This window comes from Uloborus diversus, unplaced genomic scaffold (genome assembly GCF_026930045.1).
Source record: "Uloborus diversus isolate 005 unplaced genomic scaffold, Udiv.v.3.1 scaffold_1114, whole genome shotgun sequence".
In the NCBI taxonomy this organism is placed as follows: Eukaryota; Metazoa; Arthropoda; class Arachnida; order Araneae; family Uloboridae; genus Uloborus; species Uloborus diversus.
The window spans coordinates 1-63,618 of NW_026557782.1; the positions used below are offsets into that span (position 1 = coordinate 1).

The window sequence follows — 63,618 nt, forward strand, 5'->3', positions numbered from 1 at the left end:
ATCTGTGGGACCATCTCGATCGAGTTGTTCGCTCCATGGATCCTCAACCGCATAATCTAGTGCAGCTGGCCACGGCATTAGATTATGCGGTTAGAGTCGGCATGGCTCAACATCCCAGAGAACACCTTCAAGAATCTAAGTGACTCTCTTCCTGCAACGTCTCGCAGCAGTCCATTCTGCCAAAGGTGGTTATTCTGGCTTTTGACAGATGGTCACATTAATATGACTGGACTGTGTATATATGAGGATTTTTATTATTACAAGAAAGCTTTCTGGGTGCATCAATACTTTGTAGATTATGTCAAACTTTATGAGAATGCTGACAATGAGTGAAAAAGTTTCAAGAAGTTTTAGATCAGATTTCTTAAGTGTGCATCAAGCAAAAAATCGCACACACAATTAGGGTATCTCGTTCAACGTTGATAAATGTCAAGTTGTTCCTTTACCTCTGGGAAATCTTTTACGCCAGTGGTTCCCAACCTTTTTTCCCTCACAAACCCCTTTAAATTCAAAAGAAGTTGGCAAAACCCATGTATAGTAAGTTAAAAGAAGAAAAAACTCCCACACACACGGTAAAATTTGGGAGATTTTTTTCCGCTTGATGTGCTCTTCTGCTTATTACAAGAACGAAAAATGATAGCTAAATACAGCGGTACATACATAGCTACAAACTAAAATGAATACAAAAAATAAACCCAGTGATTGTTCTTTGTAGAGCTTCTGTAGTTCGAAAAATCTGAAATGGCGTATTTGTAACAAAGAAGCTAAGCCCAATGTTTGGTTCAAATATACGAGTTTTAATCTTACATTAGGTTCTGCATTTATGTTGCTTTTGTATTTTTCTCTGTATATATTGAAAATCCTTCTTCACATAGAAACACTGTCCAAAAAAGGGATTTTTTTTCTTCCAGTAAAAAGTTATAAAAGTCATTAAATTTGTCTTTTGTAAAAGGTCTATGGACTCCAGCTAGTTCATAAGGATATAATATGAACATTAATCATTTGAAAGCTGAACACTTTTCTTGTCCTTATGCAAAAAATGCGGAATAAAATAATCACAAATAGGTATATTTACAAAAGGAAAAAGAAACCAGTAAAATTTGCTCTAATTATTACACAAAAGTTAATTTTTACCAACAAAAATAATTTTAGGTTCACTTATTGTGATCGCACTTTGCATATTTTCAGCACACCACAAGAGTTGTGTGGTAGCTGAAGGTCACACTGAAATGGTATAGCATTGAATATTAACGAGTTTAGTTGACTTTTCTGATCAAAAGCTACTCAGAAACCAAGCCATATTAAATTCTTTCATCTGAATACATTGTATTCAAAAGCGGAATTTCTACATTTCATTCTCAACAAAAACAGTAAAAATTGCACCTTGAAATGACAGACAGCAAATAGGCTAGCATTTTGCTTGCAGAGAATATGGAATATGAGAAAGAATTGAATAAATGTTGAACAGAAAACCCTTTGACTGAAAGACTTCATCTCAAACAAGCAAGTTAAAATTCCGCCATTACAATATTATTTTCGTGAACCTCCTTTATCTCCTTCACGAATCCCCAGGGGCTCGCGAACTACTGGTTGGTTACGGATGCTTTATGCTAAACAATCTACTATATACTAGTATCCATCATTAACCAAAGAAGCAGTTGATCTGGGTTTCTTAATTTTTTAGGACTTTAAAACCAGTCAGCGTGGAAACACAGCAAGTGAAAGCTAACAGAATGTTTGGTTTTATCATTTGTTCATATTCACATTATTCTAAAGAAGTTCCACTTTTAAGTAGAAATTTGGTAAGAATTCATCAGCTGTTCAGGTTTAGACTCCTTATCCTTAGAAAGATATTAACTCTTTGGAAAGAGTTCTAAGGGGTTAGTTTTAGGTTAGGGTACGAGGTTAGTAAATTGAGTTTCAAATTTAGATTAGGATTCTATGCTTAAAATGTTTATTATGTATAATCTTGAGAAAAGAAGATTTAAAGGGATACCTGATCTAGTTATTTAAATTTATTAAAATAGGTTTTGTTGATAGGCTAAAATTCTGCATAATAAGGTAAATGCATTGATGATTTTCTTTAAGCTTTTCAAATCACTAGCTATTTTTAAGGAAATTAAGAAAAATTACCTCTTCAACAGTTTTGTAAAAACCGCTAAAATTGTTAAAAATAAGGGCAATCATCCTAATTGTCCTAATTGTATTTATCTGAGGAATCATTGTTACATTTTCCTCACTTGCAGAAATGTTGGGAATGTAATCATGGCTGTCAATTCTAGCCTATTGTTTCAGTGTCAAAATAAAGTATGGCTGATTGTCCGTAAGAGCACATAATTTTGCAAATCAGGTTGCAGGAGAAAATTATTTTAAAATATTGGACTTGATTTGATTGCACTAAAACCCATTCATATTTTATTATTTTAGACTCATTTTTTTAAAACAGAATTATCAATGTGTGTGTGTGGTGTTTTTTTTTTTTTTCCATTTTAAGAAAGAAAATTAATACAGCTATGATTATTCTTACAGGGGTCGAAGTAGTCCTATATATCCTATATTTCCTATATTTTTCAAAAATGTCCTATATTTCCTATATTCCCGTTTTATACCATATATATCTTTTAAAAAGAACTGTAAATAAACTTTCTGACATCGAATTTTTCGTTGAAAGTACGTGCCCAAACGAATTTTAAATTAAAAAACTCAAATGACTAAATTCTACAACAGGCATCTTCTCTCATTAGCTACAGCAATGTGACGTCATTCTATAGTGGGTGGAGTTTCGAGAACTAGTGCTGGTTTTAGTATAGTATGGTATAGTTGGTTTTAGAATTTTGCATTTGGGAGGGGGGGGGATGCAACAGCCGTTTGTTTTGTTTTCTATCATGGTTTTTGTTTTTGTGGGTGTATTTTTGTGTTCAGTGCATTTTCTAATCGGAATGTTCTAATTTTCTTTTTGCAATCTTTTCTTTTTGTGGAATTTTGGGATCGTGGAATGGTTAGTTCCTTATGATGTTAAAACGTATTTTGTTGTAATAAATGGAATTATAATGGCGAAATCGCATCGCTTAACGTTTCGTGTGGAGTTGTTGAACCAGGAGGACATTAATTCTTCAAATTTTGGTGCATGGTGCACTTAAGGAAAAGATGATTTTACCGCTTTTTGCCATTTTTCAGTGCCCATAAACAATAGTGGATTTTCGCAATTGAGGCAGCATGCCAAAACATTCAAGCATAAAGAAAAACTCTCAAAAACGTCAGAAGGATCCTTCCCAAGCTCTGTTTGTTCTTAATACAAAGGATACAAAGGGGGGGGGGGGTAAAGGGTTCAGTTTAGATATAAAATCTAAGAGCAGTGGAATTAGTACTTGGGTCATGAGTGAAAAAAAAAAAAAAATAAATAAAAATTATCTTTGTTCAAATTTTGGTTAGTTATTTATTCTGTAAAGTACACTTTTTTCAAAAATTATTCTTTCAACTACAGGGAAGTCATTATAGATGTAAGGTATTTTGTTTGAAGTTTTTTTTAAACAAAATCATCGATAAGAATAACTGAATAATATATGATATGTATTATTTCTTTTTTCATAGCAAAAATATTCATATAATGTGTCCTATATTTGTCCTATATTTTTTGTGGAAAATGTCCTATATGTGCAAAGTCGGTCACTTCTACCCCTGTTCTTACAACATGGCTACACATTTCTCTTCTGCATTTTAAAATCATGCTGTTTCTTAAATCTTATGTGCAAATACATATTCAGTCTGTGCTCTTGTTACTTTTCAGGATCCAGAAGTCAGACAAGTTGGTAAGTTTTGAAATTAAAAAATATATATTTCATGTTTTGTTTTTATTTTAATTGTACATTTTTTGACTTTACTTTTATTCACCATACCTTTTTTTTTTTTTTTAAGTTTGTCTCCTGTGATGTTTTTTATTGGTTCCAAGGTTGTTCCTCTGTTAGCCAGTGGCTACTATTCATAATTCCTAGTCTAGAGTTTTACGGCCTTGGCAATGCCCATGACCTTTGTATGTGTATAATGTGTTAATGTTATAGTCAAGATCAATATCGAAATGCAGACAAGCAATGAAAGGATAGCTAAAGAGTCCTTTGGGACCAGCTGCATGCTTGAGCAGGGCTTGCCATCTACATCTGTTTTGAGCCAATTTGGCAGGAACCAGTAGTGTTGTCATAAATTAATGCAAATTGAAGATTCTTTTGTTGTGACAAAATGTGTTAAAGTAAAAACTTATTTTCTACTGTTAGTGATTGAAAGAATTGTTTATCATATCAGGGGTTTTGGGGGGGGGGGGGAGGTAGGATCAATTGGTTAAGTTGTAATTTCTTACCTTCTTGAGCATTTTCGTGTGATCTAGTAGAAACCGAAAAAATTGTTGTTTTTTTTTAGATCTATAAATAGTTGACCTTGGAAGCAAATATTAAATTTAAAAAAATTAATTATTTCATGTCTATCGCTAATTATTGTCACATTGATATGTTTCACTCGTAACTAGGTTCACATTCTGCTTTACTTTAAATTTTTAGACACGTATAACATAGCACTATTCAAATTGTTCTGATTTAATTTTCCCAAAACAGTATTTTAGGCCTTCTTGTGAATAAAAGGCATTTATTTATTTATTTTTTATAAAATTGCATTCCAGAAGTGGTGAAAGTAACCAGAAAAAAATTGAAAGCAATGATGAAGCAGATACATGCATATTATAATTCAAAGAAAAAAAAAAAACTCGTCCAAAAGGAAAAGAATTCAATTAAGATATGCCTTGCAATTGCAGTTTTACTCTTTATGATTGAAAATATACAATAAAAATTTCAGTATAGTGTTATGATCATTGAAAATTCTGCACTGGTTATGCAAATTTCTGCATCCAAATTCTTGAAATTAAAAAAAATGCTATTAAATTGGTTTTTAAAAAGAATTTACTGTTATGTGTGAGGCTAAATTTTATTAAATATAAATACTTTAAAGCAGTGGTGCCCAACCTTTTCTATTCGAGGGTTACATCTGACATATTTTTGAGGGCCAGAACACACATAAAATTTCAAAATACTGTCAAACCTCTTTAAACCGCCAACCTTAGCGACAGGTTGAAAGTTGAGCATGGTGGTTTAACAAGTTTTCCCCAAACTTGCATAAATGCATGTTTTCATGAAAAAACATTTGAAGGCATGTATTTTCCTTTCCAAATGAAGTTTAAAAAATAACAGCCATTGGATTTCCAGCAGTATGTCACGGCTCATAGACAGTTCTTTGATTACCTTTTTTTTTCTTTTCTTTTTCCAGAGCTTGAAAAGTATTTATCTCAATAAATTGATGACTTGTGAATTGGTATTTATTCTTAAACTCATAAATTAGAATTTTTTTGTGCATGCTAAAGATTGCTTGCGACATCTTACCAGAAGGAAGCAAAAGAACACCACGTTATAGAATGTTGATACAAATTTGTTTGCTGAAGTCTGCACACAGTGTCCAAACGCAAGTTAAGCCTCAGAATCCTCCCCCGCTGACCAAAATAGAAAAGGGGGGAAAATGAATGCTTTTGTAACAGTAATGAAATGACAAAATGAAAATGCTGAAAAAAGTGGGGGAGCAGATAAGAGATCCGTTTAAATTGGTGGAGCTGTTGGGGACAATGCTTCTTGGTAACAAGAAGGTGGATTAATCAGAAAAAGGGATAAGAAAGCTGGACAATTTTGTTGTGGCTAATGTAGGTGCATTTGTATGGGGCAGTAGTGGCAGGTATGTGTGACATTCATGCTTTCCCTCTGTGGCTTCTCATAGACATTCACTCTCCTAAATGGCTTACCGCCAAGTTTGAATTGCTTGACATGGTATTTCAAGATGGCGGTTTAAACAACAGTATTATCCTACCAAGTATGCAGTTTTCCTTGGAAATCAATAGCAGTTGGCAGACGGCGAGGTGGCCGTTTAAGGATTGAATTTGTATTGTATTCCTATACTGAATGTTTTTTAACCACATTTTTTGGCGAACAGAGGGGGGGGGGGGGGATAACAGGGTTTGACTGTATTAAGATTTTTCTAAATAACTTGTGAAAAAACGGAAAAGGAAAGAAAATGACTAACCAATAACTTGTTGTCATTACTATGCTTTTTTTTATTAAATGCATTTGTTTCAAAGACCAATTTCTAAATATTTGGCTTCAAATTTGCAACATTTTCATTAATCGTGCTTTTCAATTTGCAACATTAAACAAAATCATTCGCCACACAGATCAGCTTTGTAGATCATAGGTTGGGCGCCCCTGCATTAAAGGAACCATGCTTAGTAAGCAATAAATAAATACCTTTGTGTCGAGAAATAACAGGAACTGTTTATTTGTGCTAAACAACGTTGGATATTTCCTGTTACATGCTTAGTAAGGTTGAAATTACACTTAATTTATGTAATAAAGATTAGAATTTTAACCTGTGCTTGATTGATAATGTATTCATTGTTTTAGAGCCTGTGACCACAAAAGGCGATTATTTCTGCAAGGTAAGCACTTTCTTATCTATTGTGTATTGTCAATGCTGTAGTTGGAAACATATAGAACTTGAAACTAATTTTCAATATTTGAAATTTTAATTGCAGTAAAAACCAAATATTTCAGTAAAAAATTCAACCAAAAAGATGTTCAACCAAATTCCCCGCATTCAACCGGGGTCAGCCAACTTTTCATTGAATGCTATGAAAAAACTTGAATGGAAGTAGAACCAAATCGTTAAAACATTTCTAACTTATTTAATATAAAAATATTAATATCATATATGATCTGAAAAAATTGAATATTGGTTTTAAAATTTTGATAATATTTTGTTTTAGTCTTAGTAAGTGATCTTTGATCTCTGAAATGTTTTACAAGTGTTGTTCCTATAAATCATAGAAGTTTAAAGGGGGTTTTGAGTCATTTAATCCTTTCATAGCTTCATTAAGCAAAAGTGCAATTCTAAATTTGACTTTCAGATCTTCACTTTTGCTGTCTGAGGATACTACTAAGTCTGGTATTTCTGTAACTGTTGAGATACTACAATTTGCATCATAATCTGTGAATTCTTCAAAATGCAAATCAATATCCAAAAAATCATCAATATTCAGTATATTAACCACTTGATCAGAATCCCCATCCAATATTAATGGAAATCCATATCTCATGAGACAAGGAAAGATGCAGTTTTTTTGTTACATTTTTATCACGGGGAATGTGAAGTACAGGGCCTCAAACACATTAATCTTTTTTCATATGCATTTTTCAGTGAGTTGAATAAATATGTGTAAGAATGGTTCAAATCATGTTTATGGTTTCAAAATAGGTATGATTTGTTATTAAAAAACAAGCTGTTGTGGGCACCACATGACTTCTTTTTACTCCAATTTAATGATTTTTAATCAGCACTTAAAGAAACACCAACAGCATAACCTTACCTGATTCGGGGGGGGGGGGATCATGGTATACTCTTAACATCTTCTGAAGACAGTCTGAAATTTTCGTAAACTATGAGGAAGCCCCCTTCCCGTTAAAAAAATTCAAATTTGCATACAAAAATCATCAAAATAACCCTTTTTAAAGTTTTTTTTAAAAAATAATTTTTCAGTTTTAGAATGTATTGTCAGCCCTAAATTTTCGGAAACGGCAACTCAAGATTTTTGAAAATTTCAGAGCACAAAATACACCTTGGTCAATGGTCGTGTTTAAGAATGTAGTCTCACGTATGGCAATTTTCTTAAACTTAGGTTAATATTTAATTAAAATAATAATTAAAATAAATCACTTGGTTTGACCCCTGGGATTCATCTTGTAAAAGCCTTGAAATAATAGTGTGTCATTTCCAGTTCTAATAGTGAACTTTGAATTTGTGCTAAAAAAGTTTAAATCCTGTTCAAACTTACATATCGACTTTGAACGGTATGTCAGATACAAGTAGATAAAACCTATAGGGCTTCTTGATATTTTTAGTGGAACTTTAAAGTTATAGATCTGGGCCTGAAGTGTCAGCATAAAAGTTGTTATTAAACTTTAACTAAATGACGTAACTAAAAAGTTATTGCATGTTAATTATAATGAAAAAAACATTAAGATAATAGCTTCTTACGACGGTTAGTGCTCTTTTTTATATTTTATGCACTGATATCTCAGTAAAGAAGGTTCATTTCATTCATGTATCAGATTATGACACAGCCATCTTATATGCAGGAATATACTATTAAAACTTCGCTTAAAAATTCGGCAAAAATCTACTTTAAATTTAAATATTTTATGAATATAGTTCGGACATTGATAAATACTCACAGGCTGATTCAGTTATAGAAAAATCGGAGGTGCACAAGTACGTTGCAGTCTCAGAGTCTGATACAAGAACTAGGGATACATTTCAATCGGATTTGGGTTCATCTTTTTTTTTTTACATTGAAAGAACAAACAACAATATTTTGTCATCCAAAAGCTTCATTGTTTTTGTTATAGGTAGCCCTTTTGTAAGAAAACGCACCTTTTGCAACAGTTTTCATCTAATACTGCTTACGGGAACCCTTAGCATAATGAACTTTCACGCTACCACGAAACTAAAATTTTAAGCTTCTTGCATGACACAAAATCCAAAACACTGATTTAAACTAATTAACTATTTACAGCACATTTACAAATAACTCAGCCCAAACAAAAACACAGTCTAAAAATCACGACAGAAAGGAATAATTTACATAGATTTTACAAAAAAAATATTTGCACACTCAAATGCTTAATCAATTGAAGCGATGCCTGCAGCTCTGGAAATAGTTTCATAATAACTATCGGTCGATTAAATTTGTTGCATAAGAAGCGTTAGGGCGGCAGACACTTCTTCGTTACTTTTCATTTTTTGGGACCTGGAAAACGGTTTGCCTTATAAAAACTGTCTCAAGCAGAGCTATATATCAATAGAAAAATGACATGTAATGCAACAAAAAAAGGAATTCAAAAATTATTTACTTTTTCTTATGGTTTTTGTTCAGGTTTCTTTTTTTTCAAGCAGTCATTTTCACTGCTCAAATGCAATGAAACTTATAACAATTACAAAGTACTGTCGCAGATTAAGAAGGGCAGTTGTGACCATCACCCCCCCCCCCCCTCCTTGTATCCACCCCTTCATGTTATGCCCAAAAAAATTTGAATTGAAAAAAAAAATTACTTTGATTAAGTTTTTAATTTTTTAAAGCAAACTTTCAAATATTGTTGTGAGTCTGGGGAGAAGGGGGGTCATGACTCCCCTAACCCCCTCCCCTTATATCCGCCACTCTTCCACTGTGTGTATATATGAATTCATACATTTATGTTGCAATTGAAATCTGTTGGATAGCTGTGCCAACAAAATAATAAACTACTTTAAATTTTTCTAATAGGTTTGTAACAGCCACATGAACTCCGAAAATATGTGGATCTCGCATGTTAATGGAAAGCGTCATCTGAAGGTATCTGTTTTTTTTTTGTTTTTAATATTTTTTGTAATTCTCTGCTATTATCTAAATTTTATATCTCATGCATTCATGCACAAGGTTGAGTTAAATTAGCTTGAAATTGTCAGAAAGGGGGGGGGGAGGGAGCCGAGTCCATGAGAAGCAATGACCAAGGTACTCGAAAGTGACTTTCAAAGTAGTTTTGAAAAAGCACCAAAATGTTGTTAACAAAATGAAAAACTTGATAGCACATCATGAGGCGCACATTTCATAGTATCGAAATAATCTAACACTGAATTACAAAAGACTCTTACCTCTTAATGAAAACACTGATGATTGGGTGTGAAAAATTTTTCTTCCTACTACTTGTTTTTCATATCACTACACAAAACTGAAATGGCGACCGATGGAGCAACCAAAACACGAGCATTGTTGCCACGACATGCTCGTCAATTTCCCACATTCACACGAATTTACCTTCCCAGATGACAAGAGAGAGCAAGGGGTGCCCAAGGGGTACAACCTTCCCCTACTCTATTATTTTATTACGTTCTAGCATCTTCTACTTCTTAATGGTATTTCACATCTTTTCGTTAGTACCATTAGAAAGAACAGAATTTTTCCTATAAAAACAAGTTTTTTTTTTTTTCTGATAGTGTTCTTTCAGATAAGGATGAAAAAAAGTGCTTCAAATATTATGCAAGTAACGAATTACCATGTTGGGTTAAGGTTACAAAAAGTTTTATTGCCTTGGAAGTCTGAAATTTTGGGAACTTTAAGTACTTTTGTTTGTCAATACTTTCTAGTATTTTTGTGTGTTTGAGTTAATTGACTTTTGTGTGTAAGGCAATGTTAAACTCTTGACAAAATGTAGTGGGCAAAGTAATTTTTTCCTGGATTTTAGAATGTAATAAATTCTGAAAAAAAATTTCATTGGTTCGTACTTCATCGTCCAAATTTCAAAATTTGGACTATTTTCAAAATACTTGTTTTTATTGGGTTACAGTTACAAAGCGTAGATATTGATGCTGTAAAAAAAATTGTCATCCAAAGTAGAGATGCATCGATTAATTGCCACTTTGCAGATTAATTACAATTCTCCAAATTTTGCCGATTAATCGGCAGATTTTTTTAAAAGGTATTTTTTCTAGTATACCTTTAATAAGAAACTATGATGAACATTTATTAGCAATAGATAAATTAATTTTCTGCAAACATTACTATATTATGTAGTAGGAAAGTGTTCAGAGTAGAAACAAAACAAATAGTTGAGAAAGTTCAGAAAACTGAATGAAAAATTGAGAATAACCCTCACTGCTGATTATAATCATATGTCACTATGTTGAATAAAAATGTTGAATTTACGGACTTTTAAGTTGAAACGGGAAAAACATGAGTAAAAAAATACCCCCCTACCATATATTTGTAATAAATAAAAATAACTTTCGATCCATTATCAAGTCAATATTTATCCCTTCCTGGGCACCTATCTCCCTCTCTTTTCACATACCTTGCAGCTACTTTTTTTAAAAAAATGCTATTAATATTATTTTTATTTATGTTTTTAACCAACATAAATATAACAGAAATAAACAAATGTCTATGTGATACCATTGCAACCTCCGCTTAATTCTCTCCAACAAAAAAGAAAAAATACTGATGCTTTTGTTTCATTTTCAAAGAAAAAAAACAGGACCATTTCTTTAGTTTATGTTCATTATACTCTCTGCTTTTGATGACACTAAAATTTTTTTCCCAGTTATTTTGTTCCTTGTAACTATACATATGATTAATCATACATTTTATGACTTAGGGTTTGGTGGGGTAAGTGGTCATAAAATCGCAGGTTTTCAACTTAGGTGGATAATAAATACAACATTCTTTAAACACTTCAATTTTTTTTATTGTTATTTTACATTGTATTATTAAAGAACACGGTACATTGAATTTTAGGAAGAAAAAACATTGATTTTGATAGTTTTATAGCACTTTCTTTTCCTTATGTTTTTATGACCACTTTACCCCATGGGGGGGGGGGGGAAGTGGTCATAGCATGGGGTAAAGTGGTCATATTTAAAAATAGATGCAAAATCATTGTAAATAACCCTAAAACTTGTATATTTCTGTTGGTTTTTATAGTTACAAGTATATTAACTAGTACATGCGTGTACGAATATATTCGTGTCGTGTTATACACAAGTAAACACGTTCCTATATGAGTAGATGCATGTATACATCAGATATATGCATCCACGTGCCTACTCAAGTATATACGTGTATATACGAGTATATAAGTATATATATGAGTACATAAGCATGTATACGTGATTACCTACAGGAGTGTGTGCGTGTCTACATAAGTACATACATGTCACGTGTATACACGTGTCATGTGTATACGAGTATATACGCGTAAAAAGGAACATCATATGCTCGTATGCACTTGTATCTCAAGAAAATACGTGCATACTTGAGTATGTATGTGTAAAGTAGACGTATATACGCATATATAAGTGTACATACATACATATACGGGTATATACGAGTTAATTCGTAGATACATCCAGTGCGTCTTTGGGGTATGTATCTACTCACGTATGAAAGTTTTTCAAAACTTTCGTTATTGCAACAGAGAGTGCTTTGTGATTGCGAAACACATTTATTACAGCTGCAGGCCGCAAATTTCATCAATCGCTTTAAAACTTTCTTGAGACCTAAAATGTTGTGTAAAATTGTCTTTGTGTAATAAATTTGACTTTTTTTGCATCCATCAATTTCTGGCTTTGCGTGCATGTAGCGGGTCAGCATTGTGTTTGTGACCGTATGTTCCTTATGATTCTTGCTTCTTATCCTCCCTTCTAACACCTTTTAATAATTTGCTCAAGAGTTTAAACCCAACCTGTATACTTATATTTCTTATGCTTGTATGTAAATGTCTACATGAGTACGACCGCGTATATTACGTGTCTACCTGAGTATATAAGTTTTCATGTATATATGAGTATAAGCGAGCATATACGTGTATAGTAGAATGTATAGCTGTATGGATAAAAAATACTTAGACCTACCCATATACGTATTTATTGGCGCATTTATGTGAATACGCTTATGTATGTGCCTAAATGAGTATTTATGCGTATATATAAGTATATACTCGTATTTTCAACCCTGATTACTATAAAAACAATACATATTAAGTAAAACTAATATTTAATCAGTATCTGCCTTATACTTAAAGATTAAGTGACATTAGAAGAACAATATTCTTTAAACCTAATATTATGACCACTTCACCCCATCTTACTTAAATTGTTCTAAAAAATTACCTAAAATAGATTCAGCTAACTACTAATGAATAAGAGTTCTTGAGACATGTAGGAAGCTTCCTGTACAGTCAATCTGTTCCTAATTCTAACAAACAAAATTTCCCAAGGAAGTTAAAATAGGTGTTTAGATTTTAAAATTTTTCATATTCACGCAAAAATATTTTTTTTTTACCAAATAAAATTTTGCCAGTTTTAAAATTTTGTATTCAAAATGTAGTTTCTAACTGCCCTACTCTAAAATAAAATTTTCACATTCATTCGAACATTTATTTCCAAGCTATAGCCATTTATTTGATGTATGACCACTTATCCCATTGACCACTTTCTCCCACCAGACCTTACTCTTTAAATTATAAATTTTTGATCCAACAAAAAATTTGTTATCATTAAAAATCATTGGATATAAAAAGAACATGTACATACGTACCACCCATGTCCTAAGTGTCCATCAAAAGCTCTCACTAGGAAAAAAGCCAGTTTTCAATGCGCTGTAACTCCTTCTTGTCCCCTTCATTCTTCTTTTTGTTAGTATCATTAGAAAAAACAGATTTTTTTCCTATAAAAATAGGTTATCTTTTGGATGGGATGTTTCTTTTGGTAAGGATGAAAAAATGAGTTTTTAAATACTGTCAGTCAATCACAAGAAAAGCTCATTCTGCAATATATAACGGATTTTGATTGGCATGGAAACTAGTTTATAGTAATTTTACAACTACTATTTAACAGGAAGTTTTTTTTTTAAATTCTTCCTTTAAAAAAGTTAGTAAGAAAGTTAAATATGAGAGAAACAAAAAACATCTTGTTCTGTCGGTTGTTTTTCAGCCTGTTTCAAAAACAAGATATTTTTCTGTTTCTATCATATTTAATTTGCAAACTAACTTTTTAAAAGAAGAAAACTATTTTGGACTAATAATAGTTGCAAAATTACTATAAACCTTAGCCATCGCCATTCGTTATATATTGTAGAATGAGCTTTTCTTGTGTAAGAAAAATAATATTTCAAGTATTTTCATCCTTATCTAAAGCAACGCCATTGAGGAAAAAAAAACTTATTTTTATAAGAAAATGTTTTTTTTTTTCTAAGTAATCTAAGGAAAAGAAGATTGAAGGTGACAAACTTGAGCTACAGCTCATTTAAAACTGGCGTTTTGTTTCATGTGAAGGATTTTGATGGCCACTTTTGGATGACAACTTTTTTTACAAAATCAATGTTTAGGTTTTGTAACTGTAATCCATTAAAACAAGCATTTTGACAATAGAACCAGGGGAGTTCTCATTCACCCTTGGTTCCCAAATGGGTATACTCCATATATCCAGTATACTCTCAAAATTTTTTTAGACATATTATGTATATGATTGCATACTTTTTGTCGTCACTTTTTTGTTCAAATATAGTAGTTAGCCTTTTTTTGCGCTTGTATAAAATTTTTCCTACTAAAGAATTACTAAGTGTCTTTTAAGTAAGGTAAGTTCTACTGAGGGGCTGTAGTTGTACTAGTTGACGGGAGTGGAGGTATAAAATTGCCGAAGAAAGTAGGAAATTGCTATCTCATTTTAACCATTAAACACTAACTGGAAAGTATAAATCGTTATATTATTACTTTGGCAAGAACCACTAGTCACTTGACAGGGAATAACTCAAAACAAGCGTATAGAAAAAGATATCCCTTTAGATGATTTGAAAAAAAAAAATTAAGGAGAAATGTCCCCATAAGTCTCCCAACTTCTCCAAATGTTTATGCTTTTGAACTTTTTATCTCTTTAGCACCACAGAAGAATGTTAATGGCTAATATAATACTTTTTTTCTCTCCCAATAAAAATAATAGCCATTAAACAGTCTGAAATGGAAATAAAACGGGGAGCGCCATTTCGAAAGAGTGGGGACATAACGGGGACAAACGATGGTCATATTTGGTTTCATGGGATCATTTTACATAAATCAGTAAAATTTATGCCAAAAGCCCCCCCCCCCCCCCCCCCCCCCCCACGCAGCAAAGTGTAACTGGCAGTTTACTGTATATATTTAAAATTTTTATTTTGATTCCTTGTTTTAATTGCACAAAATGTGCAACTAGCAAATTAAGTAATGAGCAATACTTGATTAAATTTTTAGCCTTTTGTTCTATTGCTATGCTGTTTTAAATTGATTTCAATTGAAGATATTAGGCATTAATACAAGTATATGGTTTTTTATTTCAGAATGTAAACAAAGCACCTGGAGGTAAGTAAAAATATTCTCGAGATTTTTTTAAAGTAAATAAATACTTGAAGATGCTTTTTGTATTTTTAGCCCATTAACAATTTAATTAAATATGCACACAATATTTCAACTGAGGAAGCAATTCTGTTACTGTATACATTTATGTTTTATCAAAAATAAATGTATACAGTCGTCCCTCGCTACTTTGCTACTTCAAGTTTCAACTTTCACAACTTCACTACATTGCGTTTTCTTTTTTTTTTTTGAGCAATCACGATTGCTTATTGTTCTCACTTGACTGTTTTTGGTGTTCCTATGATTTTATTTTCCCACCAGCACCCTCCGCAGCATCACTGTCGACCAGCTCCTCACGATGCTGCACCTCTAGCTAGAACAGTGTCCAGGTTGCGTCAATATCCTACACCTACATGCATACATACATGCACCTATACACACATATATATACAGGGGCGGACTGGCTGACTCTGACCCAGTCGGCAAAATAATACTTTGGCCCACTTCTGTAAATTAGTCGAGCAACAACATTAAACTACCACTAGTTCCTATTTTTCTTTAAGTTCCTAAACCAAGATTTAAAGTTCTAAAATAGAAAATTATGAAACGTAAAATATAGCTTACACTGACACATTTTTTTATGTGCCTTGAAGGGATACTTATGTCATAAGACTGAAAAGGCACACCTTTAGGCTTCTATACTGACAACATAGGAAGGACACGAGGAAAGAGATGAGGAACCAGGTAAATGACACCGGAAATTTTTTGAAATTGGTTGATCTATATAGGCCTAAGAAAAGAATCGGGACACAGGGTTCTAGTTCCCTTCCAAGCGATATTTTCAAAGTTGATGTCAAAAAACACAATTTTACAATTTTCGGTAGTGTTCAGTGGAGGGAAAACAAGGGGTTCCTTACAATTTTGTTTTCTTCACTTTTTTTTTTTTTTTTTCAAAATTGAAGTCCATTTTAGTCTATCTTTGTTTACAATAGAATGTCGGGGGATCTTCCCAGAAATTCTCTGAAATGGGAAGTTTTAGAAATGCAATTTTAGGCTACCCTTAGTAAAATTAATGTAATGTTATGGAACAGCATAGGGAGCTCTCTGCAAAAACGTTTAGAGTTTGAACTATTAAAAAATGCAAAACTAACTTTGGTCACTTTTGAGGGAATAGGAGGGTCAGTGATCTCTAGGGCTCGACCGATGGCATTTTTTGGCCAATGGGCCGATGCCGATTGTTCAAAGATGGCCAATGGCCGATGGCCGATTGTTTTCCTCCAAATGGTCGATGCCGTTGACCGATGGCGAAAAAAAAAATCAAACAGAAATAAATTGATAAGATTGTCAGGGATTTAAAGGATCATTCATTCATTTCACTTTACTTCCTTTCTACTAATAAGAAATTGTACTCACACAAAAAAAAAAGCAGATTTCGATCTATATTTCTATTTTACGATTACTAAATTTATACTTCACAAGTTTTTTTTCCCCACATCTGTACATGCATATTTCCCTAAGAACATATAGATGACCGAAATATCCATTTTGAACGCCTCCTCAGCTAATTATCGCAAATTCTCTTGTGATGTCTTCGTGCGCATAAAATTGCATAACTCAAAAACGTTATGAAATAGAAAGTTGAAAACTCATATGTACGTAGTATGATCTAAAAGTTCGAGGACAAGTTTTATAAAACCTTACCCTGAATCATTCACATTACCGAAGCACATCTACCTACAAAATAGTCAGCTTGAACGACTATGCACTTCTGCCAACATTCGTGTAGCTTTTAGAAGCACTCCTGGAAGATATTTTTCGTAACCTCCTGCAAGGCCCCTTGCGCTGCTGGTTTAACTTCATCGTGGGAAAGAAGGCGACTTTCATGTTGAAGATGCACGGTTTGATTGGTCAATACTCTGATATGTCAAACAAATAAAGTAACGTTTCGTAGTGGTTAGCTCCACGTGACTTTTACCTGTTTCCAGCAAAAAAACATTTGCATGGACGCCGCTTTCTTCTGCCAGGAGAAGATAAGGCTGCATCATAGAAGGTAGCAAAAAATGGCTTCAAGGCGTGTTCCCAAAAGTTATATGAACACTGGCAGAAGTACATAGTCCCTACCAGTGTTCAACAGGGTTCGTACGGGTCATGGAAATCCTGGAAAGTCACGGAAAAAAAATTAACAGAATTTCAGACCTGGAAAAGTCATGGAAAAAATTGAAATTTTCATTGAAAGTCATGAGATTTTTTTTCAAGTCATGGAAAAATGTCCTGGACAAAGAGAAAGGAACAGTAGCTAAAGGAGCATTAAAAATCTTGAGTGATTTAACAGTATAGCATGTAAAAGATATTAAAAGCGGAAAAGTGAACGTTTCAAAAATCAAATCTGAATTTTTAAATCTCATTGCATCCACTTCTGTCGCAGCCGCTTGCCATTTTTTGCGATGTGATTTTACTGCTTGGACATCACTTATTTTGAATTTTTTGTTATTTTCAACACTTCTTATGTTTTATATTCTGTAGTAGCAAAATTTCACGTTCTTAGTTTCGCCACGCCCACTCAAAAAAAAAAAAAAAAAGCAATTCAATTGCATGCAAATTCGATTCCATCACTCATAAGGACTTCATTATTAAATTTATCAGAGTTTATCTTAATTTGTTGAATGTTTTAGAAAATAAAGATCTATAAGTCAGGCGATAGAATACAGAAAAAGAGGAATTCCAATGCTCTAAAACAGTAGTGCCCAACATACGGCACGCAAAACTAATCCATGCGACCCACTACTACGTTCAATGTGGGTATTACAAGTGTTCTGGAATTCCTGAACCTATTAATTTATAAGCATTTGAAAATATGCAAATTTGTAAACAAAACAAATATACTTTTGAAGCAGAAGATTGATTCATTATTGAATTTTTTTTTCAAAAAAGATCTGGTTTAGAAACATAAAGAACTAAACTATGTGGCTTTACTTTAAAGAACCAAAATACTGTCAAGTTACGTGGATGATTAAAGGCACTGTTGACACTAAAAGAAAACTTTTGAAGCAAATTTATTGAAACTTAGTGATTGACTCATTCAACCTTTGTCCCATTCAATATCATTCTGCGTGTTAAAAAAAAAAAAAAAACATTTAAGCATCATCGTATTTGTTTCACTGCATTTTTACTTTACGAAAATTTATATGTTGAAGACAAATAAGAATAATTTTTTAAGTGTGCACTTATATTTTTTCCATTACGAGTAAGTGCTTCAATGAGGCTGTGGCATTCATATAGACATTTTGCTAATGCTCATTTCCAAATATTACCAAGTTTGAGATTAAAAACTGCTATTCTCTTCGTGTAACGAGGTCATAGAAATTTTCATTGAAGTCATGAAAAAGTCTTGGAAAAGTCATGGAACTTTTTTTTATCCAAATAGAGTATGAACCCTGGTTCAAGGTGACCTTTTGAAGGTGGATGTGCTTCGGTAATGTAAACTATTCTGGGTAAAGTTTAAAACAGCTAGTACCCAAACTTTTGAATCGTACTACGTACAATCTGTATAGAGTGTAGTTATGCTTCTCCTTTTCTGACTGCTGTACAATGAAAGAGAAAGAACAGCCAAAAAATAAAAGAAAAAAAAAAGAAAGAAAGAAAGAAAAACAAAGAGACTGTTTAATAACCAATTGATTTGTTTTTTTTTAAATTGAACATTCAGTAATATTGTAATAATGTGGATTTAGGTACATTAAACATAGTTAAAAAACATTAAATTATGTTAGATAAATAAATACCTTTGTGCTGAACAGTAAAGTAAGACAAAACAATGTTAGAAGAAGCACAAATTTGCAAATTTGTGCTTCTTCTAACGTTGTTTTGTCTTACTTTATTAAATTATGTTGTTTAATCATTAAAAAAAAAAGCATAAAACTATGAAACCGTCAACAAACTATGCAATTAAAGTGGAAAGATTGCACGTAGACATTTTTCAGTCATCAAATTAAACAAAAATGGTAACAAATAAATTACAATATTCAATCAAAATTGGAACATTTTTATACTTATTTAAAATTTATGAATAGAAAAGTTTGAATTTTTCATAAAAGCTATAACAGTGACATAAATTTTGCGGAAAAAAGAAATAGCCATGAAAAAAGCGAGGTTCTTAAAACGCAGCTACAATAAACAAACTCAATATTTACATCAAGTTAATAACTGAACACATATAGGTACTACTTGATCTAATGTTTACACATATATTATTGAACAATTTGATTGTTTAATTTTTTATGAAGCTTTACAAACAAGTTCAAATTAAATTTTTCAATTTAACAATAATTTTTTGAAATTTAAAAAATTGCATAATAGAAAATCCTTGAAACTTTTCTATAAAAAACGAAAATATCTTATTCTTTGATTTTATATAAATACATAAAAATAGTTACTTACAACAGAAAAAAAATCGATCGCTATTAATGATGCAAAACAGATGGCGCATTACGAAATATAGGTGAAACAAGTATGAGAACTACGCAAAAAGACATTTCTTGACTAAAATAAATAATCGATAAATATTTAAGAAATGCTTGAAACAATGAGGGAGGGTTAGGGGGATCACTCTCTGATTTTGGAGTAACTCACACTTCGGCCTCATTTTTACTTCCTTTTACAAAAAAGGAAGTATTGTATTCGCGAAAAAAATTTTACTCGAAAATCAGCTTTAGTTTCCATTTTGCTCACCCCTGAATGAATGTTGAGTTTTTTTTTTAACCCGACCACACGCGGATAAGTGCCTAAGAACGTATAGACCCCCCGAAATATCCATTTTGACAATATCCGAGTTAATTACAACGAATTTTCTCATGACGTCTGTATATAGGTATGTATGTCGCATAACTCAAGAACGGTATGTCCTAGAAAGTTGAAATGTGGTACGTAGACTTCTAGTCGGGTCTAGTTGTTCACTTCCCCGTTTGGTTGCAATCGGGTGTTTTTAAAGGTGCTTTTGCCCCTTTTTTTTGGGGGGGGGGAATCATTGTTAATCTCGATGCAAACTCATGTGGTGTTATAATTTGGCGGACACTTGACGATAATTTGCCAGTCTTTCAGTCGCCTAGTTTTGTTACCAACTTGGTGACAAATTCAGTGATTTAAAAAAAAAAAAAATATATTTTTTAAAAATCTGGTTTTAATTTGACCACTGTTGGTGATATTTAGAGAGTTAACTATTGAATCACATTAAAATTGCCAATAATGGGGAAATAACATTAAGTTGTTGTAAAAAGAAGTCATGTGATGCACACTCGGCTCGTTTTAGTACAGAAACGCTACCACCAACGCCTCGGAAGAGTTTCTGTATCTACTTCAGTACTTCCGAAGAAAAAATTCAAAAGTCTTTTTGATTTCCAAATTATGTCACCATTCAAAACGTCTTTAATCAGTTTCTTACATTAATGCTCTAAATTCTTTCTAAACAATAGATAAAGTTTCAAAAAAAATCTCTAATTTTATGAATGTTATTAGTTTTGAACAACTCAAAAGTACAACTATAGTTTAATTTCAGAAATTGAGGGAGTGGGAGGAGAGGCATGCAAGTATTCTTGGAAATTAAAAAAATAGAGTTAAAAAATATCATAAACATTGAGCAGAAAAACCCTTTCAAAACTTGCACCCGAGTTTGTTTTGAGGTGCAGTGGTGGATTTAAAATATAGCAAATGTTGCAATTGCGCAAGAGGCCTCATAACCATAGGGGCATCGTAGGAGTTACAAAAATGCTTCTGATAAATGTTTTATGACTTCTGTGATAGAGAAATAGGGCCCCAAAATGTATTTCGACGGGCCCCAAACTTGTAACTCCGCCGAAGCGATACAGAAAAGACTGCATTACTGTGATTCATATTACAAATATCGAAAGATAAAAAATTACCATCGGTTCAATGAGAATCTAATAAAATGACACAAAAACCGATTTCGCCATCTGATATTTGTTTCCATGGTCTCCAATTCGGCCATATATCACCAAATGATCGTCAGTCTGAGACGCCATATTAGTTTTGCATTGAAATAAGTAATTAAGAGCCAAAAAAAAAGAGTAAACAGGCTTTTAAGAACACGCGATCGAAAGCAAAAAGGGAAGTGCACAACTGTAACGTACGCACACCCCACATGCGAAAATTTATCCTTCTACAGCTTACCATTTTTGAATTATAACTTATGAGAGATGCATACATACATCCAGCAGCAAGAAACAACGCAATAATTAACTTGTTTGGTACCTGAGAAAGCAGTGTTAAAAACTCTTTCAGGGGTAACTGATAGGGGTGTCACACTGAAATTTAAGTAAACAATTTTATATGAAAACAATAACTCCCTTTACTTTGTATTAAGAAGTAAAACAGCAAAGGTCCTTTTTTTTCAAAAACATCGGCCAATTCCATCGGCTTTTCGATGTTTTTTAAGGCCGATGGGCAGATGTTTCCTGCAAGTTAGCATCGGCCGCCGATGCCGATGGCTAAATTGTTGAACCATCAGCCTCGATGCATCGGTCCAGTCCTAGTGATCTCATTTGGAAGCATCTAAAAACTGAAGTATACTTGACCCAATTTTAAACTACATTTCGTTACTATAATGAATCTGGTGACTCTCCTTCGAAATTTTCCGACATTGAAATTTAAAAAATATAATCTTATATGTTTGGAAACATTGAAAGGAAAAGAGAAAGGTTTCTCCCAAGATTTTTTTTTAAGGGCAGCGTGCCTTCCGCATTTAAGCTAACCTTCGACCCCTGTCCTTGAAACGTCACTCTTTCGTTTCAATCATTTATCCTCAAGAATCTGATTAGAATATCTGAATGCTTTTTGCATTACCTTTAAAACTAAATATCAAAAAGCTTTTTAATATTTTAAAAATAATTACTATCGAAAACACTTGAACTTTGTATGTTCCTAGTGTACCAAAAAGTAAAAGAAGCACATTTTTTATTCAACAAAACTTCTCTACCCTTTTATCTGAAAGTGCACTACCCCTTTTTTGGTCCGGAGGAAACACTAGTTCTCTCTGGGCATTTTTTTCTGAAACTGAAATCAATTTTTGGCTATTGAGCAAATAAAAACGTTACGAAGCTCTCCCATAAAAGTTTCTATAAGTGAAATTCTAAGCTATCTTTAGTGAATTTAAGGGAATGCCTAAGGTTCGAAGACTTTGACAATTTTTCAATATTTAAGGGGGTCCGGGAAACAAAATGTGTCAAATTTTGCATTTTTTTTAAATCATTTAAAAAACTTCTCTTTCTTTTACTGCCTAAAAGGACGTTTGAATCTTGTTTCTATCTTAATTAGAACGAAAGACATAATTATTTTTTTGCATTCTTTTAACTAATATACTTTTAAACTTCAAACACATCTCTCTCCATGATGCAATTTTCCCCGATTTTTTGCATTCAAACTCTTATAAGTCAAGAACTGATAAAGACAAAGCAATGAAATTTGAAGCATATCTTTTTCAAAAAGTTTACTTTGATTTTAATACGGTGAATTTGAAAAAACCATTACTTCAAAAAATATGATCTTTTTTTAAAGTATGTATGAATTTTTCGAAATTTTTCTTGAAATATTTTCTATTTTATTGAATTCATATTTTTTAAATCTTCGAATAAAAATTAAAACTTAGATATTTGTGCATAGTTTTTTTTTTTAATTTCAAAATTGACCAAGAATATTTTGAGTTTTAGCAATTTAAAGCAACCCCATTTTTTTAGAAAACAATAACTAAATTTAAATATATTTTTATAATATTTATGTTATGATTTTGCGAATCAAACTGATGGTGAATCAGTGCAAAAAATTTCAAAACTCTAAATTGTGTAATACCATTTTTTTTTTCAAAATGTGTCCCGGAAAACCTAAAATCTGTAATATACAATTTCCTTCTTAGGCCTTGATGCAAAAACTAAGAACCAGGTAAGTCCAGACTCACTCATTTTTGGTAAGACCTATAAATAACATTAGTGTCCGATCGAAAGGCTTATATCTTTCCCATATTATTTACTAGAAGGCAGAGGTCTAATCTTACATTTGTGACCCATTGTTGCACCAATCGGAACAACCAATTCTCCACAAGCAAAAATGAATATTTAAAAAAGCAAAAATTTAGACTTAACTGGTTCCTGTATCAAAATCCCCTACCTTGTGCATGCCGCTGCTCATTTATCAACATCCCAAAGCATGGCCCACACATTTATAGCAGGGCCGAAGCCACTTTGTCTAGTGGTGCAGACCAATTGTTGTTAAAAGACATACTAATATAAGATTTTAAAAGCTCTTTTTTCGTCCCCGACCCTTTTTCAGGCCGCATTGGACCCTAATTTTTCTGGCCCCCTCCCGTTTCCTCAATGTGGGAGCCATGGACCCCAGAGCTCTAAAAAGTAGAGAGAAAGTTGACAAAGAGAGGAAAGCATTCGCACCTGTAGACTTCGGCTATTTACTTTGGCCACTGGGCTAAGGATGGGAGAAAAATAAACCTGCTTCCAAACATTTTTTTCCCATAGAGTGAACAAATTTCATTTTTACTTCTATTATTACACTTTAAAAAATGTTAGATGTGAATTGAACGTATAAGTTCAATAAAAAATTGCTTTAAGTGGCCCACTCTGCGGTGGGCCCAGTCGGGATTCCCCGACTAGCCGACCTGGCCAATCCGCCCGTGCATATATACATACACCTATACACACATACATACACCTACACACACACCTACACACTCACGTACACACAACTACCCACACACTCATGTCTGCACACAGACACAAACACATATGCCTACACACACATACCCCCCCACACACAACTACCCACACACTCATGTCTGCACACAGACACAAACACATATGCCTACACACACATACCCCCCCCACACACAACTACCCACACACTCATGCCTGCATACAGACATAAACACACATTCCTACATACATACCCCTGCACACAAACACACATAACCCCCCCACATACAAACACATACCCCCCCACATACAAACACACATACCCCCCACACACAAACACACATACCCCCCACACACAAACACACATACCCCCACACACAAACACACACCTACATATACTCACACACTCGTGATTGCGAAAAACATAATTTGAATTCTAGATGACAAAATTCAAACTATTTTTTTAATGCGCTCATATAAAATTTTTCCTACAAAAGAATTACAAAGTATGCCTTTTAAGTAAGGTAAACTCTTCTGAGGGGCTGTTGTTGTATTACTTGAGGGAGTGAAGGTATAAAATCGCCAAAGAAAGTGTAGGGAATTGCCATCTCATTTTAACTGTTAAACACTAACTGGAATGTTTAAATCACTGTATTATTACTAGGGGACAAATACATCTGTAAATGGTGTTCGACAATATACTAGCTTTTTAAGTTGTATACTTAATACCTTTAATGAGGATAAATGTAGAGGAAGGAAGGGGGCACATTACTGTCACTAACTGGCAATTAATTCATCATCAAACAATTTGAGCGATTTCATAGATTAGTAGTAGTGTGTAAGAACTGCATGTGTGTGTGTACTTTGTTTCTGAATAATTAACAATGCGATATCTATCACTTCTAATCTATCACATTTTCTCTTATTTTGTGCATTGGCCAAGTAGTATTGGCAAAGTAAGCAGGGACGACAAGAGGTCATTTAAAACTTCTCCCCCTCTCTCCTTTTCGGCATTTGTTTTTTCTGTAGTTACGAACTAATTGTTCATTACACTGCCTATTTCTTCTGCTACCACGGAGCGATCGTTTTCAACATTGCGCCGTCTCAAGTCCTATTTAAGAAGCACAATGATGCAAGAATGCTTAAATGGATTAGCACAGCTTTGTATCAACAAAGATACAGTTGTACAACCAGATGAAGTTTTTGAAGAACTAACCAAGAAACAACGACGGTTAAACTTTGTATTGTAGACAATAAGACAATTTTATAAGTGTAAATATGCAATGTGGATATTTAGAACTCATCAAGTGTAAGTGATTTTATTGATTATTTTGTTGTATTTTTAAGTGATTTCATGCCATTTTAATGTATTCCTTTTTTTTTTCATTCCTTGAATGATCTTAAAAATATTAATAGCTTAGAGCTTTTGGTGATAAAAATTCGTGTGCATTTTGATTTATTTCATTAATATAGTAAACGAAGTAATAACAAGTATTGATTTCAATTTATTAATTTCAAGTACTTTAAAGTTTATTCTTAACGTGATTTCAATTCTGGCATAAGAACAATTGTTTTTGCAACAGTTTTTGAATAAATTGCAAAACTTATACAATTTTGAGGAATTTTACTAAATAATATTAATAATAATAATAAATGTATATTGATGTAAAGAGAGAGAGAGAGAGAACGCTGATAGAGTGTTGTGAAAAAAAATCGTGCCCCCCCCCCCCTAAAATATTTTCTGGTTGCACCCCTGAGTCCTATATTAAGTAATAGGACTCGACCAATGCATTGGCACCGATGGTTAAAAAATATCGGCATCAGCGGCCGATGCTAACATAGAGAAAACATTGGAACATCAGCCTTTAAAAAAAATCTAAATGCCGATCTATTGCCGACGTTTTTTGGAAAAGAAAGGAATAAAATCTAACTTTCATTTATCTAATTTTTACTGCATAGTTGAAAGTAAGTACAGCATAGGTCCCAAAATCAGGCAGCAATGGAAACACCAATTTTGGATTTCTCAGCATGCCTAATTTTGTGTCACAGCCAAAATTTTCCTAACATGCATGGCAGACACTTATTAAACAATCACTTTGTTGTGAATTTAAAGAATTTTATGCTCCTGAATTGAAATAATTCCTGCATATGTTAGCGAGTGAATCGAGCATTTTTGTATAAGAAACGAAGTTCAAATTTCGGGGGTCACCCTGTGCCGGAGTATAAAATTTCCAACATATTTTCTTCACAAAAAGAAACTAATGTCTGGTTATTTTCCAGATTTTCAAGTTAACTTTGTTAACGCTAACGAAATGAATACTCTCATTTCTTTAACGTTAAGGCTAATAGTCCTTAATTAAAGACTTTAGCTGCAGCAAAAGCTCCTTCGTAAGTGTGAGAAATGCTGAGTTCAAGGTTTGTATGGTAATTAAAATCTTTAAAAGTCTATATTTTTCTTTTTCACTTTTAAAGCCCTAAAGAGACTAGTTTTGTCACTGAATTCTTTATTTATAATTTTATACTTTGTCGCCTTAAAAAAGGTTTTTTTTCGGTGGGGGAACAGTAATGAAAAAAAAATACGTTTCCTTAAATTATATAATGAGCTTTTCTACTGATTATATTATGATAAACAATTTAAAAAAAAAACAATTTCTCTGCAGCGATTAAGAAGAGCAACTAAAGTAAACAAAATCACGAAATTCAAATATTATTGAATTATTTCTAATACTATTAAGCATTAAAACAAAATTCAAAAAATTACATAAATATGCTTTTATTCTTTCAAGTCAATTATATATTTCAGATAGCTAATGTGCATTTTAATCAGATTCTTCTTAACATGTGCTCTTCACAAACAAAATAAGATTGTGAACTGAGCTTCAAGGGTTTGTGTGCAGCAGCAAGCAGAGGGTGGAGCCACCTAGTTGACGCAAATTACTTATCTAAACACGTCTGTTACAATCCTTTAACACCACGCAAAGTTTTATTTATTCATTTATTTTTGTTTAAACAACACCAGCTCAAAATCTTTTTTGACCTGTTTTCAATTGTATGCCAGTTGTTTTTTTTTTGCTAATAAAGGAAAAAACCCTTTGCAGGTCTGATTTTTTTTTCTTAAATTTTTAATGGTGAACGAGTAGAAAGTAAAAAAAAACTCATTGGTTTACGAACTTGTTTCAAAAGATTTTGCCGTTCCACCAGTCACAAAAGGTTGTGAAACGTTGTTTGAGAGAACGATGTTTGATAATCTTTTTTGAAAGTCAATTTTGCTAATTTTCTGACGCTTTGAACAAATCCAACGCACAGGTAAAAAACTGAAGGCTCCTCTGATGAATGCTCATCTCTGCTAAAAATAGCTCTGCACTTGGTGCAATGCAAAAGCTGTTGTGTTATAGGGTGTACATTAGGGTATATCGAAAAAATTGTTTTTGGAATTTTGAATCGGCCAGGGTGAGAAAAGTTGTCCACAAGGACCAAACAATTACGTTTGAAATTTCAAGTTGATCAGATAATATCTTCATGTGCCGCAAGGCAGTCAAAGTTTGCAAATTGAGCCTACAATGGATTTTTTTTTTCTTTAGGAAAACATTGATTTGTAATAACTTTTCTTCAAATCGGTTAGGGTGAAAAAAGGTACCCAATAGGGTGAAATACTATGATGCAAAATAATATCACAATCCGATGAAATCTTCATGCACCACTTGGCAGTCGAAATTTGCAAATCAAGCCCTAAAATATTCTTTTTACTACGATTGGAAAAAAAAATCTTAACTTTTAAGATCGACCATGGATAGAAAAGTTGCTTCATACAATTAAAATAATTCATATCTGCCACTGAAAGCAATTAATCATGTGATTCGCTATTTACCAATAGCATTTTCATTAAAGTAAGACATATTAAGCCACATAAAAAGTTGACATTAAAAAACAACAAACATTTTTTGCCCAATTAAAATAACATAAAAAAAGGGGGAATAAACTATCCAACATTAGAACAAAAACAAAAAGCTTGGATGGAACAAAATCCTCAAAAACAAAGATTAAATAGTCTTAATACTAGTCGACCCGTGCGGAACTCCGCACTGTGCTTCAAATCGTTTCATAAGGCATTTCGCTCTTTAAGAATTTCAAAGGAAGAACATTATGAAGAAGAACCGAAAAAAAAGTAAGCGCAGAAGAGAAGGCATGTAATTTAAAGACATCAGTAACAAAACCTCGTTAAATACAACGTTGTGATAATTTGATCATAGCTCCCCTTTTAATCGTACATATTTTCAATGCAAACATAAATGTCATTAAAAGTGTGGCTGAGTGGTGACTCGTGAAAAAGCAATAATTGTGCATGTGAAAAAACAGGTTGTGGCAAATACAGTCTTGCACATGTCAGCATCTGACGGGAAAAAAGAAACATTAAAGAGATATTTATTGGCACGTATTCGAATTGGCGCCATTCTGACTAACAGCCCGACACCCCAACAAACCTAGCAATTGCGCCTTCCTTTTCGAAAGCTATTCATTAAAGGAATGCGTAGTAAAAAACAGCAAAAAAGCTTTTTTCCAAAAAAAAATAATAATAATAAGATCATGCATCTGTGTTTTGTCATTAACCAGCATGATACGATTTAAAATTATTCGCAAAGCATGGAATTTGATTAAAGAATGACGAAAATCTCACGTAGCGATTGAAACAAACATTCTAGAGAAGTAATAAATTTGATTGAAAATAAGTGTTTTTATCTTTGAATATTGAACTATTTCACATAGAAGGTTGCTTTAACCATTACGGCTTAAATGCCCTCACATGTTTTTCTTTTAATCGAACACTTAAAATTCAAAACCAAAACCAGTTGAACTGAGTCCGTTCTTAAGTGTAATTTTTCGAACGTAGACAAAATGTATTTTTTTTTTCAGCAGAAAGCAGAGGAGTAGAAAATAATTTCTTGCTAATGAAGTTGATAATACTTTTAATGCTTTATATCGTATTCGCGCGAATAAAAAATTAAAGGTTTACTGAGTGAAACTCGTAGTTTTAATCGGGCGTAGTATTTTTTCATTTGTACAAAAGGTCGAACACTACTATTAGAAACATCTACATTTTAGCATACAATAAAAATGTTTTTCTGCACAAAAAGGATTTCTTTAGGTAAATCTAATACTTTTTTATGCTTACATTATGTTGAGTGGTCTGGATGTAGTCAAAGAACACAGTTCGATTAACAATCAACTTATCCGAATGATAACTGTAGCCTGCATAAAGGAGTCGAAACACCAAGTAGCATTCCCACTGCATTTATTTTATTAGGTGTGTATGTTATGAGCACATGTAATGCGTAACGTTAATATAAATTTGATATTATGTCGGACAGCCCAAGCTTGCCCGAAGTTCAGATAGTTTATAGCCGAACGTTCTACCGAAAAAAAGTTATCAATTAAACCGAACAACTAAGTCCAGTGCTGTTAAGCTTTATTAAAATATGAACACACACAAAGGCTTTTTTTTTTTTGCCGAAAGCGACGTAAAAAATGGAAAACTGCATTAGAACTTTGCTTTAAAAATTGCATAAGAACTACAGGCAGCATCAAGGTTTTGAAACAGCAAGAGGCGATTTCTAAAACTTGAATTTTCGACCGTAAGTCTTTTTTTCGTCATTGGACAGCCTGATAAGTTTTAAAATGAGAGGGGATTAATATATAAGATAAGATATTGAAGAAAAATGTTTTTATTTTTGAAAATTTTTACAATTTTTTATCGCAGGCTGCTTAAACTGTTATAACTTAGATGACAGCACGTGTTCATCATTTAACAGCACGGTTAAAATACAAAATAGATTGAACTATGCTCTTTTTTAAGCGTAGCTTTTCGAATGTAGTAAAAATGTGATAAGCTATTTGTTTTTTAGCAAAAAGAAGAAAAAATATGTATTTTACCCTTCAAATTGAGGTAGTATTTTATTTATTTGTACAAAGAGTCAAAAACTCATTAGAAGAATATATATTTCAATTTACGATTTATTATTTTTTTCTGAACAAAAAACAATTCTATTGTAGTCTGAAATCTTAAACCTGTTACTTATATTTTCGCTTACATTATGCTTTAATTTTCTTTCCAGAGCCAAAGCTTCAAAAAAAAAAAAAAAAAAAAAACCACGTGCAATTTCGAAGTAATTTAGCACAAAATCACTGAATGTTTTCATATCAGCAAGGAGCATTTCCTTCTCATTTATTCTATTCCCTCATAGTTGTTATTCATTTAATTCAGTGTTCATATAATGCGCGATATTTCTCTAAATTTTTTGTTGCAGATTGTCCGGACGGGGCCCGAACACGTAATCTCCTGGTTACGAAGAGAACGCTCTGCTGATCAAGCTATTCAGCTCTGTCGGTCATAGCGCAAATTAAAGTTATAAGTTTGACCGAAAACCTTATTCTGGTTCTTTAAAACAGGTTTTTTGGCTAAAAGAAACAATTTTTAGACCTTGGGTCTGTTTTTCGTCAGTAGCCAGCACCATAAGCTATAAAATTAGCCGTAAATCAAAGAAATCGATCAAGAATTGAGGGAAATTTGGCGTAGAAACCAAAAACAGGCTACAGAAATAATATATAAGGATTCATGTTCCTATTTTTGTCTGTAGTTCTAAAGTTAAGAGTATAAATTACCATCCACCACTTTTCCTTTTAGAATAATAGATCAAAAAGTAAATAACTCAAAATATTATTAACTATATTAAGAACATGAACAAATTAATTCACATCAAGCACAAAGAAACGGCTAAATGTATCTAGAAATCTTGGCCTAAAGTGTATGAACAAAAGCATTTGAGAACAAAGTTATTTTTGCAACAAAAATGATATGCGTACTTTGAAATGTGAAGAATGAATTAACATGAAAGATTTTACTTGAAACATTGGCAAATGGCACTCTTGCAGATATTTTTTAACATTTTATTAAGATACTCAAGAGCCCCAAGTGCAGTTCACATGATCCATATGCCACAGGTTTCCATGTTCAGCTCTAGGGTATAGTTCAAAGTTTAATCTCCGGGATTTCTAACGGTTGAAAATCATTTATGCTTTTAAAATTGTCTGTGTAACGTCCCCTTTACACCATTTCATGCCAGACAATGTTTTTAGAAGTGCGAGAATGTCAGAATATCAATCATTTGGTTCATTATCTCGAAAATTATTTGGAAAGTAATCTTTTAAGTCTAAGACTGAGAATCTCAAATTTTAGTAAAAAAACACATTGCCATTTTGACGTAAACTGAGGTGTTGTATAACTTTCTAGCTACAAGGAGCTTCGGAATTTTATTAATCGATTTAAATACTTAAAAGAGAATTTGAAGAAGATTATCGATCCTGTCATACGAAGGAACAATTTCTTTGCACAACAGGAAAATATTTCACTCTCAGTGATTTGAGATGAAAGACACCCTGTATGGTCGCTGACCCTAAGAAGAATAATGGAAGCAAGAAAACTAACAAAATCCTCACAGTCTGCAAGAAATTTTATTCCAGTCTTCAACTTTGATGCACTAACTACACAAACCTTCACAACTTGCAAGAAATTAAAAAATATGAGCCACCCATTACAAAAAACAATGCAGATTCTGAAATTTTAATTGCAATATCGGAGCAGGAATGCAGGCTTTATATTTCCATTCCTAACTTTCCATGTCATACTCGAGCAACAGAGCGATATGTTAAAATAGTAACAGAATCAGCAAGTAAAGTTTGCAGAGAGGAATAACGAGGGCTTCATTTTTGCTACGATTCAGTCAGGAGAAAGTATGAATACTTTCAATATGAACTCAGAGTTTTCTATTTAATTTTCCCAAAGATGTTCTGCTTCAGTCTGTTGATCTTTCTGTTTGTCTTTCTTTTTTTTTTTTTTTTTTTATTTTACTGCACAGTGGTTTTTTTATAAAATGTTCTCTATTTAAATAATGCAAAAAAATATATATATTTTTAGGGCTCTTACCTGTATTTGAATCTAATTATAACATGTTATAACACTTATGTTATATTTTTGAGTGTGACTTGTCTTTCATCAAAAGTTTGCATATGTCTACAAAGAAAACTAGTATATTGTGGCCATCACGAAACTTTCTTCTATATTTTTCTTTTTTTTTTCTGATCCCTCCCCATGCTTGACGAGGAAGCAATATTCCCAACAAAAACAAAATGACACATGCAAAAACTTGACGACTATCCCAATGTCTGAATTATTGCAAAAGCAAAGCAAAGAGCGAAAATTGAAAGTTTTTTTAAAAGCCTTGCTTGAATTAATTACAAATATTTTATTTGTTAACAAACATAAGATGGCAACAGTTAAAAATTTTAAATCATTGAGATAATATTTCCTATCATTTCCATACAATTAAAATCACGAGAAATACGCAGACGACAATCTATTACGATTTATCTTTCTTATTGTTGCATTAATAAAAATATTTTTATTCGCAAAAAAAAAAAAAAAATCAACACCTCTTGGAGTGATCGGCGTCAAAATTGAACCAAAGTCTGTTTACACATGGATTCACATATATTCCAAATTTCAACCAGAACGTAGCATTACTTCTTGAGATAGGACACTCAAAATGGAAAAAAAGAACGGGTGATTGCGCTACCCCCTTTTTAGCTGTTGACACAAAAATAAAATCAGTTCTTATACCCACTAAGGGCTACTTGCCGATAAATTTTTCTTTCATTCCGTTCATTATTTCTTGAGATACAGCAGTCACAATTGACGACAAAAAACGTTCTATAGCTCAACCCCCGTTTGCGTTATTGACACCAAAATTGAATCAGCACCTGTTCCTGTTAATACCAACATATGGACCAAATTTTGTTTGATTCCGCCAGTTACTTCCTGAGTAATAGCAAGCACGCGTAACTCGAAAAACGTCCCATTGCTCCACCCCCCTTGGAGGAATTCGCGCCAAAAACTAATGGGCACAAGTTTACATAGGGGCACATATGTGTACCAAATTTCGTTCGATTTCATGCGGTAGTTTTTGTTGTAGAGCGGCCACAAAAAACTGGTCACACACAGACGTGACACACATACACACACACATACACACACACATACAGACAGACAGACATTTTCCAAAAATGGTCGAAATGGACTCAGCACACCTCAAAACGTTCGAATCCGTCAAAATTCGAAATTCGAAAATTTGCACGAATCCAATACTTTCTTCTATATATTAGATATAGAAGAAAGTAAAAATAGGTAAAATGCTAGGTAGTTTTAATCATATTTGCACTAGTTTAAAGAATGTATTTATTGGTAACTTTTCTGCACATGATCGATTTAAAAAGTTTCAAAAATTAATGTCTTTGTGACGAAAAAAAATATCTTTTTTTTTTGTTCAATACATGAATTTTGACTGTTAAGTGGTGCATGAAGATTTCATCAGATTATGATGTTATTTTACATCATAGTATTTCACTCCATTAGGCTCCTTTTTTCACCCTGACCGTTTTGAAAAATTAATGTTTTTGTAATGAAGAAAAAATGCATTTCTAGGCTCAATTTGCAATCTTTGACTGCCTTGCGGCACATGACGTTATTATCTGACCAACTTGAAATTTCACATGTAATTGTTTAGTCCTTGTGGACAACTTTTCTCTTTGTGGCCGATTTGAAATTTTGAAAACAATTTTTTTCGATCCATCCTAGTGTACACAGCACTGGTCTTTATGCTGTAATGTGTTACAGAAATATTCATAGGTGAATATTTTCTTCAAACCTTTGATATATTTCTGTTATAGAATTTGTCTCTAAAACACGATTACAAACCATCTTTTGTAGCATTAGGATGTGAAATACGGTTTAAGGTTTAAAATTTGAAAATAAAATTCGAAAAACGCAATTTTACGAGACATTTGATGATGTTAGGGAGCAGGAGTTAAGAGTCCATTCAACTGAGATTTTAAAATATTGAAGTCCTAAAAAGAAGTTTAGGAAGCCCTTCAGTAGCGTTGGTGGCGGAAGAGGTTCAAGGGGTACCCCTTCCCAAAAAATCCTTCAAAATCATCTTAAATATACGATTGTAGGTCCCAGCAATGGTAGCGAAAGCAGAGGAGTCTGCAGCAATTCTCGGAAGTTGAAGTTCTATGAACAACAGTTTTAGAGGAACTTCTAGGACTCTCCTCCACAGGAAGTTTTTCAAAATAGAAGTCTTAAAAACTCAATTGTAAGCAATTGTGGAAACATTAAAAGAAGAGATTGGGTGCAATGACTCTCGGTGGTAATTTTTCAAAATGGAAGCTTCACAATTTTAGATGGTCAAATAAATAATGCTATAATAAAAACGTTATAAAACGTAATCACAACTGAATAATACGACAAATCAAATTATTTACTTAGACTTGGATAAGTAACTATCTTCAACTATAAGAAGAAAAACAAACGTGTAAAATAAGGAAAACAAAGCCCAATAGAAAAATTCTACAGAATCAAATTATGTATGTAAATATCGAAATATCGAAAAAAAATACATTAAAAAATCAGTTTGCTAACCACAACAGTCTCACAACAGTGTAGCTATCGACACTGTCGGCCAGCGCCTTCTCGAGTTAACTTGTCCCGCCATATATTAGGGATATTCATAGAGCTAAACAATTAATTAAACATTTGATTAAATATTGAATGAAAAAGGAAGTGAAAAAGTCTTCTTTTTTCAGGTACAAGTTTTCAATAGTCATCATAATGAATGAAAAAATTAATGAATTTCATTTTTTTAATGTTTATTATTTTTGTGTAATTAAATTCAATTGTATGAGGCACAGCTTTGTATAAATTTTATCTAAAACATTTTCATACCTATTTGTAGAAGCTCCAAGTAAAGTAAAATTTGTTAAATCCAATGCTCCTGCCCGACTTCTTGATGTAATTGCAGATTGGGAATCGTATGAAGAAAATAGAACTGAAATCATTTGTGGTAATTATCATTTTCAACTCTTCTGCCAGTCTAGATTTCATTTTTTCTGAAAGTAGGATAACTATTTTAGAATTTTAATTTTTCATCATTGAAAAGTAAACATCATTCCAATTTATAAGGTTCTTAAATATTACCTCTACTAATCTTCTTTACCAATAATAAAGCTGAAAGTCTCTCTGTCCGGAGGATGTCTGGATGTCTGTGACGCGCATAGCGCCTAAACCGTTCGGCCCGATTTTCATGAAATTTGGCACAAAGTTAGTATGTAGCATGGGGGTGTGCACCTCGAAGCAATTTTTCGAAAATTCGATGTGGTTCTTTTTTTATTCCAATTTTAAGAAAAAAAACTATCATAAATTACGAAATTATCATAACGTGGAACCGTAACATGGGCACAAGCCAATTGGCGAAATACGAAATTATCATAACGTGGAACTGTAACGTCGGTACAAGCCAAGAGAGGCGAGAAAATTCACCATACATTATTTGTAAATATACAGGCGAACCGAAAGACCTTTAATTTTTCTATTACGGGCGAAGCCATGCGGGTGCCACTAGTTACTAATAATAAAGCTGAAAATCCGTCTGTCAGGATCTGTGTGACGTGCATAGCACCTAGACCTTTCGGCCAATTTCTATGAAATTTGGTACAGAATTAGTTTATAGCATGGGGGTGTGCACCTCGAAGCGATTTTTCGAAAATTCCATTTTGTTCTTTCTCTATTCCAACTTTAATAAAAATTTTACCGAGCAAATTATCACAACGTGAACGAGTAAATTACCAAATTATCATGATGTGGAACCATAACATGGGCAAGCAAATTGGCCAGATTCATCATCCGTTATTTGTAAATGTACATGCGAACCAAATGACTTTTTAATCTTCTACTACGGGCAAAGCCGTGTGGGTACCACTAGTAAAATAATCAAACTGAAAGTATGGATCTCTGCCTGGATGTCTGTGATGTGCATATCACCTAGACCGGGCTATTTTCATGAAATTTGGTACAGAATTAGTTTGTGGCATAGTAGTGTGCATCTCGAAGCAATTTTTCAAAAATTTGATTTTGTTCTTTTTTCTATTCCAATTGTTAGCCCTTTTTTCACATAAATTTGATAATATAGGGGAGAAATATTTCATTCACATTTTTAAGATTTAGGTCATTCGAAACCTTGGAATTTTCTCCTTAGGATGAAGTTTGTTTGAAGTAGGGATTGCAATACCGGACTCAATACCAGTATTCGGTTTTTTTAAAATGTGATACCGGAATACCGGTATTTGAAATTTCTCAAAAAATGCTTGAAAACATATGGTTTTGTTGCTACATTTCATTATTTTGTTCAAAAATTGTATCATTTATGAAAATGTAATGTGAACAAATTGATGGAAAAAAATGTCTATTTGAGAAATGTTCTCAACAATTTCATTTTGAAAACTAAGTGTAAATGTTTTTACTCACTTGTATTTCTTTAATAATGAAAAGGCAGTTAATTTTGTCCCTTAAAGGACGCTTGTTTCAATTTGAGTATCGGGAGAATCTACGTGAAAACATCAGAACGACTTCCGCGGCAAATCGAATGTTCTGGAAACATCCTGACTGAGCTCTTACGTACGCATATCCCGGTGTCCGAACTTTTTTTTTTCATAGCATTCCTTTTCGTAAGTGTTTTTAACGACAACTATACCTCGACAGTTGACACCAGCAAGACAAAAACTATAGTACAGCTTGAGGACTTTGTATTTTCCAGGGATGATGTTTTACTTCATTTGAAAAAAATTAAAGAGACTAAGGCTCCGGGGCCAGATAATATTTATCCGAAAATTTTAGTTGAATGTGCAGAGGAATTAGCAGATGTAATCGCAAACATTTTCAATGCTTCTTATAATTCGGGGACAGTGCCAGAGGACTGGAAGCTGGCTAACATTACACCGCTCTTCAAGAAAGGGTCTAAAGGGAGTGTGGGAAATTATAGACCTGTGAGTCTAACTTCAGTGGTTTGCAAAATTTTTGAAACATTGATGAAAATTAAGATAGTAAATTTTCTAGAGACTAATAATCTATTGACTAGTTTTCAGTAATCTTGTGCAACTAATTTATTACATTTCTATGACAAAGTTACCATGGCTTTGGACAATAAGAAGCCTGTAGATGTTGTTTACATTGATTTTCAAAAAGCTTTCGATAAGGTACCGCATGTTGCTCTACTTAGCAAATTAGCTGATATAGGAATAGGAGGGAAAACTTTCATTTGGGTAAAAAATTGGCTGACCGGAAGGAAACAAAGAGTAGTTGTAAGGGGAAATTATTCTAATTGGAGTGAGGTCTTAAGCGGGGGTTCCTCAAGGATCAGTGTTAGGGCCTGTTTTGTTCATTGTCTTTATGAACGATATTCACAAAAATATTTCTGGGAACATGAATTGTTTTGCTGATGATGTCAAAGTTATGGGGACTGTAGAAAATGAAGAACAAGCAAATCAGCTGCAAGAGGATCTAGATCATATTACGGAGTGGGCTGATAAATGGGGTATGGCTGTTAATGTTATGGTTTTTATCATTATTTTTCAGATTAAATCTGATGTCTGTCCACCCACATGAGCTTTTGTCAACTACGTGATTTTTTTTTGTGATAAGTGACATTTTGTGAAGAAGTGATCCCCAAGTTACGATACGATCAAAAAAAAAAAGGAAAAATGTGAAGAAATGTGTGACTAAGAATTTTTGGAGTGAATTTAGTTGAACTTTTTTTTTTCTCAAGGACTTCTATAGGACTTTAACAATTATTTTTGTGACATTATTGTTGTAATGTGCAAATCTTGTTTTGCTTAAATTCAAGAAGAATATTAAGTGTTTGTTTTTACAAAATGTTGAAACTAACAAATTTTTGAGACGATAAAAATTAACTAACGTGAGATTTAGATTTAAAAATTTACTAATTTTTTGAGTAATAATTGTCTTTAAAGAAATTTTTGAAAAGTGAGAATTTTTTTTGAAATTTAAATCAGATAATGCTAGAAGCTCACAATTAAATAAATATGTGAGATCAAATCAATTGTCGAGAAGGGAGGGCATTGATAGCCAAAAATGTCTATTTGAGAAATATTCTCAACAATTTCATTTTGAAAACTAAGTGTAAATGTTTTTACTCACTTGTATTTCTTTAATAATGAAAAGGCCGTTAAATTTGTCCCTTAAAGGACGCTTGTTTCAATTTGAGTATCGGGAGAATCTACGTGTAAACATCAGAACGACTTCGAACGATGTGTTTCGTCAGAAAGAAGGATGTGACGTCAGAGCAGGAGCGGAGATGATGTAATCTCCCGATAGCTCCGCGGCAAATCGAATGTTCTGAAAACATCCAGACTGAGCTCTTACGTACGCATATCCGGTGTGACGTGCATTGACTGTGCTGTAAGAATTCCAGAGTTAATTACGATGAGTTTTATCGTGACATCTGTATGTATGTATGTATGTCGCATAACTCAAGAACGGTGTGTCCTAGAAAGTGGAAATTTAGTACGTTGACTCCTACTGGGGTCTAGTTGTGCACCTCCCCTTTTGGTGGCATTCAAGTGTCTCTAAAGGGGTTTTTCCCCCTTTTTTTTTGGGGGGGGATCATTAATTTCGATGCAAACTCAAGTGGTGTTATAATTTGGCAGACACTTGGCGATATATCAGCAGTCTTTTGGTCGCCAACTTGGCGACAAATTTGGTAGATTTTTTTTTTTAATCGAATTTCAATTTGGCCACTGTTGGTGATATTTAGAGAGTAAACTATGGAATCACATTAAGATTGCCAGTAATTGGGAAATGACATTAAATTGGAGTAAAAGGAAGTCATGTGATGCTGCACACATCAGCTCTTTTTTTCACTTTCTATCATCATCCAAAATTTTCTCATAACAAACATTTTTTCTCCCTCATTCCTTTTATATGCAAGCCATCCTTTCCTACCTACGAGTGCTGATAAATATTTTGCCAATATTTTTTTGTATAAATGCCATGTGGTGTGCTGTGAGCAGATCCAAAAGCTGAAAGGAAAAGGTCCTAACTAAAGAATAAAAAAAATAAGTCTGGGGCTTGAAGGTGTATAGAATCAAAGGTGTGAACAAGAATCTGCAAGTTCCTGTTTGGGAAATCATTATCCAGATGGAAAGAGATTGCCGTGTGGAATGCTGAGGCTGGCCATACATGGTGTGTGTTTCAGGAAAGCGTTTCTGATTTAATCAACCTGTGTTTTTGCCGTTTATCGTAAAAATATCCCCATGAAAGGAACTGCCTTCGATATACCCTCAAATATTGCCCCCTTTGTAAATTTGTGTAGTGTTAAGGATCCCTTTTTGTAATCAACGTGTAAATAAATATATTTGAATTCGCTCATCTTCGTGACCCTGTTTTTAAAAGATGATAACACAATGCAAGTTTTAAATTGTGATTATTTGATTAGAATTAGAACACAATATTGGAACGATAAAGAGTGTAAATTAGGGCTGGGCGATACATCGATATATTGCAAAACACCAGTGTCAAGCAATCATCGCCACGCCGATGTTTATATTTACTGTTCTTCCGATACACCGCGATTCCCAGTGAAACGCGATGTATCACGATACATCGTGATGCACCGCGATGTTTCCAACAGCATCAGAACGTCTGAGCGAACCACGATGCTTGCGAAAGACCGCGTTTGTTGAAACACCGTGATGCGTCGGAAGGAAGAACGGCCTCATAATGATTCAGCGAGATTGCGCTCGCTTATACACCGCAATGCGTCGGAAGAACTGCCTTCGCAGATACATCGCGGATTACTCGGCAAGACTACTCGCTGATACACCGCGATGCATCGGAAGAACTGCCTTTGAGGATACATCGCGGCTTATAATGACTCGGCGACTGAAGTCGAAGCATCACTTCTCGCAGCCAATGGCGAAGCATCGTGATATTATGTCGATGGCAGGGCCGTAGACAGAGTGGGGACGGTCAGGACAAATACCCACCAAAATTCTAGGACACAAGCTTTTTAGTCCTTCCCTTTTTTTAGTTTTTTCTTCTCCACTCAAAATAAAAAAGAAAAGAAACAACCAAGACTCTGAATCCTCTAATCAAAACGTTTCCCCTTCACCTTGACCTTGCTACTTCTTTCTTTCAGTCAGACCCCTTCTCTGAAATAAAAATGAATCTTCTGTGTTTTTATGTGGCTCATGCTTTTGCAGGCCTTGCGACATACCCCACCCCCTCCCCCTTTGTGGACACCCTTGATTTAATGAAAAAAAATACGTCGAAATATCGCGATGTTTCGGAATATCGCAATGTTTACTGGTGATGTATCGCAATGTTAAAATCTGCAACATCGCCCAGCACTAGAGTAAATGATTATTAAAACAATTATTATGTGAAAACAAGTTTTGTTTTTGTTTCCGCTGGCAATGAAATTGCTTGCCAAGAGAACAGCTTTAAGTCTATCACCGTGAAACATAATTAACATCAAAAGATGAATTCATCTCCAAGGGTTTTTAAGGAGTAAAACAGTTAAAATCAATATTGAAAAAAAAGCTAATTAAACGAAGATAATTAATTATGTACAGAGTATAATATATTAATCATGTGCGCAAGTTTTGGTCCATTTTAAAAATATTTTTATAAATAGAAAAGCAATTATGATTGTCACCCGTAACTGAAAAAACACAGCAATATCTTTCAAATGTTTCTCTTTACATTCCAACGTGCAACAAGGATTGTACCATCTTAAAAGCATTTTAAGTCACGGAAACAGTTAAATTTCTAAGCCTACACAATCAAGGCAATGCAAAATCATATGCAGTTGTCGGAACCGGTTACGGCTAGGCAGAATTTCATCCACAGATCACGTGATTTCATCTTGGGCACAGCTTGCGGGTTGCTCCACGCTGTCTACCCAAATATCTCCCCTCTACGGCATACAGTATGAACTAGAGACGTACCAAGTAGCACTTTGGCCGAGTACCGAGTACTCGGCCTTTCACTACTCGACCGAGTTACCAAGTACCAATTATGATTTAAGAAGAACCACCTACATACATGTGATGAATTTTGAACTTATTGGAATAGTAGTATAGACCTCCTTGTCCAAATAATAGTTTTTAAAACTTAAATTCCTGCTGAAATTTAACTACGCATTGTATAAACAATTTTATTTATGTCACAAATTTTACAAAAAAAAAAAAAAAAATTTAATTAAAAATAAATAAATAAAAGGTATGATTAATCAAGTTGGAATTAAAACAAATTACAGTAAAATCCCTCTAATGCGGACACTAACAGGACAATTTTTTTTTGTCCGCAATAGAGAGGTGTTCGCAGGACAGGGGTTTAATAATGTTTTTTGCATTGGAACTGGGAAATTGAAAATTGTCCGCATAAGAGGGGTGTCCAATCAATCACAGTTCTAGTCCGCCAAACATAAATAATTTTTATAAGCAGATAAAACAAATGTGCAAGAACAGTGCAGATACGTATTTTTGCCCCCCCCCCCCCCTCCGTTACAAGTAACGTCTTTTTCAGTGCATAACTTGTGAGCTAAAGAATGTAAAAATATTCGACAAAAAAATCCGACTCTTCTCGGATGCCTTTAAATCCACGAGCTCCCATTTTGTGCATTGAAAAAGGAATTTCTTGTAATGCCAAAACATGTGTCCGCAGTGTTCCTGCACTGTGCTTTAAATGTTGTTTTATTTCCTTTTTTTTTAAGCAAAGATATTTTTATATTTTTTATGACTAATTTTTGTTTGTAGCAAAAATCCATTTTTAATATTAAAATTCCATATTTTCTATACTTATCTTTTTTTGCATAATTTTTAATAAATAAGTTTTGTTAACTTCGGGGACATTAAAATAAAGATTTATTCCATTGAAGCATTACAAACTTCATTGTTCTCAAAATTTAAATTTGACTTATAAATTTTAATTGTAAATGATTACAGAATATAATGCTTGCTCTTTTTTTTTATGAATTTTAGTATCTGTCTTGGACAATATTCAAATTTTTGCAACTACTCGGTATTGGCCGAGTATCTGATCAGAATTTGGCCGAGTACCGAGTACTCGGCAAATTGGCTGAGTAGGCCGAGTACTGAGTAGTTACCGAGTACTCGGTATGTCTCTAGTATGAACCCTATCAATTACATTAAATGCTAAATTTTAATGTTATGTAGCTGCTGCTTTTTTATACAATGGATCAAAAACTAATTACCATGATAAGGAGAAAATCCTGATACAGTGGACGCTGGTTAATTGAATCAGCCCCTTTAATGAATCAAGTCAACAAAAACAGAACAGAATCCAGCTTTATTGAATTTGCCGCTTTATTGAATCATCAGCTTTAATGAATCAAAACTGCTTAGAACAAACTTGATTCATATAAGCGGCAACCATTGTACATAGTTTTTGATAAATTTGACAGATTTAATCTAATGACAATTGACTGATGTTGAAATATTTTTTCCTCCTGTCTAATCATTTGCTTGCATGAAATTTAATCTTTTGGCACACATTGTTATCTGCTTCAAAACTGCTATAAATTATGACTTGTTCGTATAAATTTTGCATTTCTTTAACACGAAACTTATACCAATTTCATTTGAATGCCTCAAATCTGATACAAACTTTTCATTTATATAATATGAAACTGATATGAATATTCATTATTAATGTAATAGGGAAAAACAATGCAGTAAATATTACTTCAAACTACTAAATATTACTTTAAACTATTACCTTATTTTATAGAAATTGGAATTAATTACCAAAAAGTTATAAGAAAATCAAACCATAAATTAAAATAACGTTACTTAGAACGCTAAAAATGTAGTCTTGAGCAAAGAAGAGACCGAGGGGACATGATTCAGCTGTTTAAATTTATTAAAACGAAAGATGTTACGGGGCTAAAGTTTAGCACTGAAAACAAGACAAGGGGTCATTGTTTTAAGCTATTTAAATCTCAGGCTAACATGGATATTTGGAAAAATTATTATTTTAGCAGGGTAGTGGAACCTTGGAACAGCTTACCGGAAGAGGTGGTAATGAGCAAAGGAGTAGACAGTTTTAAGAGGGCCATTGATATTAACTGGGGATTGTAAATTGACTAGGACCAGTCTAGCTGGGCCCAGAGCCTGTTGCTGGTCGTCACTTTTGTATTTGTTCCTGCCGTGTTTTATCAATTGTCTGCTTGAAATTAGAATCACATGAAAGTAATATAATTATTTATAACAAAATAAAAACAGCAAAGGTTAAAAAGGCATGGTCAAAATTTTTCTACAGAAAATGCATTCTTAACTCTAATAAAATATTATTAAACTTTACATTTATGTCTTGATATGTTTTTCTTTTTAGGATTAGACTATATTTGTGAAAGGCATCTGGAGAATGGACATGAGTTATACAACTGTTACTTGTGTCATTCCAATTGCACCCCACGAGAGATAATAGATCATCTTATATCACTGAAACACATGAGAAAATATATTGTAAGTTCATTTATCTCTGATTTCTTGTATTTACATTTTAGTTCTGCCAAAAAAATATTCAAATTGCTTCCTATGCCAATATTTATGCTTCTGTTGGTATTTATGTAACACTTTTTTTTTTTTCATTTCTAACAATGCTTTTGAAAATGTATTATTTACTGTACGATAGAGGTATGTAGTATGAAATTTGATGAGAAATAATATCAGAAGAAGTTATGATTTGAATTTTATGCTGCCAATTCTATCTATGAGAAAAATAGCTCAAATATGTAAGTAAACCATTCTAATGTTTTACTCTAGGTATGACTTGAAATTGGCTAAACACATTCATAAAATAATTAGTATCAAGGCTTGTCAATTTTCCAAAAATGAAAAACAACTCAATAGATTTTTATTTGCATACCAGCCAACTCTTCCATGCTTGATAAAAGATGTGTTTTTTCACTGATCTTCTAATTTAAGGTCGGAAGATAAATAAATCTTCCTTTTTTCTCATTTTCCAAAATAGTTGTTTCTTTTATGACTATTCCATTAAAGAAAAAAAATATTTTAACTGGTAATGCACTGAAACTTCTCTGCTGAAAAAATGATTGTTATTGAAGGTTGGTTGCTCTTAATATCTGTAATCATCTAAAATTGGTTAATTCTAAAGCAGCCAATAATATTTAAATTAAAAATTGAGAGAAAAATGTAAGCAGCATAGTAAAAGCTATTCATACAAAGCTGTAGACCATTGCGTTACGTGCAAAATTTTCCTCAGACGCATATGTACTCGGCCTCTCTTTGTGATATTGTGCCCTGCTTTCCTTCAGAATTAATTTCTAGGTCAGGAGCTCAAACTAACAGTTAGATGCCGTTATTTTTCATATTTTGTAGAAAAGTTAGCTATCTAAGAAGGATGGAAACGGATCATGGTCACCGCCATCGCAATGCTTTTTCCACGCACCAGACCGCCCTTAAACTTATTCCACCATCACTTCCAGCAGTCAAACTTCTAACTCCCCACCAAAAGCTTGAGAAGCAGTTAAAAAAAAAAAAAAAAAAAAACCCCGCTGTCACATGAAAAGGATGTAACAATGTGTGGTGTCTTACACACAGCAAATGGATGGCAAGAAAAGTGGCATCATTGAATGGCAAACCCCGCCTAGCAGCCAATGGGATGCAAAGGCAGAAAAGGGCATCGGAAGACTAAAATATTGCCACTAAAAATTATAAATGAAGCCAACAAAAAAGATGAAAAGAGGAAAATGCAAACTTAGGAAAAAATGATCACTATATCACAAGCCTGAAATTTGATGGATATCTATTTGTTAAACATTAAAAGGGGAGCAAATTAATCTTTTTTGAAATTTAACATACTGAGATTTTAAGGTAGTATTTTACAAATCTCATCATAATAAAAACTATTGTACAAATTTTATTTTTAAATTGAATTTCCAAGGTTGTATGCATCTTATGTTTTATTCAATGCAGCGCCAAAATTTCATAAAGAGAATTAATATTTCAAATTCTGTTTAAGTGTTTTTTCCCCCTTCCTATGAGAGGGAAAATTTAGTTGGGAATTGGAGGTTTCAAAATCCCGGAGTAAAAGTCTGAGTTGGCAATTTTCTTCCCACAGTCCTGGGTTTAATCAGTGACCTAAATTAATGAAGAAAGAAACAAAATTGGTCTAAAGAATTAAGGATGCGATAGAATATGGAAATTGGAATTTTCATTGGTAAAATTTAATAATAAAACCAAATGTTGAAAGATAACAAATTCTGGAATTTTTTCACTATTTGCTACCTATCCTAAAATTTTGATGATCATATCTGTTAAGTTAGTTATTAAGTAAGCTAATTTAATATTTTATTGTTAATTCTGGTTATTTAATTAATTTATTTATTTTATTATTATTAGGAACTTAAGTTTAGTAATTAATAAATTATTGCTGGCCTCAGATTTTTTTTTTTAAAGAAAACTATTAGCTTTTAATAAAAGTAGATTTTAGATTCTTCATTTGTTTCAAAATAAAATATTTATTTTCAGAAGTTAAAAAATATAAACATGTAAATAAAATCAGCTTAACGATTTGCTATTCACCAGTACTTATTGCTGGAAGTTTGAAGATTCTTTTATTTTGGAAAGTTGTTTTGCAATTGAAACTTTTCTTCACTATATTTAGTGACTGAAAGATTGTATTTCATACCAGATTTTTCAAAAAAAATATAAAACTACAGTTAGTTCTCTGTTTATTGAGGCTCTGTTTAAGGACTTTCTCTATTTGAAGATAATTTTTCATGGTTCTGTTTCGCTTTCAGAAAGATCCCTATATATCACTGAGAGGCTTTGTAAGTGTTGTTCCTATGAATGACATTGGCTTAAAACTTTTTTAAAGTCATTTAGTCTTCATAACATCATCAAGCAAAAGTGCAGTTCTGAATTTGAGTTTTGTATCCTCGCTTTCGTCATCTGATGACTCTACAAAATCTTATAGTTCTGGAACTGCTATAGGTCATAAAATCTGCATCAGAACCTGTGAATTCTTCAGGTGGGAATACAATCAAAAATTATTAGTGCTCAGAATATTTACCTTTTGATCAAAATCCCTATTCATATCAATCTATATATATATATATATATATATATATATATATATATATATATATATATATATATATATATATAGGTGAGTGTGATAATGCATATCATATTTTTTTACCCATTCATTTTTTTCCCATTTTTCTGTCATTTTAATCATTTGTCCCCCCCCCATTTTGTTGTTGTTTTTTATTTTCTTGTGCATTCCACGTTTTCCCCTCGTTCCCCTTTAAATTTTGCGCACTTTACGATATCAAATATGTAATTTATTCATTTTTCCCATCGTCTAGCTTTTTGACAATTTTTCAGTCGTTGATCCGATTTTTTTCATCTACTTGTCGGCCATTAAAATGGTGTAGCATCTCCTTCCCTTCGTTGTTTGGGCGCCTAACGCACTCATTGGTGTGAGCATTATGTGTAGTGAAATTTAGACTTACTACACCGCTAGTAGAAGTGAACTTGCAAATAAAAATGTCCACAGCCTGAAGTTGGAAAGAAAAACACGTGAAGCATTTTTCCTCATGGAAAATCTGTATTTATTATCCACAAAGGATTACTAAAGTTGACGAACAACATCTTCATTGATATTTAAAAACATTTAGAAGAATAGACAAAGATTAGCCGCTAAAATACAACGAAACATTCAGTTTTACGAACATGCTGATTCCAAGGAATATATGGCATTAACGTAACATACAAAAATAGGCCTAAAGGCGTTTTATGACTTTGAAATTGACATCACGTTGTATTACGCCCTGCCAGGAGTAAAAAGCACTGGCAGACATCACGAAATCACGTACAACACATTTTGCGGCTATGTGAGGTGAGAGAGAGAGAGAGAGAGCGAAAGAGATCGCTCGAAGTATTTAAAGGTCTTCACATGGCTTTCAAATTAAGAATATGCAAAATACAAGATGTGTTGCCAATGCAAGAAAGTTAAAGATATGTTGCCAATCAAAAAGTAACTCAATCTACAAAAAAATTCTCGCGGTTATAAGATACAATGAACTGGTGACTCGGTTCACCCAAAAGTTCATTCACTTGACTGAGTCATTGCAACCGATCGCACACATGACGTCAGAACGTGATGCAATGTTTACATCGAAAAGGGATTGATTCTGCATGATGCAAAAACGTATTTTTAATGATTTTTTTTTTTTTTCAAATCAAGTGATTCTTTCACTTTTTGTGAAAGTTTAAATTAAAAATCTAACAAGCGGCCCCATTTTTGCAACATGCACAACAATCAGAAAAATTCACAATAAATTCAAATTGACAAAGTCACCATTGAATTTCACAAAAATTTTACACACCCAAAAAGTTCAAATTTAGTTTATATATTTTTCACCCCCAAAAATAATGTCACAAAAATGTCCAAGTTGAGATTTGGTATAAGGTTTTGTCAAAGCATCAGCTAAATTTAATTTAGAACTCACATACATTAATTTAAACAATTTTTCATTTACTAAATTTCTCAAAAAATGATACTTGATATCAATATGTTTACTTCTTTGATTTTGTATAGGACTTTTGGAAAAATCTATTGCAGCAATGTTGTCACAAAATATTTCACAATTTTTCAAAATTAAATTCAAATTTTCATTTTTTAAAATTCTCATGATCCAGACAAATTCTTTAGCAGCCTCTGTCAAAGTGACATATTCGGCTTCCATAGTGGAAAGAGCAATACATTTATGCTTAAAGGTTTTCCACATGATAGGTGCATTATCTAGCAAAATGATGTAACCTCCCATTGAAACCCTATCATCTCTACTAGCTGCCCAATCTGAATCAGAATAACATTTAATATTTAAATTTGAAATATTTGATAACTTCAATTTAAGATTTTTCGTATACAAAACATAACCAAGAAGACGAAGTAAACCATGCCAATGTTTTTCACCATAATTAGATTGAAATTGGGAAAATATATTCAGAGCATATGTTATGTCGGGACGAGTTCTACTAGCCAAAAAGGATAAACAGCCAATTAAATTTCGATATGGTAAAGAATTACATTTATCTATTTCTAACTTACTAGTAGGCGAATCAATTTTTGAATAAACCACCCCAACCGAAATAGGAACATTACTAATTGGAATATTATAACTAGAATACAACTCGACAATTTTATTGATATATGTTGTCTGATGAATATACCAATTACCATCAATGTTTTGAAATTCAACACCCAGAAGTTTTCTTATTTCACCCAAAATTTTTAATTCAAAATGATTTCTTAAAAAATTTACAATTTCATTCAAATCAGATTTTAGTTTGCCAAAAAGTATGATATCATCAACATAAAAAAGAAGAATAACCTTATTTTTATATATGTAACAACAATTACACCAATCTAAACTAGTAAAGTTCATTTTCAAAAGTGTTTCATGGAGTTGATAGTACCACATTCTACCACTTTGGTGTAAACCGTACAAAGCTTTCTTTAACAAACAAACTTTACCAGGCTCTAGTACATATCCACTAGGTTGTTTCATATATACATTAGTATCCAAATTAGCATACAAATAAGCGTTATTTATGTCTACATGCAGATGACACCATTTAAAAAGACATACAAAAATACAGAAAAACAATCTGATTATAGAAAAATCAATGACTGGGCTAAAAACTTCTTGGAATGATTCTCCAGCTTCCTGAAGATAACCTTGGGCACATAACCGAGCACGGTATTTCACAATATTCCCTTGCTGATCTTCTTTTACCGTATATACCCACCGATTTCCCAAAATTTTACTATGTTCAGGTGGATCCACTAACTCCCATACACCGCGATTATATATGGTTTGTATTTCCTGATCCATTGCGTTAATCCAATGTTTAGATTCCCTAGAATTAATGGCTTCTTTAAAATTTAATGGAAGTTTAATTTCAGCAAGATTTCCCTCTAAAATTTCTATTACCTTTCCCTCTTTTAAATTTTTGCCCGAAAAGTCAAAATATGATTCATCAAATTCAATTTTGTTATCATTACAATATTTAATAACTTCATTTAAAGAACGCAAGCGAATATTTGAACCTTCAATCCTATAGTAAATATCAGTTCTATCACCTGATGGTCTAGGAACAGCTTGACGCAACCAATTAATTTCGGAGCAAGGTTTTAATTCTTCACTAGGACTATCACCGGAAAGCTCATCCAATCCCTGATTTGAAGTTACAGGATATTCATAATCAAAATTGTCAGGTAAGTATTTCATAACCCTTGGACTACTTGATCCAGAACCTAGTACAACATCTGCCCCTTTAGTTCCCTCATCAAAACTGACATTACATGTTTCTATGATTCTTTGTTCGTCTTCCAGCCAGACACGATAACCTCTAGTATTTTGAGCGTAACCTAACAAAATTCCTGGTTTAGATTTATCGTCCAATTTCTTTCTTTTCTGACTTGGAACATTTACAAAAGTTAAACAGCCAAAAGTTCTGAGATGTTTCACGTTAGGCTTTTTATTGAAAAACAGTTCAAACGGGGTATGATTGCTCCCATGACAAGACCTATTCCAAACATAAGAAAAACAAAATGCAGCTTCCCCCCAGAATTTCGAAGGTAAGTTACTGTCTTTTAAAAGTGCTCTAACTCCCCCCATTAATGTCTGGTTAAACCGTTCAATTATGCCATTCATCATCGGTGTGTAGGGATTAGTTTTCTCATGCCTAATGCCACGGTTATTCAAGAAAATTTTAAAATTTTGATTGCAAAATTCTTTCCCCCCATCTGTACGAATTGATTTAATTTTCCTCCCTAAAAGCCTTTCATTACGATTTAAAAATCTTACAAAAATATTGAAAACATCCGACTTCAATTTCATAGGATATACAGCAACGCGTTTTGAAAAATCGTCCATAATGGATAAATAATATTTCTCTCCCCTCAAAGTTAAATTTGGGACTTCACCTACATCCATGTGTATAAGCTCTAAAGGTTTAGAAGATCTCACGGCCCCAATCGATTTAAAAGAAATACTCCTAGCTTTAGTATATTTACAAATTTCACAATAGTTAACATTTTTATTCAATTCAGGAAGACCTCTAACACTATTGTTTTTGCTAGTTCTAGAAATATATTCATAATTAATGTGACAATATCTCTTGTGCCATAAATCTTCAGGTGAAATTTTACCAATTTTTTCAGAAATGTTACAAACATGCTCAGAATTATCACAATGTTCACTATTTTTCAAATACAAATATCTATTAGGCTTAAAGAAATATAAATTTATGTCATTTCTACGCTTTGCATAAAATAATTGATTCCAATTTTTGTCATAAACTTTAAGAATGGTATTATGACCAACAAATTTGTTACCTTCCTGTTCCAATTTAGATAATGACAATAAATTACGACGGATTTCAGGATTGTACAGAACATCTTTCAAGATGATTTTCCTATGTCTACCATTAATTTTGACCAACAATTGAATTGTACCAATCCCTAAAATATTGCTTTGTTTACCGTCAACAGCCATAGACATTTTTAAGTTATTAACTGGCCTAAAATCAGAGAAAAGATTTTTATTTTTAGTGACATGTGACGTAGCTCCAGAATCGGCAATCCACGTTATGTCTGAATCAGATGAAGTAATATTCAAAGCTTCTGACTCATTAATTTCACTCACATTATGTTGAGAATTAGAAGACCCTTGAGATAAATTTTTAGAATTTGACTTTGCCTTAAATTTAAAACAATCAACCTTTTTATGCCCAAAAAGCCCACAAAAATTACATTTCCCTTTAAATCTATTTTTACTAAAATTTGACACAGGTTTACAACTACTTTTACAAGGATGGATCTTACCGGCAGGTAGCGAATTCGGAACGGTCACATATACAGCAGGTGTCTGTAGTGGAACGTTCATTTCAGAAATTCTATTTGCTTCGAGCAACAGTTCTTGTTCTATTTTCAATGGGGTAAAGTCCACGTCAGACCATCTGTAGATTTGCTGTACAATGGATGCAAACTCAGGGGGTAAACTCCGGATATACTGGAAACCTATGTAAAGGTCGGACATCGCATGGCCAACTTCTTTTAATTGTGACGCGGCTGCTTTCACTCGGCAGATGAAAAGACCAACAGTTTCGCCATCTTGAAACTTGACTTGAAAAAATTTATCCAACAGGGATATTAATCTGGCACGGGTGTCAGGTTCAAAATACTTGCACAAGATTTCCCAAGCTATCTTTCCTTCAGTAGTGCATTCAATGAGAGGCTTGAATTCTTCTGACAGGAACTGATAAATGGTAGTATAAGCTCGAGTTCTTCTAAGATTCATTTCCGCTTTATCTCGGAAAGTCAATTTTTCTTCTTCAAGTTTCTTTTCTTTTTCGTCAGCTTCGATGAATTCCCAGCTGCCCGAATGACGCAGGACAACTTGTATGTTTCTCTTCCAAGTATTCCAATTATTGGCATTTAGTAAAGGTATTGTAGGGACTTCCATACTTTCAAAATTTCACGATGTTTTAAAAATTCTTCAGAGCATAAAAATTCAAATTTTCCAAGTTCTTCAGGTTATGGCCAGGAATTGCAAAGTCCAGGTGACCTGGGCCCATAACCACTTGTGAGCATTATGTGTAGTGAAATTTAGACTTACTACACCGCTAGTAGAAGTGAACTTGCAAATAAAAATGTCCACAGCCTGAAGTTGGAAAGAAAAACACGTGAAGCATTCTTCCTCATGGAAAATCTGTATTTATTATCCACAAAGGATTACTAAAGTTGACGAACAACATCTTCATTGATATTTAAAAACATTTAGAAGAATAGACAAAGATTAGCCGCTAAAATACAACGAAACATTCAGTTTTACGAACATGCTGATTCCAAGGAATATATGGCATTAACGTAACATACAAAAATAGGCCTAAAGGCGTTTTATGACTTTAAAATTGACATCACGTTGTATTACGCCCTGCCAGGAGTAAAAAGCACTGGCAGACATCACGAAATCACGTACAACACATTTTGCGGCTATGTGAGGTGAGAGAGAGAGAGAGAGAGCGAAAAAGATCGCTCGAAGTATTTAAAGGTCTTCACATGGCTTTCAAATTAAGAATATGCAAAATACAAGATGTGTTGCCAATGCAAGAAAGTTAAAGATATGTTGCCAATCAAAAAGTAACTCAATCTACAAAAAAATTCTCGCGGTTATAAGATACAATGAACTGGTGACTCGGTTCACCCAAAAGTTCATTCATTTGACTGAGTCATTGCAACCGATCGCACACATGACGTCACAACGTGATGCAATGTTTACATCGAAAAGGGATTGATTCTGCATGATGCAAAAACGTATTTTTAATGATTTTTTTTTTTTTTTTCAAATTAAGTGATTCTTTCACTTTTTGTGAAAGTTTAAATTAAAAATCTAACAATTGGTACCCGCGCATCGCCACATACCCGGATCTGATCGCTCATTTGGCGATTCATTTTTTCCACACCATTTGACTCTGCTTGCTGTTGCATTGTTAAAGGATACTCACGTATTGTGAGTGTAACTGTGCCAAAAGTTGCAAGAAAGAATCAATTATGTAAGACAACAAAGGCCTTTATTGAGGCAAAAATGTTATGTAAATAAAACATTAAAAACATTTGTTAGAATAAATAATGAACTGGGCCATTGGGTATTTAAACTATTGCACTAACTAAAATAGCAGGAAAAATATTTAAATATTGCACTATATCATACCCTACGTCTGCTGCCTAGTACTAATCTTGTTTACAACCATGAGTAAAAACTTTCAAGTAGTGAGCAAAAATGACTAAATGAAATTCAAATCTTATATTACCAACGTGGAGAAATTCAACTTAGCATCTTACAACTGGAGGTAGGCTGAACATTCTGCTATCCTTCCTTGCTCTACTCATGTTGATACAACTTCCGAACTGGTTGTAAACATGCCTTCACATGGCTCTAATGGCTAACAGATCACATACTTGGACAGAGATCAATTGCCCGATTGCACAGAACGTAACAGCGATTCCCCCTTAAGAACAGAAGTTCAAAACGACGTGCTCATCGCTGATTGGTCCACGTGTACCAAGTATGATCGATGTAACAGCTTGTGGAACCTTCTACAACTTTCCCGCTCATGAGAGATCGTGACGAGGGCGCCACCAAGTGGCGAAAAGATGGAAGTACGTATTCAAACTTTAACTTGATAGAGGATGTTTACAGGATGCCTACTGATATAACATGCGGCCGAATGCTGTAAGTAAACACTTAATTCTTATACAAATCTTTAAGTAGTAAGGAACGAGATAAAAATAATATAGGGTGAATATACTATTAAAAGATAACACTTGCTGCTTCCAGTTTGATCAGTCGTGCTTTTTGTGGCTCCGTTTCTCTCCAATGATGGCGAAAATAAAGGATATGTGCGCAGCATCCGTTGATGGCCGTGGCTCTCCGCCATATGGTTAAGACCTCAAGATGAGGTGAAATTTTCTTATTTTTTATTTGTATTTCTAAATCATTTAATCAAGATCGTTAAACTTCGTCGCAGCCGATGATGAATGCATAGGAAGTGTATCGCCTGTGTGTATGATGGCTTCCGATGGCGGCACGCAAAATGTGCCGGAATTGAGCCTTCAATTATGACCATATTTTGATGATCAACATAGCTACGAGCGATGATCCGGAGCCGCATTGACCCAAATCAAATTTTAAGTATGTGATGATCTCAACACTGTCACCATGGAGATTACCAACTTGTGCGCCATTTTTTCAACATGGCATGGCCTGCAACTGACATCGTTGATTAGGCTTCATCCCTGAATACACCCCAACATCTTCTGAGTGAACTGTCCGTCCTCCGTCCATTTTAACTTGAATGTTCTACAACCCATCCGAATGAACTCCCCATTTTCCGATCTTTAACGAACTTTGCAAGCTCCAGCTCCACTTTTTTTTTGAACTCTTTAAGTATATCTCCCGCGTATTGGTGTTTTTTTTATTAAGTGAATAATGTTTTTTTCTGGTGATCACCATACAATAGTTCTGTCATCTTGTCTGCTTTGAAGTTTAGCATGAAATAAAGAACATACGGTAATCAATGTGTCCTTCCTATTGTCTACATACACTCAACATGGGGTGAGTCTTTTAAATTTTGTTCTTTGGCATTCAAGGCAGTCGTTGATCTGAAGTTATGTGCGGCTGGGATGCTTCCACTTCCACGGCCTAGAATTGTTATCTTTTTGGGTTTTTGAATATTATTCAAAATTAAACGCGAGCATCACGACAGTGAGGATGTTTCTTTCATTATACCCAATGACCAAGAGCACCTATAGTCCTGAAATTCGGCAAAAAATTCAAACATACCCTCGGGGTCTGCACTTTGGAGCCGGAATTTTTAATTTTGAATTAGTTTTTTTAGTTAAATTTTCATATATTTGCCTAGTTGGGTGGCCCACCCCCTTACATTATATGTGGTTGAGAAGGTTTTTTTTTTTCCTTGAACAAGAAGATATTTGTTCCATTTCTCTCATTTAACTAGAACAGGAGATATAAGCTATTCTAATTGAGTCGATTTTTAAGGCTCGACTCATCCAAAACTACATAACATTATGGCAGAATGATCAGTTTCTAAAATTTCATTCTGTGATATGTTCGGCATTCCCGCACTGGTCCGGAACTGGTCACATGACACACTGGTCCATTCAAGATTTTTGATTTGCTTATTGCGCATTTTAACCAAATAAAATATTTCACTTCTTTTTTTCTTTCTGATGATGATATTTGAACTCTCACAAGATTTCTTTTTTTTTCCCTCAAACCACAGCTTTTTGCATATTTTTGTCCTTTTTTGAAGCACATTTTGAGGAAAGTTGTCGTTGTTGTTTATGGATGTTTTACTGTTATTATTTTAGATAAAGTTAATTGTGCCTATGCCAGTTGATTTTCTTTTTTATTTTGCTGTATGTATTTGCAATGCAGATATTTTAATGTTGTGGCGAATGGTCTACAATTCCAAAGAAATTTTTATAGGTTTTTTTGAAAAGGTGTGTACGCATTTTAGTCAAAGAAAAATGATCATATTATATCGGATGGAGGAGAGGAGGATATATTTTTATTTATTCAAGGTACTTCCTTTCATGAAACAATGAGTGATACAGATTTGTGTTAATATTTACAGGCAGAGGATATAAAATATAAAACTTTTAACACATTAATCTTTTCCCCCATTTATTTTGTCATGGGCTGAATGGAAAAAGTTATGAGAAAATTGTTAAATATTGTTGCTGGTTTTAAAAGAAGTATGTATCATTTGCATACAAAAATAAGCAAAATAGGGTTGCCATTATTTGGGTAAAAACCTTAAAAGTGGGAATGCAGTGAATAGAGAAATGAACCACTAACAGGGTTGAAGAAAGTTAGTAGCAATAAAAAACTAAATGTAGAAGAAGTCTAAAACAAGGTTCTATTGTATGTGAGTTTTAAAATTTTGGAATATGTTGGTTATTTTTAAAGCATTTAACTTGTTTTGAAAAGGAATTTATAACTCATTTATGCTTCTGATATTTTTACAATTGTTTTGAAAATTTAGGAAGAAACTTATACTTAATGTTTATAATGTGATCAAAAAGATTTTTTTTAAACTGTATATTAATTCGTTAAATACACTGCCAGCTTAGTCATTTCCAGCCGAGGACTGCAGTTTCGTGCTTATTAGCCCTCATCAGCCTGGCATAGGAAAGTGACTGAGCTGGAGATGGAAAACCTCTTAAGGAAGCCAAGAGCGCGAAACAAACTGGTAGCTAATATAGAATTAGCAGACCAGACGAGTGACCGAAGCAATGGTTCGGTTCAACTCAAAAATTGAACGCGAGGCAAGGTATATTCAGTAAATTACTGCCCATTAGCCAGGGCCAAAGCAGAAATATGTGAAATACACCGCCAGCTCAGTCAATTCCAGCCAAATTTCATGTATTTCTGCTTTGGCCCTGGCTAATGGGCGGTAATTTATTGAATATACCTTGCCTCGCGTTCAATCTTCGAGTCGAACCGAACCATTGCTTCGGTCACTCGTCTGGTCTGCTAATTCTATATTAGATACCAGTTTTTTTCGCGCTCTTGGCTTCCTTAAGAGGTTTTCCATCTCCAGCTCAGTCACTTTCTTATGCCAGGCTGATGAGTGCTAATAAGCACGAAACTGCAGTCCTCGACTGGAAATGACTGAGCTGGCGGTGTATTTCACGTATTTCTGCTTTGGCCCTGGCTAATTGGGCGGTAATTTATTGAATGTATATTAATTGTTTAAGTGTTATATGTCTGTATTTTTCAATAATAATAATTATTATTTGATTATCTTATTTTTCTTTTGTTCGCAAATGTCTTATAATAAAATTTTTCTACTTAAGGAGAAAGAAGACCCTGCAGCTGCTGAAAATCTCACTAAATTGACGACAAACATGTCAAACTATGGCATAAAGTCGCTACATTTAGAGGCATGTGTAAATTTGGTAAAAGAAAGAGGGGTAGGCAAGATTGAAGTTTTAGTACCAAAGTGTAAGTTCTGTTTTGTTGTTGAACAATTATGCCTATTTAAATTGCAATTCAAATAAATCCTATTGTTGATTATAAAAATTTTAAGAGCTTCCAAATGTTTCACATGGTCTTCAGAAAATTTTACTTGAGTCCACTATCACCACTGCCATATAGGCAATTCTGCATTAATTATTAATTACATATCTGTACTTAGGAAGTAAAGGGCATTATGTCTTTTTTTTTTTTTTTTTCAAAATCTAGGTTTAAGCATTATCTAACTCAAATTTTTATACTCTATTCAGAGGTGTAAAGCACTAAGATTTTGATTCACAAAATGAAAACTTAAAATTCATCTCCTGGCTAATTTTACTTTTGTGGTAATGCTCTTTACCTTCCAGGTACAGTTTCAATTTGACATTTGCTAGTCATGGTTATATGTTACGTTAAAAAGTGCTGTAGTTGGAAAAAAAATGTGTGGGGGGAACATACCTAGATCTAAAAGGAACCTGGGGTCTTACAAATACAAATGTGACGACCAGCAACAGGCTCTGGCACATCTAGGCTCGTCCTAGTTCGTTTATTAGTCCTCAATAAAGATCAATGGCCCTCTTAAAGGGATACCCTTACTCATTATAGCATCTTCAGAGAAACTGTTCCAAATACTCATAATCCTACTAAAATAATTTTTCCCAATTTCCAGATTAGCCCGAGAATTGAATAGCTCTACCACAGCAGCAAAGTTTCGGGTTTAACCAAATTTTCCGAAAATAATACTTTATTTAATAAACAAATCACGTACCACTAATAATCGCCTGCAGTGAACAATCATGAAATGCTATAACTCGCCAGAAAAGACAAGCACCAAAACACACGCTCCGATCCAAAATGTCTAATCTTAAGCTGATGCGTGGGCTCGTATATATTGGGGTCCTTACCACTGCAGCATAGAAATCTAGCAAATAGAGAGGTTCGGGGGAGGAGTTGAGACGTCAGATTGAAGCAGAGTGCTACCAATATTTCTCCAGGGTTTGTACAACCTTGAAAAGTGCTTGAAATAAAAATTTCATCTTCAAGTTCTTGGGGGGGGGGGGGGGGGGGAACCTTGACAGTTTTGAAACGTTGAAAAAAAATGTGGAAGTTTTTTTGTTCTTGAAATCGGTAGCATATAATGAAATTGTGCCCTTTTTTTTCAAGAATATTGCATCAGTGCGATTTTCTGAACTTGTGTGCAGCGTCACGAAAAATTGCTTTCTGTGTTTGAGAGTTCAATCTTTTTTCATCTTGTAAATATTTTGATATTTTTGGCAATCTGAAGTTATTTTAGCATACGCCACCATAGATTAGCTAATTTTTTGTTTAATTTCAATAGATAACAAACTACTTTTTTTTTGGAACCATGGCAACATTGCTCTTGCTCAGACTTTGCGGAAAGATGCTTGTCCTCTTTGAGATTTCAATCTTTTTGCATCTTGTAAATATTTGGAGATTTTTGGCAATCGGAAGTTATTTTGACATACGCTACAACAGATTAGCGTACTTTATGTTTAAGTGCCTGGACGACCGAGCCTTGCTCGGCTTTAAAAGAATTATTTTTTGTCAACTTGTGTTTTCCTAAGGTTCGATACTTTTTCAAATATACTTGAAAAGTATCATGTTAATGGAATATTAAGGTTCTCAATGCTTCTGAGAAACGAGAGATATACATGTAAACACTTAATCAGCATTATAGTTATTTCAGATTTTGAACTTGGAGCCAATTTTACTATAGTAAAATTATATTTAACCCAGAACTTCCTTCCATACTATGTTGCAATTCATTTAGAATAAGTAATTTTAGTGTAGTTGGTCACTTTATGCTAGAAAATGCTACATACAGCATGCTATCTATAAAAACTGATGATCCACAAACCACTCCAACAAATTATAACAACAAAATATAAACAGTCTCAAGACATATGTTTTTTAGAAATAAAATTTAGATGCATGATTTAAAAAAAGAACATATAAAACTATTTGAAATGTAAAAAAGAAAATAAGTAAATAAAATAAGACTGTCAAGCAAAAGTTTTGCTTCAAAAAAAAAAAAAAAAGCCTTACATCGACTTACATAGTGCTTTTGAATTTGTTTTTAGCCAACTGTGATTGAAATTAGCTAAAGTGGCTATTATCAGCCAAGCCTGGCAACCTTAAGCAAGTTTAAAATTTTAAAGCGAGAAGACACAAATTTTCATTGTTATGGTTGCAAATCATCTGCTTAATGTGTCAATTCACAATTTCTTACAAGGCTTAACTCAATTGAACTTTATATTTAAAAACTTTTTTTGTAAAAAATCGCGTTTTTACAGAAAAACACAGATGTAAATGAACTTATAGAATGCTAAACTACAATTTAATCCAAAATTTCACCCAAATCGTTAGAGCTGTTTCCGAGATAAGAAATATGAATGTATATACATACCCACAGGAATTGCTTGTTTAAAGATATAAGATTTCAATAGATAAAAAACTTTTTTTCGGAACCATGGCAACTTTGCACTTTGCTCGGACTGTGCGGAAAATTGCTTGTCGTCTTTGAGATTTCAATCTTTTTGCAGCTTGTAAACATTTGGATGTTTTTGGCAATCCGAAGTTATTTTGACATACGCCACAACAGATTAGCTTATTTTATGTTTAATTTCAATAAATAACAAACAACGTTTTTTCAGAACCATGGTAACATTGAACTTACTCGGACTTAGCTGAAAAGTGCTTGTCGTATTTGAGATTTCAATCTTTTTGCATCTTGTAAATATTTTGATAGTTTTGTTACTTACATACATTTTTGTTTTATTTTAGGAATGGACAAATTTCCAAGCCTTCCAAATAGTCTCAAGTGCTGACCGTTTGAAAAATGGACTTATAACTATTTTTATGCCGAAGACATGGCTCAAGATGTTATCAGGTACGGATCCAGAAGGGTGGTCATGACCCCCTCCTAAAGCTATATTTTGGGGTAATTATGTTTCAAAAAATCACAACAGACCCCTTATTCTAAGCACAAAACTGCACTTTGATCCCTCCTTTTTTGACCCCTTTCGGAACCAGAAGCTGGATCCCCCTGATTGTTCTTGTATATTTATGTTTCTGAAGTATTGTATATTGTACCAAAGCATTGGTTTTGAAAATTCATCTATAATAAAATTGTTTTCAAAAATTGAAAAAAGAGTGTAATTTCCTACTGAATGAAGTCAAATATTTGCTTTTTTTATGCACATAAAACTGACTGACAGGGTTGCCACGCACCGGGAAAACCTGGAATTGTCAGGGAAAATGAAAATGGCCGAAAATCAGGGAAATGTCAGGGAAAATGAAAAATTGCATATTTCCAAGCGTTCTTAGCGCGGCCCGCTGGTCTATGACGTCAAAAAAAAAAAAAAAAAACTTTCATCCTTGTTTTTTTTTCGCCGCTATTCCCTTCCTATTCATCGTTTTGTCATTCCCCTCTTTCTTCTTCCCCCTGCAGTTCTTTTTATCAACTCTCTGCCATTGGCGCGTGCGCCATAGCAGTCGGTGGCGGACATGGCGCAGAAGGTACTTCTTTTCTTCCTCGTTTGAGCGGGCTCTGTTTAAACGCTGTTTGTTTATGTCAGCAGTTCTGAAGTTGTTAGGATACACAGCACGTTGTTTTGTCTGTGAGTGCAATGAGCTGCAATAATTTTTTCATATTTTATATTATTTATTTAAAGTGATTAATGAAATCGTAGTATTCTAAACAATTTTGTTCTGTAAATTTAGATCATTAGACAATTTTAAACTTAGAAAGTTTTTTTTTTACGGAAGTATCGCTAATCTTTAAGTATTTTGGTAGTGATCTTTCAAGACTTCGAATGCGCTTCTTTCTTTCAAAATAAAAATAATCCGATTAAAAAAAAATCTGCACATCAGAGAAGGTTTCTGTTCATTACTCAAAATTTAACTTTATGACAGGGTGCCCACAGAAGTGATTATGGCGCAAGTTGCGCCATCAAAAATTTGGGGGGAGGGATTTTTTAATTTATTTTACTTTATTTTTATTCAAATTATTTACTCATATTATTTTACTTTATTATTTTCGTCTGTGTGTGTGTGTATGTGTGTGTATTTTAGTGGGGAGCGATCACACTTTTCTTTCAAAACAATAATAATTAAAAATAAATAAATAGGTAAAAAAAATAAATAAAAAAAGAGGGTTAAAAATAAAGCGCTAAGGCGTTCAGAAATATTCGGGGGGGGGGGGGGCATCCCTGTTTTATGAGCAACAAACAGGGGAAATATGTGAAGCTAAAAGATGCATGATTTTTTTACAAGCCAAAGTCTAAAACGCTTTGAATTCAATGGATTGGAGGAGTGGAAGGCAAATAATTGAAAAAGTTTAGGTTTCATAAGTTTTTAGTTCAGATTATTTTAGCAATTAACTTTATTTTTGTGATACAGATGTCACAATTGTTAATTTTGCAGTTCTTTCACTTGATGTAAGGCAGTGGCTCCTCGCTATTGAAAATTAGATATGCTACATTTACATTAATTGTTTATTGCAGTGATTTGCTTCACTTGTGTTAGTACATTAGGGTAGTTCAAAAATACACTTAAAAAAAAAGGTTTCTCCTAGAAAAACAGGACACTACTCAATGTTTTTAGACATGTGGATAGTAAAATACTGGAAGAATTTTAACTTCCTATTCCAACTGAAAGAGGGTGCTCGACCCCCTCCCTCAAACTTCATAAGTATGAGGAGGGGGTTAAAAAAAATACATTGAACTGAAAAAACAATGTTACATACTATAATCTACACGAGTTATATGCATATTCATTGCAATAAAATAATTACTCACATAAAAAAAAACAGCTGGGGAAATTAAATGTTTCTAAATTTGTGACTTTTCTATGCTGGAGCTAATGTTAAATTAAGGGGGTCATTGCGAAACCTCTTAAATTTGAGTAAGAAGCTGAAACTTTTACAGCACAATACTATTAGTAAGTTTAAAAAAGATAACGGGTGTCTTGGACTCGAGCTGAGAGAAAAAAAAAAGAAAAAAAATTGAACCACCCTTAGTTCATATTTTTGATTATTTCAGCTTGAGTAAATTAAATTTGGTAACCATTGTTTGTAAAGTTGGAAAATGAGGTAAGTTTTATCAAAATTTGAGATGTATATATTAATGTTGCAAAATGAAGGTGGAGATCGATAACCTGGAATTTTTCTCAAAACCACCTGGAAAACCTGGAAATGTCAGGGAATTTCATTCTTGAACTTCCGTGGCAACCCTGGACTGAAGACCACACACTTAAAATCATAACTCTTTCTGCCTTTCATGTAGAATAATTCATTAAAAATATAAACAAAAGTAAGCCACAGTCATCTTGCATAAAAACAAGGGGTGCCAACCCCCTCAATCTCCCGAAGACCCCCCTAAAAAGGAAACAAATACCCCTCAAGACAGCCCCCTCCCCCTTTGTGGGCACCCCTGGAAGCAAAATAAGATGAAAGAATGAATTTCTTTTTTGGAGATTTTGATTAATATTTAGACAGTCTAACAGTATCAAAAGGATTAGTTAAATTAATATTTTTTAGCTGTTTTGAATTCTTATAGTCAAAATGCCCGGTCTGGAGGTTCTAGAGTGCCAGCAAAAAAATCTTTACATGTGGTTGGCAACTAAAAACCTGACATGTAAGTTTCTTGTCATTTTACTTGGCATGCTCACCCTCATGATGTCAGATCATTGGAGCAAAGTGTAACTGGCCACATGTAAAGATTTTTTTTTTATCCATCACTATAGTGTTAAAACTTAAAAATTTCTGACAAATGCAAGAGGAAGGGGGATTTCAAAATGTGCCAAATTCAACTTCTTGATACATCTATGATATCAAAATGCAAAAACCATGGTTCTTTTTTTTAGCCTACTTTCCCAGAAAAAGAAGAAAAAAGCATGAAAGAAGGCTTAATGCATCTTAAAAAATTCGCGAAAAACAAAAAAAAATAAGTCAAAAATAAAATAAATAAATAAATATCGAAAAATTAAAAATTGGAAAGTAGGGTATTGAGATGGGGGAAAATGTCTGTCTGTCGGTCTGTCTGCCCCCCCCCCCCCCCAATAACTTTTGAATGAATAGTCCGATTCGAACAAACTTTTTTTTTCTTCGAAAGATCTCGGCGAGGACACTTCATTCCCATATCTCACTTTTTGATTTGAACTATTTTTTGTTCAATTTTGAACAGTTTAAAAAAACTTAACATTAGCGCCTATGAGGAAATTCAAGGCAATTCCGAACTGTGAGGCGAATTTGCTTCGAACAAACTTTGTAGGAAAAAGCTTTAGATGAAAAACTTGTAAATAAAATATCTTTTTGATTTGAACAATTTTCCCTTCAATTTTGAACAGTTCAAATCCCTTAACATTAGCGCCTGTGGGGAAACTGAAAGTCAATGTAGATTCCGTACTTGAAGGCGGATTTTTTTCAAACAAATTTTGTTGGAAATAGCTCTTGACGTATCTTATGTTTCTACTTAAAGATATGCGCAGACTTTTTTTTTTTTGACAATGAAAAGTATTTCTTTAAGTTGACATTTTATTGTTTTTATTTATTTTGGTCAGTGCATTAATTCATTTAAAAAAAATTTTGCCAACAGGGAAAAAAGAAACGATTTTTTTTTTGTTTTCAAAGTTGTTAAAGAATTTTTTTTTAATGGAAAAAAGTGTATTAGCTGCTTTGTTTAAAAGGTGCTGCGCTTTTTTTTTTTTTTTTTTTTAACAGAAATATTTTGTTCCTAGAAATTAGCTTAAAATATTTTTAAAATATGTTAGAAACAATTTGCGATTTTAGCTATTTTTGAGAATATTGATCTGGTACTGGAAAGTAGTATGGGTATTCGCGGAAGTAGGCTCGTATAGTTCTTGCTGGAACTTCTTGTTGAAACATGTTGCTTGAGATAAGCTTTTACGACTGGCATGTTTCATATTTTGCTTTTTATTATATCACAAATTTAGTATTTTGGATTCAATATTTTTGTTATTGCTTGCTTTTTATCTTAATAGGGAACATGCATGGTTTTCAAACTCACTTGTAAACAAAATAGCATGAAAAACTATGTTGAAGTATACAAATAACACCTCAAACTAATTTAAATGTAATTAAAATGAGTTTTAAAAGCGATTAAGCCACGCCCCCACAAAAATGAAACTATCGGGCGGAAAGAGCTTGGGACATCAATAAACACTTCGCCGCTGCGTACATTCTGCTTGTGCTGTACATTGCAATGGCGGAGTCCGAAAACATGGAATCAACACATTCTAAGCACAAGTTTTAAGGCATAGGTTGAACACCTTCAGAGGTAATAAAGGCTTCACAAGTCATTAGGCTTTGTG

At 33.3% G+C, this 63,618-nt stretch overlaps 1 protein-coding gene across 1 annotated transcript; it reads left to right on the forward strand.

Annotated features, from left to right (window-relative positions):
- Positions 1–3,793: 3,793 nt before the first annotated feature.
- Positions 3,794–59,390, forward strand: LOC129232247 (uncharacterized). The gene is made up of 8 exons (XM_054866455.1): positions 3,794–3,809; positions 6,486–6,520; positions 9,401–9,469; positions 14,981–15,002; positions 34,543–34,650; positions 43,017–43,150; positions 56,109–56,256; positions 59,071–59,390. Coding segments are annotated over exons 3-8 (468 nt in total). The 5' UTR covers positions 3,794–3,809; positions 6,486–6,520; positions 9,401–9,415; the 3' UTR covers positions 59,073–59,390.
- Positions 59,391–63,618: the final 4,228 nt, after the last annotated feature.

Coding starts and splice junctions, on each gene's coding strand:
- LOC129232247 (XM_054866455.1), top strand. CDS start 9,416: ATGAACTCCGAAAATATGTGGATCTCGCATGTTAATGGAAAGCGTCAT. Junction 15,003..34,542: donor TGTAAACAAAGCACCTGGAG/GTAAGTAAAAAT, acceptor ACCTATTTGTAG/AAGCTCCAAGTAAAGTAAAA. Junction 43,151..56,108: donor AACACATGAGAAAATATATT/GTAAGTTCATTT, acceptor TTTCTACTTAAG/GAGAAAGAAGACCCTGCAGC.